This window comes from Alosa pseudoharengus, unplaced genomic scaffold (assembly GCF_046254945.1).
Source record: "Alosa pseudoharengus isolate Yale_2024_CS ecotype anadromous, Long Island Sound unplaced genomic scaffold, YU_APseudo_1.1 YU_APseudo_1.1_scf_13, whole genome shotgun sequence".
Classification (NCBI taxonomy): domain Eukaryota; kingdom Metazoa; phylum Chordata; class Actinopteri; order Clupeiformes; family Clupeidae; genus Alosa; species Alosa pseudoharengus.
The window spans coordinates 35,798,436-35,859,383 of NW_027468598.1; the positions used below are offsets into that span (position 1 = coordinate 35,798,436).

Here is a 60,948-nt window from a genome sequence, read left to right on the forward strand (position 1 = left end):
CGCCCTATTTCACCTTGATGTAGACCTACTTAAAGGGATATTCCACCATTTGGGGAACTACACTCATTTTCCACCTCCCCTTGAGTTAAACAGGTGAGTTTTACCTTTCCCCAGTTCATCGAGCTGTTCTCTGAGCCGGACAGTAACACTTTTAGCTCCAGCTCATTGAATCAGATTAGACCGTTAGGAGAGATGCTAACGGTCTAATCTGATTCAATGAGCTGGAGCTTAAAGTGCTACTGTCAGACTCAGAGAACGGCTGGCAAACCCGAGGAACTTTCTGTGTCATTGATCCAAAGGTCCAAGGTCCAAATCACGTCATGTAGGCCATGTACCGGTCGGGAACGTCGAGGGGTAAACTGAGTACAGTTGAGACATGTGTACATATGAGATGCCTTAAATATCTTGCATGCACAGCAAGCCCAAGTTGTGATTTTTGCTATGCACATGCGTATTAGTGCCCTCTTTCATCATGGAAAATTTGAAATAAACAGGTATTTCTGATCCAAAGATATCACAAAAGTTTCTTTTTTCAAAGTAAAATTTTCACTTCACCATGTACCTTCCACAACGAATAACTCATTACCCTTATGTGACTGTTAAACGTAACTGGTATCATCAAACATTATTTTGTGCTCTATAAACTGGCATATTTCATGACATTGTGTCATGTAAGGTTGTTGCAAAATCTAGAGAAATGTATTGATAGTGTTATTACTTGAACATTCCATTTGTACTGTTCGCCATATCTGTTCCTGTCACATATTTTGTTCATGATGTATTCCTTTTAACCAACGCTAATGTAAATGAAATGAAAAAATTTGCACTACACACATTTTGCAACTGCTATGTTTTTATTTATTTAATTTTGCAACAAACGGTTAGTTAACTATACATCATTAAAAATGGGTGTCTCAACTGTACCAGGTACTGTCTCAACTGTACTCAATATGTTGAAACACAGTCGACAAAAATGCATCTTATGAGCTAATGAAAAATGCATATTATGAGCTAATTGTGAAAGATAGAAACTACTTTTTTGATAATACTTGATTGATAATATTTTAGTCTACAAGCTAAGAAAATGGCATGTAGAATGTCATGGAGGAAATCACTTCTTTTCAGTATCTATTTTTTGTTTGATTTTGTGTGGGCAAAAAGTGTCTCAACTGTACTTAGTCTACCCACGTAACACATTTAACATGGTTATAAACATATGACCTTACTTACCATTTAAACTAAACTTAGCTGCCTTACATAGGCTACCTGATGTAGCTGTAGCCAAAATGTTACATTTGCACTCATGTATTTACACTTGGCATGACAATAGCAACACAATTACACATCTACCTAACAAACCAACGAAGTTCCACGTGCAGAATTTTTGCCAAAGTCATCCTTCTTAGTTTAGCCCTGAAATCACATCCAACAATGGAGTAGTATCGGTAAAGCATAGGCCTACATTTCCTGAATCCTTGGAGTCCAGAGAGTATTCCAGTTTCTGTCTTTTGTGTCTGTAATGTTCTCTGATGCCACTGGGCATAAAGAAGGTGTATAGTTTAGGTCAGGGGTGGGCAACTAATTTCCCCAAGGGGCCACATGACAAACTGGGACTGTTGAGGAGGGCCGGACCCAAAATACCGAACTTAAGTCTGAACTCAATTCTGTTAAATTCTATTCTGTTCTTATAACATTAAGTAAATCATATGGTTTTGTTAACTAGTCGTAAGAACAGATGAAAATGTGAGGGAGACAAAGGAAAAACAGCAATATTTAATCTATGTCCAGTATTTAATCCTCATTCTCGAAAATGATTTTTTGACATTGACATTTTTTTTTAGTTTTCAAAGACTGATATAAAAAAGTACTACAATATCTATATAATTAGGCTAGGTCATGAAAATGTGAAGGAGTCAGTACAACCGATAGGCCTGTGCCACCATTTCATCAACACTCAGCAATATTTCATAATTAAATCATTACCATCATTAAATTAACTCTATGCAGAATTAGACTACGAAAATGTGGAGCAGACAATAGTAGGCTGTCATTAGTTAATCAACATGCACAAAGAAAACTATTTTAAAAATGTAGGCTATGTTTTTGCTTTAACTTTATGCACATAACTGTGATTGGTCAACTCGCTCTGTGTGTTGAGCCGGCTGCTTCAAGCAACCTGTGGGTAGGCCTAGTAGCATCATAGTTCGCTAACATAAGCTTTGCAAATAAACTCAGACATATTTTGGTTACAATTACGGGGTTATCCGATTGTAAACTGTCTATCTGCCAGTAACGTTTTGAAATGAACACTTCGTATCGCCAACGAGCAGCAGTAGGAGTTCGTTCTAACAACCTTTGCGGTGGTGAGCGACGCAGACATAAGAGACACAAAACTTTGAAAGGTTTACGCCGACGTAAAGGCAACTGCATTGTGTCGACACAGAAACATAAATTCACCAGCACATCAGTGAGGGTGTTTACGTCGTATGCATCCACGAACAAATGTATGGGCGTACAAATAGCAGTCGCTTTCAAAATAAAAACAACGATATTGATTTGCATGCATTATCTCTATGCTAGGCTCTTGACTATTGTTCTTTCACGGACCTACGCGGGCCGGTCAGGGAAAGCCCACGGGCCGGATGTTGCCCATGTATGGTTTAGGTGGAAATTGTGGAAAATGTTGTGTTTTTGTTGGTTCAAAGAGCTCCAGTGACCTCTGTGTTTGTCAGAGGGCTTCACCATTATGATGAAAGCTTAGGATGTACTCTTTAAGATGATACCAAACTCAATATTGTGCAACACTGACAAGTGTCTTAACCATGGGTTCAACCAGGATATGCACCAGGTGTCTAAAATACGATTTATTTTAGAGGGTGGTTTACTTCTACTTACAGTACAGTACTTCTACTTTATACCTATACAACTAGGGATGTGTAGGTATAAAAAAAAAAAAAATAGAATTTGCTCATCCAGATGGTACCGGTACCTGGTCTGGCCCATGGACTATTTGAACTCCACTGGTGACACAGCAGAGGATTTTCTCTTTAAGAAAGATCTGAGGCAGGTGAAGAGGGAGCGCCTCTTCTCAGGTGAGCCAGACATGGAGCGTGGCTCCTCATCCAATGGGACAACACAGGCAGAGGACTCTGCACCTGGGGACACTGAACAAGAGGCAGGTTGGAAAAGGTGTCCAGTATAGATAGATAAAGTATAGATGATTACTTTGATCATACGATACAAAATACTAATTACAATATATTAAAGGGACACCAGGCAAGCCTGATGCTTTTTCTCCCCCTCGCTCAGTCTGAAGCTCTTTTCCTTTTCTTTGCGTCTTCCGTCAAGGGTTTTCGCTGCTTCATCGCCGGCTCTGCCATTATACACACGTTTGCAACAATCTCTAGCGTTTCGTTAGCCTGCCTCTGTGCTGTAAACTGATCCTGCTTCGGTCGGTGGGTAGGATACAAGTGGGATATTCTTCCTACAGGCAGTAGGGGCGGGCGAGATAGCCTTCATTCGCCCCGTAATGAGTCATTTAACCATATACCGACTTACGAAGATGATTAATTAACACGAAAACGTTGCCTGGTGTTCCTTTAATATTTTGGCCATGCGGTGCTCCCACTTGCACACAAACCTGTTTGCATTATGTACACTATCCAGCAATACTGTCACTGGTGCTGAATGCTGTGGTTCCATCTGTGTTAGCATTTTTTTGCTTGCCTGACTTGTTTCTCTGATCATTGGAAAGGCAGAGCAGTCGATCATCATTTATACAATTCTTCAACATGTGGCATATCATAAAACTATTATAGCATAATGTAAAAAGGTCAATTTTACCTTCAACGAAGACTTGATCTTCTTCATATTCGGAAGGAATTGAAAGCATCCCCTCCTTCTCTTGTCCTTCTTAGGTATAGCGACATTATCGTTTGTCACATCAGTCGTAATCTCACTGATCAAAGATCTCACAACAGTCTTCTCTACTAAGGGATCCTCTATCTCCAAGGCCCCCAGGACACTGTTCTTTGATCCATATTCACTCAGGAGGTCATTGTACATGACTTTGAACACTTTGTGAATGTTGACACCAGCAGGGCAAGTGTCAGTTTTGGAGACACCAAATGCTGCTGTGAGCTCCGAGAGCACCTTGTTGATAAGTTCTCTGCATTGATCCAGCATATCGTCAGAGAGTGAATCCTCATTTTGTAACTTTGACAGCAGACGAACCATCAGCATAGCTACAAGGCTGGAGTAGTCCGTAAAACTGTCCTGACTGTCTGCACACTTCAGATCATCCACGAGTCCAAAATCTGGTGTGTTGAAGGCAAACTCGTCATCAGGCAAACCAGACTCCTCCATCAGAGTTTCCATATCCATTAGCGAACGCGTTGTCAGGGAGAGTATATTCACAACGTCTGTGACCATCGCATCCATGGCAACCTGCAGTACCTCTGCCAGAATCTGAGACGGTGATTCCGCGGCACAGTCTTCTCCCTTTCTGGCCATGGAGAGGACACAGAGCCTGGGGCAGGACACAGAGAGGCCCCTGGACCTGACTTCCATGATGAGGGCAATTTGAAGCAAGGCAGAAACAAACCCCTCACACTTTCCTGCGCAAACATACCTACAATTTGGCTTCTTGAGTTATATTCTGGGCCTGTCTCATGGCAACAAGAGCAGAATCAGGGGCAGACTTTCCAGCAGCAACAGTTTGTCTGCCCTTCAGGAGAAGCTGGTAAACATCCTCAATCAGGTCATGATAGGACTTAATATGTCCCTGGGCAAGAGCCTTTTCTAATCTCTTCCACACTGAGGTTAGATGACCTTGAGAGTGCGGGGTGGAGCTCTCCTCACTTTCCAAGCCAAGCTTTGAAGCGATGCTGTTTAAAACCCTCACTACGGTCTCATGCGGTACACAAGCAGAACCCTTATCTTGAGGCAAATCACCCAAGTCAATGTTCACAACCACCAGTGTGTCTGCTGCCATGGGGGCTTTAGCAGAGACCTTTGTTTTGATCCCTGGACACTTCAGATAGGCTCTCCTCACTGCAGCTTGACCAGCTTCTTTGCGAGGTAACAGATAAGGAGGAAAGGGGCCTCTGTTTTTCCATCTCAACACTGTCAATCAGTGAATAAATGATGTCCTTTATCTCCTTTATCACCTTTATCTCAGAACTTTGGAGCTTGCTTGAGATTGAAAGCTCAAGCTCAAGTTGAATATAAAGAAAGACTTGGATGATAGCTTGTTTAGCTGAAGCAGAATGTATAGCTTTCCTTTGACGGCTTGACAGCTTTCTAAAGAAATGTTTGAGATTCAACTGCAAGCGACTAAACATATCACGTGTGGTAGACCAGACTTTTAAATCTTGAGTCAGATCATCACAGGATGTGGAGTTCACCAGGCATCGCACGCCATCTAGAACGGTTACGACACCGGCAGAAGCAGAATCAGAGGCAGAAGAGAAGCCTTGAGGGTTGTCTGACATCACTGGTCCAGTAAAACTTGGCGCTAATTTAAGCAGCACTTGGCTCACTTCCTTAGCCACAGTAGCTTGGAACTCATCGCTGGAGAGTTTCTCTGCCATTTCAGATTTTACAAGGCTGGACTCACCAGAATCAGACCTAACTGCTGACATGATTTCAGCCACTAAAGTATCAATTATCAGAGAGGCAGTTAGGAGAATACTCTGGACAGATGGTGTGGGAAAAGGCAGACAATTGTTTCTTGGTACATCACTGCTTTGTGCCTGCATCTCAGCAATGAGAATATCGCTGATGGCCTTTGTTGCCTGGCTACTAGGGTGTCTACTAGGGTACTAGGCTACTAGGGTACTTTGTTGCCACGGCTTCTGGGCAGGACTTGTAACCAGAGGGTTGCCAGTTCGAGCCCCGACCAGTGGGCCACGGCTGAAGTGCCCTTGAGCAAGGCACCTAACCCCTCACTGCTCCCCGAGCGCCGCCGTTGTAGCAGGCAGCTCACTGCGCCGGGATTAGTGTGTGCTTCACCTCACTGTGTGTACACTGTGTGCTGTTTGTGCTTCACTAATTCACTGATTGGGATCAAAAAAGTATATATACTATACTACTATACTATACTATCATTTGCCCCACTTTTTTTTATTTTTTTTGAAAATCAATCTGTACCTAGAATAGATTTTTTAAACTTACTAAATGAAACATACATGAGAAATTTTATGAAATTCTTTTGATATCTAAGGGGACCACCGAGCCTCTGAAGTTTCCAACTAACGACGGACATACAAATATCATTTTTTTCTTAAATAACAGCAAAAATAATAGATCTAGCCCTATAATGTCAAAAAAGTTGAATATAAATATGTACATTGTGCATCATTTGGTGCCAGCTGTGTGTCTCTATCTTTATTACTTCCTGAGATATGGCAGTTGTCATTTTTGGGGGGAAGACACAATAAAAATAGCATTTGCCAGAGATTTTCCATAATAACAGCATGAAAGTAAGCCATCAATAAAATCTTAAATTATATTCCATTAACTAACATTACCCTATTCTAGAACTACTGTATGAACACCTTACATTTCAAAGTGTAAGACAAACTGTAAACCTCCCAACAAACATATTATATGACTGAGCAAATGGGTAATCCATGAATAGATAGAACATAATTCTTAATAACTAACCACCATATGATGTTGATGTTTTAACATCAAAGAGCACACACTCTTTACATGTTTCCCTTCCTCTTACTTAGGTTTGGTGTTTTCTCTCTGTCTGCTTCCACCACCTGCAGAACATTCTGGTAATGTTCTTTGCCTCTTGCAGAGCCTATGTAGTCTGTACTGAGCTTCACATTACACATTCATGGACTCCAAGTGAATCAAGGCCTCCTTGTAGGTTGGGTGAGCAGGACAGGTTGAGATGTCAGTGGTGAGGAAAGCAGGGTCCAGCTGCAGAAGATGAAAGATATACCACAAATCAGGTCCCAGGTTTGCCAGTGTCGTCTTTTGGGTTATCTTTCCTGGAAATTTGGGTTTGCCGAAACCTGAGCCATATCTGTCATTCGGACATGTGCAGGAGGTAGATGGTTTGACAGCAAGCAAGGTAGCAAGGGATTTCTTGTGCTCGGCTGGTACCTTGCTACTGAAGAAGGCTAGTGGTACCATCTCAGCTGTGAAGTACCACTGGTGTCTCTCACAGGCCTTCATTGCACTCTTGGAGATCACTGCTGAAACATGTGAATACCGAAGCAAATTCTTGAAGAACTGCAGGTCGTTCCATGATGCGTCAACAGCCACTGAACACTGCAACCACCAAGATGAGGCCTTGATTCACTTAGAGTCCATGCATGTGGCAGAAGGTAATGTGAAACTCAGCACAGACTACATAGGCTCTGCAAGTGGAGAAGAACTACCAGAATGTTCTGCAGGTGGTATAAGCTGACAGAAAGAAAACACCAAACCTGAGAAAGAGGAAGGGAAACATGTAAAGAGTGTGTGTTCTTTGTAGCAGTTCGGGGGGTTCACTCTTTATTACGACAACCCTCTACTACGACATACCGTTATTACGACATGCCTCTATTTAGACATGCCCCTACTCCGATTTTTTTTAGTACCGCTATTCCGACATAAGGCTACCAATCCTCATTTTCAATTTATCTCTGCAGTTCCTGTATCCTATCAAATTCCAACATCCTAGATGCATGGATGAGCTTTAGTCATGTTATCTGCACCTGCAGCTACATCAACAATCCACCCGCCATCCACTAAACAATGTTTTTCCCAATAATTGATATCGGCACACATTTCAGTCAAAACCTTAGGTGATTTTGAACTGCCCATGTGAATAAATGTTACACATTATGTAAAACACAGGTAGCTCTCCACATTTTATTCTCTAAGCTCTCAGGGGAAAACGGTCGGAAACTCCATGCATCAAACAAACTCTGTGCGTGCAGGCCACCTATATTAATGAATTAATGGCCGTCAATCAATGGCCAATTGCGCAAAGACGGGCGGAATTCTTACGCTCCAGTAGCCTAAACCACTTCAGTGAACGTTCAAATAACCCCCAGAGTTCAGTGTCCATCAGGGTGTTCAAACTGGATGTGCGATATAGTTACTTATATTGCATTTTAGAGGACAATGATAAAGCCATGTGCAACGCATTTTGGCTTGCCAGCAGGTTGGATAAACTCAATTTACTACACAATAATGTAGGCTAGGCCTATATATTTTATATGTCAGGCGTGCAGTTGTTGAATTGCACATAACATGTCTGCATATTTATTTAGGCTTTCTCTCGACTTTAGGCTAGCGCATGCATTATCATGGCCCTATAATTGTGCAAAGACAGGCGGGATCCGACGCTCCTTTTACAGTAAACCACTTCACAACGAACGTTCAAATAACCCCCAGAGTTCAGTGTCCATCAGTCCCAACATTTAGAAACATAATCGTAAAGTCCAAGCATGAATTGGGTGTGTATTGATTTTGAGAGAGACTGGAAAAGGGCCGTATAGGCCTATGTCTCACAGCAACTGCGATAACCTTGTTTCTTGAAGGCTATCCTTACCTCCAAATATCCACATCTAATGAGGGTCGGCGACTATATCCAACACCCAATACTATTTGCAATACCCTCGATATACATATTGTTGGAAAGCTTAGTTTATAGCCGTTCGTGTGAGTACAATAACTTAATTTTGTAAATTTTACCAAAACGACTGGTTCCGCCTTGCAGGGTCACATTTCATTTGTTGTCTTATCTTTTTTTATTCAAAACAATTCGTAGGTATCCATACTCAAGTCTAAATACCACCAGACACAAATAATCATCACCTAGGTTAAATCCTCTCTCTCTCTCCAAAATCTCTTCCTCTGAGATGCACGCGCTATAAGCTATATCATTTAGGCTACCCAACATTTCAAATGTGACTCTCTAATCAACTTTTTTAGCTCTTAAACACGAAAAATACTGTTCAATGGAGCTGGTTTGTGTGAGGCGCACTCTTGGACTCCTTGAGACGCGACTAACCTTTCGGTTGAAGTTCTTGTGCTTAGGCTATTACAGACCCCAATCCTGTTGCCCCTGCTATTTATCAATGTAGCCTTTTATTGTTTTTTTTTTTTGCCATGAATCGTCTGAGCTGTGATGAAATCGTGTGTTGTTTAAAGTTGGGACGATTACTGTAGGCCTAGGCTATACTACCCATATTGGAATAAAAAAATAAAGGCCCACCCTAGGCCTAGCCTACTTCGCAAAAGTCCACTCCGTTGAAAAATCATGGCTACGCCACTGTTAATGACCTCGTGTCGGAATGGCAGGACGTTTCAAAAAAGGTCAAGTGTCGCTACTCCGACAATGGGAAAAAAAAATGTCGCAGTAGTGGGACGCTTGAAAATAAATGTCAATGCCGCCACTTCGACGCCAATGTCTAAGTAGCGAATGTCTCGGAATAGCAGCATGTAACCGCAGTTCGGACTTGTAACCGGAGGGTTGCTGGTTCAAACCCCGACCAGTAGGCACGGCTGAAGTGCCCTTGAGCAAGGCACCTACTGTAACCCCTCACTGCTCCCCGAGCGCCGCTGTTGTTGCAGGCAGCTCACTGCGCCGGGATTAGTGTGTGCTTCACCTCACTGTGTGTTCACTGTGTGCTGAGAGTGTTTCACTAATTCACGGATTGGGATAAATGCAGAGACCAAATTTCCCTCATGGGATCAAAAGAGTATATACTTATACTTATATTAATGTGAAAAAAAAAGGATTTTCATATAAGACCATGACTGGACTACCTTCACATCTGATATTATTAGATATTGGGACAAAGAAATGCTAAAAATTGGGGGGAAATGCAATATTTTAGAGACCAATGAAGCTAGAGATATCAGACTGGTACCAAAAGATGCGCAATAGCCACGTTTATATTCAACTTTCATTGACACTGTAGGCCATACATGGGCAACATACGGCCCGCGGGCCACATCCGGCCCGTGGGCTTTCCCTGACCGGCCCGCGTAGGTCCGTGAAAGAACAATAGTCAAGAGCCTAGCATAGAGATGCATGCAAATCAATATCGTTGTTTTTATTTTGAAAGCGACTGCTATTTGTACGCCCATACATTTGTGCGTGGATGCATACGACGTAAACACCCTCACTGATGTGCTGGTGAATTTATGTTTCTGCGTCGACACAATGCAGTTGCCTTTACGTCGGCGTAAACCTTTCAAAGTGTTGTGTCTCTTATGTCTGCGTCGCTCACCACCGCAAAGGTTGTTAGAACGAACTCCTACTGCTGCTCGTTGGCGATAGGAAGTGTTCATTTCAAAACGTTACTGGCAGATAGACAGTTTACAATCGGATAACCCCGTAATTGTAACCAAAATATGTCTGAGTTTATTTGCAAAGCTTATGTTAGCGAACTATGATGCTACTATAGGCCTACCCACAGGTTGCTTGAAGCAGCCGGCTCAACACACAGAGCGAGTTGACCAATCACAGTTATGTGCATAAAGTTAAAGCAAAAACATAGCCTACATTTTTAAAATAGTTTTCTTTGTGCATGTTGATTAACTAATGACAGCCTACTATTGTCTGCTCCACATTTTCGTAGTCTAATTCTGCATAGAGTTAATTTAATGATGGTAATGATTTAATTATGAAATTGCTGAGTGTTGATGAAATGGTGGCACAGGCCTATCGGTTGTACTGACTCCTTCACATTTTCATGACCTAGCCTAATTATATAGATATTGTAGTACTTTTTTATATCAGTCTTTGAAAACTAAAAAAAAATGTCAATGTCAAAAAATCATTTTCGAGAATTAGGATTAAATACTGGACATAGATTAGATATTGCTGTTTTTCCTTTGTCTCCCTCACATTTTCATCTGTTCTTACGACTAGTTAACAAAACCATATGATTTACTTAATGTTATAAGAACAGAAAAGAATTGAACAGAATTGAGTTCAGACTTAAGTTCGGTATTTTGGGTCCGGCCCTCCTCAACAGTCCCAGTTTGTCATGTGGCCCCTTGGGGAAATTAGTTGCCCACCCCTGCTGTAGGCCTAAATGCATTATTTTGGAAGTTATTTACGAAGAACTGATTTTTCCAGAGCGGGGATACAGGCTCTGCTAACTTTAGAGGCTTGGTGGACCCCTTAGATACTATTCAATCCAGCTAATATTCTACACATTTTCTTTTCATTAGTATTGTCACATTTTAAAATTGGGTACAAGTTGAATTTCCAAAATTGGGGCAAATGATGCACCCTACTGGCTACGGAAGTCCTCAGAGCTAAGTCTTTGCACTATCTCTCTGTGAGTCTGGCTAGCCTTTTGACTGGCAGTCTCTTTTACGACAGTCACAGCTTACTGAAGGCTTTTCTTCCATTTGAGTATGTTCAACAGAAGCATTTTTGCCAGTCAAGATTCTAATAGCCTTTTTCATAGATGCCAACAGTGACTTTGCCTTCTTGTTTCCATCAAAACATGTTTCTGCGGCACAGATAACAGCAGTCATTGCTTCTCCAGTTGTGGATGCTAAAGCTTTGTCCAGTTCTTCATTTTCCTCCACAACCGAAATGGTGCCTGTTTCACAAATGGCATGTGCATCAAGCATAGTAGTCACAATGTGAATTAACTCACGGTTGCTCGTCTCCTTGGGGGCATGCGGCATCTTGAAGGCCTTTGCAATGAAAATTGACTGAGTCAAGAACATCTCTGATGATGGCATGGTTCAAATATTTCAAGTTGGCTGCTGGGCCGACTCGATCTAATTTGTTCAGATTCTCCTGAACAGAACATTGAATTCTCTCCACGGTTATCCCATAATGAGCTTTCAGGAATCCACTGAATGGAGCAGCTCCGACAGGTGAGCAGGGCCTTCCACAGGGCTTAAATTTCACTGCGGGATTGCGGGTATTGCGCATAATTTGTTCAAGTCCCGCAACTCTAGCCATCATAATGCGAGAAATTCCCGCATACACTTTTACAGCCTGTCTGATGACGTTAATATAATCATGAAGTGGCGTGAATGCGGTGCTATTGACCGGACGGATCAACTACCGAGTTGAATTGAACATAGCCTCATGCAGACGCAGACACACACGGAGAGAGAGAGAGAGAGAACCACTTCGCGCTTACGCAAATAGGCTGTGCAACCATGGCAAACTTTTACATCTGGAAAGAGCTCCTTGGTAACTATCCTGCTAGCTCAGGTCACGTCAACACTTGTTCCCAGAAAGATTGTCTTCGACTTGTTAGTTTTTTGAACATTTATTGTATCTAATGACATAGAAAACATAATGATTTGCATCCACATATCCTTATGCACTATGCACAACTTTTATTCACTAGCGACTAGCCTAAAACCGTCAGGCTGAAGGGAGGCTAATTACTCTCACGTATTTTCTTAAAGTGACAGGCACTCAATTACACCTACTCATCACCAATGTGCACTCAATTAGACCTACACACCACATTAAAGATATGCCTAAGTGTTATAGGTTAAACGTCAAAATGAAGCATTCATATTACTAAATATGTTTAGCTACTAGTAATTACTAGTAAAATGCTATACATTAAAAAATACATTATTAACTAAATACACTCTATATGAATTTAAAAATATATGAAATAGAAACATATCACATAAGCCATCATTTTCAGTGTGTGTTTGTGTGTGTGTGGAGAGAGTCAAGCAGAATCTAGGATGTCCACTGTTGTGAATGATCCCATTACAGTATATATTACTGATGACGTCAGGGTGGTGGGGGCACCAAAATCAAACACTTTTTTAAAAAAGTATCGAAGAAGTATCGAAATCGCAATTCTTGACTCAGAATCGAACCCCCCCCCCCCCCCCCCCCCAAATTGTGTAAATCCCCCCTACATGAATAACCTAAGGGGGGTATTCCCCCCCATTTTGAAAAATGAATTTTAAGCCCTGCTTCCAGACAGAGGAAAACTTTATTACATACTGTATTGTAGTCTGTTTTATATTATGTATCATATTATTATTATATTGTAGTGCTGTCAGTTAAACGCGTTATTAACGGAGTTAACGTAAACCTATTTTAATGGCGTCAATTTTTTTATCGCGAGATTAACATTATTTTTGGTGTAACAAACTTTGTAGTTTTTTCACATGCTGTTGCAACAACTAGTAATGTTAGAACAACTACAACACCACACCGGATCTAGCTAGACCGGAAACTAAACAATATGCACTGACGAATGGAATGGAATGTTGTATGTGCTGCACGTACACGCCCCCTTTTAGGGGAAAGATGACTGATATAATGGAAATCTATGCTGCATCAAAGTGAGGAGCGAAAAGGGCTTATGGTAAACTTACTAAATCTTGACAAAATAAGGTTGGTGTAAGAGTTATCTGTGTGTTTATGGGATTAATGTGACCATGTTCCTATGCTTTGCTCTTTCCAGTTTACTAACAGGAGTGTCACAAATGTATCGATAGGCACAGTCAAACTGCCCGTGGCTGACTATAATTAAGTTCAGCAAGCTTAACTTTACATGTCATAACATCAACTAAACATAAGTCACACATTCATTCTATCACTTGTAATATGAACGTAGCCTATTTCCTACAACTAGGTGAGATAATTGGCTATGTTATACTGAAGTTCCACAGTTAGCTAGCTAGCAAGCTAACCGTTTTGCATGGAATATTATGGTAAGTGTAGCTACATGCTAAATGTGTACAATACATGGGGTATTGCAAACAAATTAGGTTGGTAATGTACATAGTTTCGACATGAGCAAGTTACATAAACATAATTCTTCATAACTGCCGTGTTAGTAAAATTATTGAATGTCCTGTGAATTTATAACTAGATGTAACGTCAACGTGTGATTACTAGCTATCTTTCCCATTGGATCAATTATATAATGTTAACATGTTTTCTGCTAAAATGGGGCGTGATGCAGATTAAATGTATCTTTTTGATGATGCGCCGTTAGTAGGCTACGTAAAGGCATGCTGCACACACTTGGTTGGGTTGTGGCTAGATGGGATACAGCTAACAACGGAAGTCACGTAACAGATAGTGAAATCTCCAGTGAAATCTCCATAGAAATAAACAGTATCAGGACAGGAAGTAACCTAACCCTAATCCTAACCCTAACCCTTAGCTGTATCCCTTCTAGACACCACCACTTGGGTTGGGTTTACGAGCCAGCCAAAGAGTAGTAGCCTAGGCTGACGCATTAAATGTGTGCCGCCAAAGATTTTATCACCGTCACTTGTTCTGTTATCAACATTCCTCTTTGGCTGCTACTATTTGCGATGCACTCTGCTTTCGACAGTCATTTACATTAGATTCCATTCTTTTCAATACAACTCCGTACACCAGCATCGCACTTTGCCGTCGTGTAAATCACGATTCAGTTATATTTGGTCGACGCTGCTCCATAAAATCCATTGTTCATCCAGTGTTTGCCTTTTAAAAACTTCGGCGTTGATGTGTGTGGCAAGTGACAGTGCACCATAGACTGTAGGCCTATAAAATGGCAATGCACTCATGTTGAAAAGTTCCTTATTTTCAACTGGACTCAAAGATAATGAATATAGTATGAATATAATATTTTCTGTCTGTTATGCCCTTTATAATGTGTGTAGGCCTACATTTTGTGCATGCACTTCTGCGGTAGCATTTATTTCATTTTATATCAGCTATATTTCTGAAGAATATATTGTGTTGCCTCAGGTCTGCTGCACATCTTTTGAAATTTGATTTGAAATAATCAAATAGACCTACGTCTTAAAGTTAAGTTAATAAAGTAACTTGCTTTGCTTTCATTTGAATCCCAATCAAGATACGCAATAATTGCTTTATTGTTAATATGGACTCCTGGAAAGTTCAGAAATGCAAAATAATAGAATTTTAATCATATGATAAAATATGTGATTAATCGTGATTAACTATAGGAATTCTGCGATTAATTGTGATCGTTTGACAACACTATTAATCGTGATTAACTATAGGAATTCTGCGATTAATCGTGATCGTTTTATAGCACTATTATATTGACATTATTGCATATAATCTTTCATAAACCTACCTCTTTGGTGACAACTCGGGTGTCTCCTGTTTGAGGGCCCATCGACACCATGAAGGCAGCCTGTCGGAGTCCTTTGGAACAGTATCCACCAGCACACCATTCCTGAGAATCCTCACATCTTCTTCATCCTCAATGTACGTCATGAATGACGACGATGATCTGTCTGATGTCTCACTGCTAGGCTGTTCAGGTTTGTCCACTGCGCCTGACGCCGGGGTACCCTCTGGGTCTTGCGTCAGCAGCATCACAACAGCTGGGATAACGACCTTGAGTGCACTCAGGGACACAACCTGTACTATACTCCTGCATACTTTGAAGAGCTTGACCCTTGTGACCTATTTTGAACAAGGACAATAAATCAATTTTTTCTGCATGACCTGTTGGCCTCTGAAACTAATTACAGTGCATGAAAATTGTGCTGGTGTGAGGGGTTGTATAACTACAAAGTTCATTCAAACTTTGTAACATAGGTCTTCTAAAGGACGTGGCTGCTATATTTTTTTCATTTTCATAATATTTGTTATATTGCATTGTAACCACTAAGATTACTCTAGCACAGTGTTTCTCAAACTTTTTCAGACCAAGGACCACTTAACCAATAAAAGAAAACTCACGGACCACCTAGCTCAAATAAAAGAGTAGACCTACTTCAACAGCATATTACACAATAGGCCTACTCAATGAACCACCTTGCTTATTGTCTTTGCACTTTGCTTATTGTGTCACATGATTCATATGATTTAAACTGGCATAGCTTACATAGGCAGTGTTGCAGAACTGTATGGATTTACATATAAGTTTGTTCAATATTGCAAACAACTCATCTACATTATATGTTATCATGTCTGCTCGCGGACCACTTGGGATAGCTTGCGGACCACCAGTGTTCCCCTGACCACACTTTGAGAAACACTGGTCTAGCAACACCCTAGCTACCGTCTTAATTACCCTAACAACAACCTAACAACCACTATCATAATGTCAACCTACAAACCACTATCATGATGTCAACCTAGCAACCAGAATAGCAACCACCATAAATAGCATAGTAACCACTATGATTACCCTAGAAACCCCCTAGCAATAATCTTAATTACCCTAGCAACCACTACTTTACTGTAAACAGCAACTGCCATAGCAACCATTATAGCAACCAGTATAGCAACCACTTTATTTAGCATAGCAACCATCATGTTTACCCTAGCAACACCTTAACAACCATATCAATCACCCTGGCAACAACCAAACAAGCACTATCATGTCAACCTAGCAACTGCCATAGCCACCAACATAATTACCCCAGCAACTTTCATACGTAGCAACCGCTTTATTTATGTTAGCAGCCATCATGTCTGCCTTAGCAACACATTTTAACTATTTACATTTTTTTTATTGCATTTTCATGCACTGGTAATTCCTTGTAATGGCATTTCTAGGTATGTAAAATTATTTGTGGTAACAAATTTGAAAAGGATGTATAGATCAGTCACTCACAGGACCAATAGTTCCTTGAGAAATAGCTATCCATTGCCTACAGAAGATGTACAATAAGCCATTTTAGTGTTTTTGCAGACGAAATCATGATAAAATACTAGTTCAGGTAAGGCCAATGTAAGAGAGATGCATACTCTTTGTCCATGTCCTTTATGTAGTCACAGACTGATAAACCCTCTGGCAGCCTCACGGCAGATATCACTGGGTGACCTTTCACCTTATCTTGCTCCGCAGAGGGTGAGGGATGTGTCAGTGGAGCTGCTATACAGAACAATACAGATTTATGTTCCAGGTTACAAATTCATTTTGATATCACAAAACATAGGCTAGGCTACATTTTGATAGCACAACACACAGGCTAGGCTACATTTTTTGTTGAAAAAGAGAATATGGGTTAAGTCTTACCGCCATCATTTGTGGCACTTTGCACCTCAGCAACTAGTCTTTCACTGGAATTCACCATTTTCTAGGTACAAATAACAAGCTTTTTATTAATGAAAGGCGCTTTATAAATAAAATGTATTGTTATTCTTAATCATATTATTATTATTATTATACAAGGATACAAGGAAGTTTATTGTCACATACATATAGTTACTGGAAGTAAGAAATGCAGTGAAATTATGCATATTTGTGCATTTATGGGGGTAAAAAGTGCAGTAGAAGAGAGGTTTAGTACATTAAGTGGCAAGGGCTGCATGAGAAAGGTGGGGGAGGATTGGGATTGGGGGGGGGGGCACCAAGGGATGGCGTTTAAGGAGGGGGACATGGCAGAGCTGAGGCGAGTACAGGGGGAACTCAAGAATAAGCTGAAAGAGGCTAAGGAGGACTACAGAAGGAAGATGGAACAGAAGCTGCAAGATAACAACATGAAGGAGGTGTAGGACTGTATGAAATCTATCACTGGCCTTAAGAAGAGCAGCAGCTCTGTGGAGGGAGACCTGGACAGGGCGAACCAGCTAAACCACTTTTACAACAGGTTCGATTGCCCATCCCCCAGCCCATTACCAGTGCAACACTCACCCCCACCATCACTGGATATTGCACCCCCTCCCCCACATGGCAACCACGAACAACGAGGTGACAACGACTTCAGTCAACAGCCATCAGACACACAGACCCCAGATGCTGCCCCCCCTTAAGGTGGTGTGCATGAGGTTTGAGATGGCATCCTCTGTAGACGTGTTGGCTCTGTAAGCAAATTGGAGGGGGTCGAAGGAGGCCGGGAGGGATGAGCAGATAATGTTTTTCACAAGCTTCTCAAAACACTTCATCACTGTAGACGTCAGGGCTACTGGGCGGTAGTCATTCAGACATGATGGACTTTTATTTTTCGGTACTGGAACAATAACAGACTGCTTGAGGCAAGTAGGAACTGTCTCTTGAGCCAATGATGTGTTAAAGATATAAGTGAACACAGGAGCTAACTGAGCAGCACAGGATTTCAAAACCCTTAATCATTATTATTACCCTCTTTAATGAATAAATAATTCTCAGCAATAACAAGTGACATGGCTAAGCTTAGAACTAGCTGCAGTTTTACTACCTCACTCCTTCGGATATGTCTGAACCTGACCACATGAAAGCATTTTCAGATTTGGCTAAATGGGCTTCCCTGTACTCAATGTGTTGTCTACTGAATGAAATAATTCTGGGAAGAACCTTGAGTAGTTTATTTCATTGTGACATCACAGTCGAGCGGTAGACCAGGCTACGTCAGAGACATCGTCAACTTTGTCCACAACAACTTCCCCATGTTCCTTTTTTTCCATTGAGCTGCTACAGGCTTTTTATTTAAAACACATATGAAATAATGTAGCATTTAAAACCTGCTTAACTGTCCGTTGGGTGTCACTGAGAAAATAAAACATCTAATACTTCAAGGAGAAATCAATGACCATATGATGACAGATATTTAGAAAAAAGTATGTAACCTACTACAAACGACCGACTTTTACTTTGACAATAAAAGGCCTCTTTTATTTTTTACTGTCCGTCTGTGTAAAAGGACTCGCTGGCGCCATCCCATCCCATATCAAATAAGACACACGCATTGCTTCTCACTGGTGGTTTGATTTATTGTAGGCCTACAACATCTGTGAGAAAATAAACGAAGAACAGAAATCACTTTTCACATTTCAGCATGAAGGCTGCTTCTGAGCCGAAAGGGTAAGATAATGTGATGATTCCTGGTGGAATGTATTGTTCTTTGCAGAATAGTTGTGTTTCGAAAACAAGGTCTGGCATATCATCATCATCATAGCATGTGTTGGTGGAAATATAGCTTGTTGTTATGATAGCTAATGTAGCCTACACAGCTAACGCTGCTGCTTAACTTGCACTACGCCGAAGTCGAATGCAACTCAAATTGGCGATAACGTTAGCGATATATGAATTTATATCCTAGAACCAGAGGTAATAAACCCGCTTTCAAGTTGGTAACTACCATAGTTGTATAGTTTGCCCGGGGAGTCGGGGTTATGCTAACGTTAGCGTTTGCGTAAAGACTAACGAAAAGTTTTGCAGACCTTAAAGTTCAAAAGTATTTGGAAAGAAATTTGGATAAATCCACAGTAACGTACTGTAACGACTACTGCACGAGCTTGTTTTGCTCATTCGCTGAACGCAACTTCAAAATATCAGCTTATCACATGGTCTTGCTTGTTGCAGAATGAAAAAGAAAGTGCCCGTTTTGCTGCGGAATTAAAAATATTTCACTGCAAAGCAGTTACTTTGATTACTGTCGCATCTTTTGACAGTCGAAATTAATGGCCCGGGACGACAACCTCTGTCATTGTAGGGACGACAACCTTTGTCATTGTATTGCCACACGCCTTTTGTATGGGTTTCACTGTTGAAGCAAACAAATGGATCTGCATGGCTCCAAAAGAGTGCGCCTGTACAGTCAACAAAGCAGAATAGGTCTCCCACCCTTCTGAAACAGATCTAGCGTCTGCTAATTGTTTATGATAGACATACGCTTTAATAAGGCTTCTTTGAATTACGTTGAAATAACGGCATGAGGTGTGTAGATTCATAAGATCCTGAAACGCATGAGTGTACATTGTGTTCTCTGCCCTTTAAACACCAATTGAAGATTTTCCTCAGCCTGGTTCACTGTCACACACACACACACACACACACTATATGGAGAGATTGAGGAAGGCTATTGCGGTATGTTTTATTACAGTTGCATAACAGCACGGCCCATTCTTTGAGGCTGCCCAGGTGAGGGAGTCTGCATTCCTGCATTCTGCCCCAGGGGAATTGTCCTCATCCCTGACTGGACACACAGACATGGAATAAAACTCCAATAGATAGGCTGCATTCTTGCCTACACAGTGCACGTATGTCTACTGTTGCCAAGAAAGTGTCAGGTCTCCCCAGCATGTGTTTGTGTGTGTGTGTGTGCTGTTGAAGGACACAGTGTTCCTGCAAACAGATCTCTGCACTCACAGGATTTCCACACGTGCCTGACCGTGTATGTGTGTACTGTCATGCTATTGAGGTACATGTCAGTGTAAGGCAGAGTAAGGGGACTGGCGAGATCTACAATCAGGTGTTCCCTACTAATTCCAGTTCCCTACTAAACTGTGTTTTTCCCACTGTGCCCCCCCTCCCCCTTCAGAGTTAATTTTGTCCTCTCCTTACTTAAAGGCACAGTGAGGATTTTTATTGTTGACAATAAAGGTTTGAACTAGGTCTACATTAGTGATGGCATTCTCAATCTTTCCCTGTATTCCTGGACATGCCATGCATATGGTGGATTTGCTGTGTATGTGCTTGTAGTCTTTATAGAGGGTCAGAAAAATGCATTAAAGAGACAATTACTACTACCGGTATTTAATTATTTTAACTTTAAATGTGTCAAATACAGTCACAACGGTCACAACTATAAGAGACATAGAGATTGTCGACTGTTTGTTATATGCTAGCAGCTAATAAAGAAGTGCAGAAATAGTCCTCGCAGTTGATACATCGTTTGTAATGTCACTTATGTTATAACACACATCACACAAGTCCCAACTGTAGCCTATATCATACCTCAAATGTATAGCTAAACATAGCTTAGTCTCTATTATCCAGTCTTTATTGGCTGTTTGGAAAATTCCAGAGCCGATATAGCCGGAGCCATGAAGAGAAAAAAAAAAGCTGGAGATTATTTGTTGCTATATGTGAAAGTCACCCTGTACCAGCGAGTCACATGGAACCCTGTACACTGTGTACATCGAATCATGTGTTGGCCATTTGCCAACTCTGGTCTGGGCAAAACACACACACACACAGGTGTGGAGCTCTGGGGCTTCTGAAACACCTCATATGGGTGTATAAAAAAGGGAGAAAGGGCTGCATCTCGGCACACTAACTTCTCGAGTGTGCTTCTCTCCCTTATTTTACTTATTACATGTTTGAATCAGCACTCTAACAAACTGTAATGCCTCTGCATTTTGCAGAAAACAGAGACCATCAGGATTGCTTGACACAGAGGAGCAATCGGACACGAAAGCCTGGGGTCCTCACGTCAGAAGTAGCGTTATTTAGGCTGTGCATGCTGCTGCCCCTGATCAGCAGACAAACACTGCAAGACTGCACATGCAGGATGAGGCTGATGGACTGCAGATAGCCCCAGCTTTGGGCTCTCTCAGGAGCACACATGTTTCTCTGAGCCGTGTCCCCACAAAGCCCCCAAAAGGATATGCACCGCTTATGTGTATGTGTTGCTCAACAGACAGGGAAGCAGTGTATGTGTTGTGTATGTGTTGTGTATGAGTTGTGTATGTGTATGAGTTGTGTATGAGTTGTGTATGTGTATGAGTTGTGTATGAGTTGTGTATGTGTTGTGTATGTGTATGTGTTGTGTATGTGTTGTGTATGAGTTGTGTATGTGTTGTGTATGTGTTGTGTATGAGTTGTGTATGTGTATGAGTTGTGTATGTGTATGAGTTGTGTATGTGTTGTGTATGTGTTGTGTATGAGTTGTGTATGAGTTGTGTATGTGTATGTGTTGTGTATGTGTTGTGTATGAGTTGTGTATGTGTATGTGTTGTGTATGTGTTGTGTATGTGTATTAAGGGTGTCACGATTTCGATTTTATTTCGAAATCGATCTAAATTACATCTCAATCTCGAACTTCGAACTTAAAAGTAGAATCGACGATGCAGCCACACCCCCAATGTCACGTCCAGCATGTATGCCAAGACGCACAAACACACATGCACGTGCTGAACTGCAGCGTCAACACTCCTCTAATTTTAGGCTGCAGCCAGTTAAAATATAGGCCTACACATCAACCTACCGAAATCAAAGCCCCTCTTGCTACTTTGAAATCACCGGTGTGGAAGTATTCGTTCATTCACGTCAATTAAAACTAACTTAGCCTACTCAACTTAGCAAGTGAAAAGATGGTCTAATTACAGTCCAAAGTTACTTTAAGGCTTAAAATGCACATTTATAAGTACACATTCCATGAACACTAACCTTGGATCTCTTCGGAGTGTGCTGAAACAATCAAATTAACATTCTGTGTTGTTTCATTTTACTATGTTCACGTCTCTGTTTTAGCCTAATGTTAGTTCTGTTTACATTACAACCTCGCGGTTGGAACGGTATCAAAGCGGTTTCAAAATAAAAGCCCCCCGAAAAAGAAAAGGAAAAGGCCAAAAAGAGTAAATAACATATAAGGAATGCATTAATAGTAATATTTTAAAAAGATCGAAAATCGAATCGAATCGTGACTTTAAAATCGAAAATTACATTGAATCGAGGATTTGGAGAATCGTGACACCCCTAATGTGTATGTGTATGTGTATGTGTATGTGTATGTGTATGTGTATGTGTTGCTCAACAGACAGAGAAGCAGTGGTTTTCTGCTCATATAGGGTTGGTCTCTGTGTTTTGTTTTGGCTAGTCTCGCAGGCAGCTGGTTTGTTGCTTCGAAGCAGGAAGAGGAAGGAGGGAGGAAGCAGCCAGAGTCCCATATATATAAAAAAACAACATTAGCATAGACTTTGTAAGAGTTCTAGAGACATTTGTCTTAACCGTTTTTTGTTGTTTTTTGCACTTGCATGTTTGTATTTAGATTTGTGTAAACAATCGGCCTTTTTATGTGCACTTTGTGGTCTGTATAAACCATATACCGTATAATGTAATTTAAAAGCATCCGTGTTTTCCCCAGCAATCTTTCAAATGTATCTAAAATCTTTGCATGGTATTACATAGTGCACTGCACTCAGCTGGTTTCAACTGGTTCAAACAACTGAGACAGCAGCCATGTATTGTTCAGTGCCTGACCCCTTTGACTGGTGTCATCCCCGTGCCAGATGAGTTGGCTGGACTCCATTAGCCTGCTTCCAGCTATTGATGCACAACATCAGGTTATTATCTATAGCTGAGAGTAATTAGGGGGTGGCTGGAATTCAGGCATCCTGACTGGAGGTCATCCTGGTGTAGCCTTGAGAGCACAATGGCCCAGAGTACTTCTGACAAGTGGCTTACTTTAAATGGCATAGTGTGCTTAAGGCTTATTGTTTTGCCTTCAGTATTGGAATGCATTTTGTTGAGGGATTTTTTTCCCCCACGTCATTGGCAAAATATACATATAATGCTGATGAGGAAATATATGTCAACACAGCAGTGGAGTGCATTGATTTGCTCAGATTAGCCTATACAGTTGGTTCCAGTAGGCTGTATTTTGCCGTATTTGTCACTGCATTTATGTGTGGCTTGGCTTGTAACATGGTTATTGTGAGGGAGCGGTAGGTGTAGGAAACTATATTGGCATTGATGATACTAGAGTCCCTTAGCCTTGCCAGCACCAGACCGCACATTGCCAAAGGTTCGTATCGGTATTCCCAGGCTAACGGCTCCTACACACAGTTGCGTTCCGTCAACACATGCCAGTGGGTGTTCCCGACGGTAGCTAGTTTAAACTGTTCAATTCCGGCACCGCTAGTCATGTATTTCGGCTAAACTCATAAACATAGGCTAGCCTACTATGTAACCAATGAGCTACAAGCAAATTTAACATTTTATTTGATCAAAAATCGTAGGCTACACACACACAAAACACCCGAGGTATAAGAGGTAGCCTATATTAACCAATGCAAACAAGTTTAACATATTGTCATAAAGTCAGTCTGCTTTATTGTCAATTTCTTCACATGCCCAGACATACAAAAAGATCGAAATTACGTTTCTCACTATCCCACGGTGAAGACAAGACATATTTTACCAATTAGGTCCACAGACAAACATAACATTCAAGTAAACAATAAAAAGTAAATAAGAAGGCACATACAATGAAGAAATAAGAGCAGCAAAATTGGGTTGATATTGTGCAATTGTGCATAGACAGTCAATATAATAGTGCAAAGTCAGGCCAATAAATGGCTGAGGTAGTTCTGTTTGACCTAAGTAAGCAAGTGGCATAATGGTGCAAGTTATGTAAGAGCAGCAGAAGTGTTGTGTTTTCAGGACAACTGGACAACAACAACAAGTTGCAAAGTGTGCAAGTGTACAAGTGGAGTAGTGCAAGGCAGCCATTGTGGGTCCAAAGTCCAGGATGTTATGTAGCTGAGGGTGGAGGGGGGAGAGGGGGGAGAGTTCAGCATCCTAACAGCCTGGTGTATGAAGCTGTTGGTGAGTCTGGTGGTGCGGGAGCGCAGGCTTCTGTACCTCTTCCCAGAGGGCAGTAGATCAAACAAATTGTGAGCGGGGTGACTTGCATCACTCACAATTGTGGTCGCCTTGCGGGTGAGGTGGGTGATGTAAATGTCCTTCAGGGAGGGGAGTGAAGCACCAATAATCCTTCCAGCTGTGTTCACTATGCGCTGCAGGGCTTTCCTGTTGTATTCAGTGCAGCTTCCGCCCCACACAGCGATACAGCTGGAGAGGATGCTCTCAATGGTGCCTTGGTAGAATGTGGTCATGATGGGTGGTGGAGCACTTGCTCGCCTGAGTTTCCGCAGAAAGTAGAGGCGGCGCTGAGCTTTCTTCGCCAATGATGCAGTGTTGGTGGTCCAGGAGAGGTCTTCACTGATGTGCACCCCCAGGAATTTGGTGCTGCTCACTCTCTCCACCACAGCACCATCGATGGTCAGTGGCAGGTGTTGGGTGTGACCTCTCCGGAAGTCAACAACAATGAAACAATGAACAATGAAATATGCAATGCCAACATAAATCTGTATTGGCTGAAGTTGTCACCAAGGTCGTGTTTTTGAGATTTGCCTCTATTTTTTACAGTCTATAACATTGGTTCCCAAAGACTGGGTCGCGACCCACAGGTGGGTCGTAGGAGATTTTATTTGGGTCGCCAGCATAGCCTAGTGACAATTTATGTTGTGTAATACCCCTAGCTTATACCTTATATAGCTTAGGAAAGCTAACAGCTTTCTATTAGGATCTAGTTTGTTAACTACCACAGTCATGAGTTGGGTCGCGATAGTCTGTCATTTTTAAAAAGTGGGTCCCCAGAAAAAAGTTTGGGAAACACTGGTCTATAAGATAGATAGATAGATACTGTAGATAGATAGATAGATAGATAGATAGATACTTTATTGATCCCCAAGGGGAAATTCAAGATATATCTCCTTTCCCTCTAATGTTCCTGTAGTATATAGTACTTATAGTATGTTACAAAATACATATTCCTACTGGTATAAGTATATAATTACTATACTTATATTAGTCATATATATATATATTATTATATTATTATACTTATATTAGTCATATAACTACTTTTGCAAAAGGCATCTCTTCATTCGAATTAATATCTCAGCCAAAGATAACTTAATTTGCAAAAACTGATATCCCAAATCTTCATGATCATTCATGTTAAATGATAGGTTATTGAAACTGTAGGACAATGCATGCATGATTTATTCTTATAGATAAAATAGATACATGTTTTTGCTAATGTCTTTGATAGGCTACTACCTATCAGGTTTATGCTAACGTCAGTTTACAAAAAATGTGCACAAAGCACATGTTATTTGACTGTAGCTTACTAACTTATAAAACCCACCAGGAACACCAGCTATGTCTGCAACTCTCCTCCACGCACTATTTCTTTGTTCACTGTCCCTGTAGGTGGGCAGAGAAGGATCATAAAGAACGGGAAAACTAGCCACAGCCACGATTAATTTTTCCTCCATTTTGCAGGACTAATCGGCGGAACAAATATTTCTAGGCTCTATCGTTCCGGCAAGACAGTAGGGGTTAAGTCATTGAGAGACCTCAGACAAAGATTGTTAAGGCGGAGCAAGATATTTCATCAGGAGCCACTTCCGGGAACCTGGATCGCACGATGGGGGGGTCAAAATCCCCCTTTATGCAGAGCAGAGGCAGCGACTGCTCCATTGAAGTCTATGGGCATAGCTCAGAATTTCACCACATATGCTAAGGTCTTGGTTCTATAGGATAGGAATGTGAATTTCGTGCACGTTTTCATGATCCTCAAACTCTTCTGAACATTTCAGGCACATTTTTAGCATTTTTGAACATTCCAGTCCGGAGAAAATCAACCTTATATCAGGTATGCGCCGGTTATTTATGCCGTTGCTGTTGGCCGGTTGCAACGTACGCTCATCAATACGTCATTGACACGCCTCTTTATGCAGACAGGATTCGATCCCCATTTCGTGCCCATAGACATGAACTACGACGAAGTATCTTGCTCCGCCTTAACAATCTTTGCCTCAGACCCATTAGACCAGCCCAGATAATGTCTAATAAGCGGAGAACCTTCACTCTCGGAACTCTTCCGGTGTGGTACTGCATCTAGGGGCGCTCGCGGGCGAGTCCAGAATGAATGGAGGTCTATGGAGCTGTACCCCTCAAAATCCACTTTTCTCGGGATATCATTTTTTTTCAAGTAATTTGAATATTGTATTGGAAAGGGGAGGCAAAGACAATACACTTGGTTGAGTATTATATTTTTTAAAGTCACTTAATTGTTCTAAAAAGCCTTTCAAACGTGTCAATGACGTCATTCCTTAGCATGATCATAGCATAGCATAGCATCAATGCTAGCATGTTATGGGCAACAACAACCCAACTTGTAAGAAAACGAAAGGACATGACTCCCGGATTATTTCACTTTTGATTGATGATCCATATCCATTTTGCGAAAAATAAAATAAAATCTGAGGGTTTCAGTTGTTAAATAGGTGAAAACAATAAATGTAGCTAGGACCCCATGTAATTTGGACTCGCCCGCGATCGCCATCTAGGTGAACTCTGGTGAACTGCAGCCAAATTCGGTTTGTATGGGATTAATAGAGAGTAGGGAGGCTCTCCGTAGACGGGCTCTGACCAAGGGGGCAGGCGAATTCCCGGAAGTAGAAGAATCGACGTAGGCTGGAGGGACCACCTCTCTGCTAACTCCCATAGAAGTACATTCATTCTATGATTTTTTTGAAATACCATAACTTCAAATAACATATATCCTGTGCCGATATTGTAGCTTCTGTGTAATCTACATAAACACTACAAAGGCAAAACAGACTCCACTACCTCGTCCGTAACGTTGGTTACCCGTAAGAAGAATGGTTAGCTTGTTCGGTTGGAGGGAAGCTAGCTTTGACGTAATCTCTCTTTCGCGCCGTAGGGAGATAACCGTATTGTTTGGATAAGAAGCTCAGTCCACCTTACTGTCTATGACGGTAACTCATAAACAAAACCTAGCATACACGACCGTATGTAAGGTAAAGCATTACACAGAGGCAACCTAATAATAATAAAAAAGTAAACCTATTTTTTTTTTTAAACGGCACTAATCATTTCAGAGGTTTTAGATGGATTGACCGTAGGTCGGAAAAGTGGAAAGAAGATTAGCTTCAAGGCTATAACTTTTTTGTTTTGTTTTAGCATGACTGTTTTTGAAGATGATCATGTGTGGTAGCTTCAACATTAACACGACTTGGTGAGGATGATATTAATAATACATACATTTTGAAGGCGAAGGAAGTGTGAGAAGAATTTCTGTGTATCTATCATATGAGTTACAAGATTCAGTTTGATGGCTAACGTCACGAAGTTAAGTGTGAGTCTGCGCAGTACTGGGGGGACCAACTGAAAAATCGTTCTATTTGACTCAGTGCCCTCCCATTGAAAACGACGGAGTCTGTTCGTCCATTTCTTTTACTGTCTATGGCTCTGACCAGCCTCAGACGAGTCCAGGAAGTGACGTCAATTCCGGAAATAAGTACATCATTTACTTTACTCTTTATGGAGAATAAAGCTGGAAAAAACGTGTTTTCTATTACAGTTCATGGAAAAAATAGTCACATTAGGTAGAAGCTTTTTATTAGTATTCGTAATTCACATTTATTTATTAAATAATCGATCGCGACTGACTGTCCACGAGATCTGCCAGTCAGCTGGAAGGAGCTCGTGATTCACACATAGGGACTCACAGCCAGCTCACGGCAGATACTGCGCGAAATTTTGGTTTATGGCTATCGTTTAGGTGTCCTTCCTATTCATTAACATGAACATGATGACTGACTAAATAAATGATGTTTAAAACCCAGTACACTACGGGTGACCCGTATTCGGGCAAATACAGTGCCCCCCACCTCCCCCCAACAACCCCCATGCATTTCTTTGCACCTTATCATGAACTACCATAGTCATGCTATATACCATTTTAAAGCTGAGAAACTCAAGAATCGATATATGTAAAGCTTTCCATGAATTAACATATATTTCGTGTGTAAAATATAAGTTTATCCCGATATATAACATATCAGAATACCCCCCTCCACCACCCCCCAAAGTTGCTGCGTTCATATTTTGTCACTTGTCTGTATGGCCGTACCAATAAGTTAGCCCAGCATGCTTGGTCTTGAAATTTTCGTAAGAATCCATAGATGTAAAATATCTACATTGTTATATTGCCAATATATTGAGTAGTTGTACACGCCAGTACAAACAAAACAGATACATACGAAAAGAAGCGAAGTAAACACTTATTTTTCGCGGAAATCCAGATATTTCGGTTTTACTTCCATTATTGTCGCTGGATTCACGGTACTCCGCGTGTTCACGAGGCTCTTCTGATTCCATCGATACCCATTACATGTCTGTAGGACCAATGAGAGTCGAGATAGATGCCATCAAAGCCAATGAGTCACGTAAGCGATGAATCTGACAACCAGTCTTTGAATGGTCATAGCGCTGCGTCTGAGTGAGCCAATGAGATGGGACCTAGATGTCCGTGTAGCCAATGAGGAGAGCTTTCTTTAGACATGTGACACATCGTCCCATTCTACTTCCCTGTCGGCTAAACTCAAGGCGCATAGCCCATGCGTAACCAGATTCCGAAGCAGTGGTTTGGAAGTTTGTTACTAAACAAGCAAGAGACATGTTTTTGAAGGTTTTTGTTCGTAAAACATGCCAAAGAGACAAAAAAAAGACGAAACATGTCGAAGAACCCGAGGACATTGAAGATCTGGAGGACATCGATGAAGGAGAAGAAAGCATTTTCTCGGAATGCGACTCCGAGGAGGAGCAGAACTTTTTAGCTGGGAAGGACCCCGATTTTGAGCTGTGAGTAGACTACTTATATCCATATACAGTTACAGATACAGCTTAGTTTGCTTTTGTAATGTTTAGTGCATAGTTTTTCATTTAGCTTTGTTTCATAGTGTGAACAGTGTGAACAGTGTTCTGGTACCTGGGGGGGAGGGGAGTTAGGTGAGAATGCAGTGTGTGTTTGTGTGTGTGTGTGTGTGTGTGTAAAAGAGAGAGCAGGGGGAGGTGTGACCTGAGTACACACATTTATATCATTTGTATAAGTTGTTGGGAAGGGTTTTCATATACTTTAGTGGGTCTGAGCCTAACTTCCATCTGTACAATTGTTTCAGTGACAGCGATGAAGACTGGGCCCCGCCAAGCAAAAAAACAAGAGCTGAGGATCCTGTGTCTGAGGAAGAGGAGCCGGTGGCCGAGACTATTTCAGTTGTTCATAACACGTTCCATTTTGTTGACCGTGGTTGCCAACACAAATACATTTCTATTGCATTGAATGTGAATCATTTGATGTTTCGTTTGCCAGGGTATTGCTATTTTTTACCTTTGTTTCATTTTATAATACAAATGTTCACTGCATTACCTTGTTTGTCCTTTTTTCATGGAAATCTCAAAGGCGTAGGAGCAAAAGTAAGAGTTTCAGGTCAGATAATGCTTCTCTGGACTCATGGCACAGCCACTGCAAAGCACTCCAGGTACAAGCAACATGACACAGAGAGTGTAACCTTTCATTTGACACCAAGATCATGGTTCTACATAAAGGGGTTCTTGTATAGGAAGCATTTTAGTTTTGGGTAACCAAAGGTCCTTTTGGAGTCTCCAAATGGACACTTAGCAAAACGCATGTGTATGCCCACACAAATATGGGTCCCACACAGTCATACATCATCCTATAAGGATCTACTTTGACATACAGATTCACAAGACCTGGTAGTGGGCCTCAGTGGTGTTTTCAAGAGAAAATAAGTGACCAAGAGGGCAGAATGTGGTCATTTCTAGAGATGTACATAACCGCCTATAAAAAAAACTATCATTCTACCCTTTGCCACTCTCTGATAGTTCATCACACAGTCAATCTATTGGTACCAAAAAATTCTACAAGGCCTTAGCTTTCCAAAGAGGTCAGGCACTTGATTGTAACTCAAAGTATGTGGCAACAGGGCCATTTTAAGTAGGCGGTGTGCAATTTCGAGGAAAAACTCAAAATAGGGGTGGAAATGTATAAGGTTTTAATAAACCATTGTAGGCATACAAGTTATCATTATATCACATCAATTAAGTGTTTTCTGTAGGCTAGGCTACTGTGTGACATGCTTTAGGCCAGTGTTTTTCAACCACTGTGCCGCGGCACACTAGTGTGCCGTGAGAGATCATCAGGTGTGCCGCAGAAAATTACCCAAATGTCACTCACTCAGGGGCGTAGATTTGCGTGGGGACCGAAGGACGTGTCCACACCAATGTCAGATTACGACTGAAATGTCCCCACCAATATTCAGGTTGAAGTGTGGGGGGGGGGGGGGGGAGCGCTCACATGCGCTCACATGCGCTACAAAGAGTTAAATACTTTCTCACTTTGCTGCGGATCATCTCGTACAGATCGTGTAATGTGCAGTAGCCTATAAGGGTAAATCGCGCTGATTTGAAGTTACCTATAATAACTACCAGTGAGCCGCAGGGGACGCTGCGCTTCAGCTTCACTTCACTACAAGGCATATGAAGTGCGTGCAAATTCATCCATTCTTCTCTGTTGAACTCCTCGAGTAGGCTACTCATCACACACGTGTCACATGAAAGAGCCTTTTCTCAGCTTTTAAACGGTGCTATAGCCACTATTTGCTGTGATAAACAGTTCGCGAGAAAAATTAACTTCAAGAGATTTAATAATTATTCTCTGTGCCCATCTCCACATCCATTCGTCTCGGTGGAATATCGTAGGCCTACACACTCTTCACGCAACACATGACAACCCATATATCAGAATAAACAGCAGACCTTACCGAACACAAAGGTGTAAAGCATTCCCGTGTATAGTTAGCTGTTCCAGAGTAATTCGGTTTTGAAATAAATTGTAGAAAAATTCAACATGGTCTTTCGGCTTTAAGCATTTCTTAAAACTGAGCTGTACTTACATCGCCTAGATATCTGTAAATAGGCCTATTAGAGAATATACAGGCAGCTTATGGTTAAGAGTTGTCAATGTAGCCTTAATGATTCTTTTCACAAAATGCTAAGCATGCATGTATTTAAGTTTCTTAAAACTGAGCTGTGCTTAAATGGGTCAATGCATGATTTCATAACAGACCAAATAGAAAATAAATGTTAAATATAGCCTACATATGTATACATATTAAAATCAGATTATGTGCTACACAGTATAGATCAAGTTGGACAGTAGCACATTTTAATCATGGGTAGTTGGACAGTAGCACATTTTAATCATTTTATATATCTATAGTGGCTGGTTTAGTGGCTTTTCCTTTTTTTTCCGGGGGAATTAGTGGGTAGTGTCCCCACCAAAGCTCAGACCAAACCTACGCCCTTGCACTCACTGGTCCAGAAAAGCAACTGTTGCATCAAAGAATTTAGAACCACATGCTATCATTGATTGTATGATTGCACTATTTGTGGTATGCAGGCATTGTACAACGGGGGCCCCATATCCAGAATTCACAGAATCCTCACATATCCAGTTCAAAACAACAATTAAATTAGATATAGTCACCTACAAATGACAGAGGGCGCTTGTTTTATTGAGCAGGTCTTGCATAGAAGCCATAATAAGGCCATCTGTGTATTATTTGAAATTTTAGGCTATGGTATGTTTATTTTTTCTTCACACAGGATGTTAGTGTGCCGTGGGACATTTTAAGTGTCAAAAGTGTGCCGTGGCACAAAAAAGGTTGAAAAACACTGCTTTAGGCTACAGCATATAAATCAACAATAGGCTATCAACACGTTTGCAGTATCACTGTTGCAGAAATCACATACAAGAAGGCATCCTCTTGATTGTTTGTACATTTTTGCACATTCCAACATAAGGAAGCAGCATGAGCAGTCGTTTTTCTGCCTTCTAACTACTTTTACGAGTCTGCAGTATCACTGAGTACAGCTGTTACAAGAGGGTCTGGCGTCCCTTTGTTATGATGCACTTCCTGCGACGCGGTCATTCGTCTCTAAATGACTTAACCCTTAGAACCCGATTGACGCAAAGTGCGTCAAAAAACACACCCTTTCTTCTATGTTAAACGTCCCACATACTCAACGCACCCAACCTGTAGCGCGACAATGTGACGTCACAGAAGCGCCATAACCATTTATACTCGCGCGTGGTGGTCGCGACACTACTTGCAATATTCTCCTGAACAGAGGTGTCGCTGTTGTGAAAAGACTAACGTTAACTACTTACACAGCAGAAGAAGCTGCAGTAAGAAACACCAGTAGCTAGCCTCTGTGATGGTACTTCAGACTTTGGTTGCTACTATTCACAACTACCATCATCATTATCATGTAGTTTCCAAGGTGTGTGCACAGGTAGATAAATAGATAGATAGATGGATATATAGATAGGTACTTTATCATCCCGAGAGAAAATTTAATAATTTAAACAGTTTAGTTAGCTGGCTAGCTAGCTAGCAGCTGGCTGAGTTTGTGTAATTTCCTGAAGTGGAAAGAGATTTTGTTCAGGCCTTAATAGATATCCTTTGTTTGAAAATAAATCGTTTCTATTCTTTCCTTAATTCCATGTGTTGCAACTCTCACTGGTAACTTTGTTAACTTATCCAGCAAACTATTAAAAATTCACGACTGTAACAAAACACTGCAACTCGCTTGCCCTCTGTTACGGTTCCCCACCGGAAAACCGCAACATAAAGTGGAGAACGACGACTGGGTTAAGGCTCAAAAGGGGTATTTATTTATGTTCCCTAAAAAGGGCAAAAAGCAGGCACGGAAACCGGCAAAAAGGCTCGAAGGCGTTGAAAAACCGGAGACGACACGGTGGTAGCAACCAGCAGAAAAAACCCAGACAATGCTCTGCAGACCAGGTCCAGAATGAGCCTTTTGAAGAGGCTGGCCAGGTGCACCGCATCCTGGCTAATTAAATCACCTGGTTAGGGAGCAGACACAGAAAATAGCAGGTAACAGCACCCCTACCACTCACAGCCAGCAGGGTGTGCCAACAAACATAACGATAAATCACCAGGAACTCCGGGGGCCGTAACACCCTCGAACTAGTCCATCTTTCTGTTTCCGCCTTGTCGCGCTCGTCTGAAAAAAAATGAGTGGTGCGCTACCGTGTGCTACACGGCCAAAACCCTGGCGCGCCAGAGAGATCTACGTCATTTTGACGTCACATTGTCGCGCTACCGGTCGGGTGCGTCAGGTATGTAGAAGCCATTACATTGCTCCGGAACTGTTCATCGCAGCGAGATAAAACCTTTATTGCGTGACAGAGCATAAGTGGGGCTTTCCAACGAGACGAAACACTTGTCTGTACGATCAAGTATGAAAATTAAAAAAAAATGAAATTAAATCAAATTGCATCATATTTATAGTCTATACTTCTCTGCGTTCACCTGCGCACCCATTACTCTCGTTTGAATTACTCGTGAACCCGTGATCGCATAGATATGGCAAGCATATCAGATGAAAGAGGAGACACAGGGCTATCCATTGGTACCATGTATATCGATCCTTATGGCTTATAAAAACAGACGAAGCGACTGCAAAATAATAACGTCATGTACACAAACCAACGCTGCACACCCATTACTCTCGTTTGAATTACTCGCGGACCCGTGATCAGATAAATATGCCACACCTGTCAGACGAAAGAGGAGACACAGAGCTATCATTTGATCCTTCTGGGTTATAAAACAGACGAAGTAACAGCAAGATAATAACTAAATATAGCTGGACTTACCCCACGTTTTTGTCTGTTTTTGTGGCAAAGCATGTTTATAATCCAACGCTATCGTGTGTTTCTCTATGACAAAGCATGTTTATAATCCGGTTTTGAGATCCTAGCAAATTCCTGCATGGCATCCAATTCAAGGCTCACATTGCATCCCAATTTGTTCAACAAAGAAATACCTTTTTTGCCTTTACTTGGTTCATGGCAATGCAGTAAAAAGTTGAGAATCATTATGAGTGCCTACACCATAAGCACACGCAGGCTAACAGGCAAACTCGGGTCAAGTCAGGTCAGATCAGTTCGTGTCACAGATATGGAGCGCAGAAAGGTCATTTTTCATCACAAATAAAAATGGCATTTATTTCCGTAAATCACACACCACATATATCTGTAAATTGCTCAGCCCCAGAGTATCCCTCCAACATGGCAATTATATTGCCAGATTCAGGACAGTCTGCCCTACACACACATGAAATTCACGTAGAGCTACGAGCTTGCTGTGGTGAGATACATGACAAAATATAAGAATTTTTATAATACGCTTTTTATATTTTAATTCTTTAAAAATCTAAATAAAATCAATGCTAGTGCTAATACATGAAATGATGGCAGATCTGGATAGCCTAGACTCTGCTGAAAAAAACAATATATAATATGTATGTGTGGCACTTACAATAACCAGAATAAATCCTTATGAATAAAGGTAGTGAAAATGCCCTAAAAACAGATTAGGGTTCTAAGGGTTAACTCCCTCTCCCGCAAGAGACAAACTTCACTGGCTTTCACTGGCTATTTCATTTCATTGGCTAACCGCCTCGCGTTAGCCGCTCTCATTTGCATAAAGTTCAGCCGATCCAGAGATGCTCTGGCCGAGCCCAACTTCTTGACGCGCCGCTGTCACTCCCTGATGTGAGTCGCTACCCGATGTGAGTCACGCATGCTCAGATTGATAGGTTTTACGGCATAACGCCAAGGGATCCGACTGAAATCCATAAAATAATTAACTTTTCTGTTTCAAAAACGTTTTAGCTATCTAAGATTGTTTGATTGCTAACGTTAGCAAACGCCATTCAAGTGACAGCCTTGTGCTTGATTGCTTACTTACTTGCCAGCAGTGAACAAACTTCGTTATAGGTCAATTTTTATTGATATTACAGAAGTCTCTCGATAGCAGGCTACTTCAGCCTCTAATCTAGAACTGACATTAGAGATCATGCCGTGAAAATGTGATGCCTTACGCTAAATAATACATTACTGCTGTGTAGGCTAATGTCATTATTCTGTGGCTAACAGCAGCACTGGTAGTGCAAAGTAGCAAAGTGACGCATGCGCGACTCACATCCGGTAGCGACTCACATCGGGGAGTGACCATAGACAGTAAAAGAAATGGACGAACAGACTCCGTCGTTTTCAATGGGAGGGTACTGAGTCAAATAGAAAGATTTTTCAGTTGGTCCCCCCAGTACTGCGCAGACTCACACTTAACTTTGTGACGTTGCCATCGAACTGAATCTTGTAACTCATATGATAGATACACAGAAATTCTTCTCACACTTCCTTCGCCTTTAAAGTCATCAAAGTTAAACATTTATTTATGTATTATTATTATCCTCCTCACCAAGTCGTTTTAATGTTGAAGCTACCATACATGATCATCTTCAAAAACAGTCATGCTAAAACAAAACAAAATGTATAGCTTCTAGCCTTGAAGCTAATCTTCTTTCCACTTTTCCGACCTACGGTCAATCCATCGAAAACCTCTGAAATGATTAGTGCCGTTTTTTTTAAAATTAGGTTTACTTTTTTTTATTATTATTAGGTTGCCTCTGTGTAATGCTTTACCTTAACATACGGTCGTGTATGCTAGGTTTTGCTTATGAGTTACCGTCAGACAGTAAGGTGGACTGGGCTTCTTATCCAAACAATACGTTATCTCCCTATGGCGCGAAAGAGAGATTACGTCAAAGCTAGTTTCCCTCTAACCGAACAAGCTAACCATTCTTCTTACGGGTAACCAACGTTAGAGGTAATGGAGTCTGTTTTGCCTTTGTAGTGTTTATGTAGATTACACAGAAGCTACAATATCGGCACAGGATATATGTTATATGAAGTTATGGTATTTCAAAAAAATCCTAGAATGAATGGACTTCTATGGGAGTTAGCAGAGAGGTGGTCCCTCCAGCCTACGTCGATTCTTCTACTTCCGGAATTCGCCTGCCCCCTTGGGAGTGACACCGCTTCTGTTCGAATGGCCGCGCCGCCTTCCCAAGGTGCATTGCGGAAGCGTAAACCCCGCCTTGCCGCTCTCCATAGAGCATCACAGTCCCGCCCCTCCTCCGAGAGAGCTTAGTTTCCGGAAGTAAATTTCCCATTCATTTCTCCCATTGACGTTTTGGAAAAATCCGTATCTAAAGAGTTTTAGAGCATAGGCTAATCAGCTACGGCGTAACTCATAAGCATACAACATATCATTTCGAGTGAAAAAACGAATAGAAAGTCCAAAAAAAGTCAAAGGTACAAGACTGTACATATTTTCATTTCCGAGCGAAGGAACTACTCATCCCATAAACCACCGGGCCTCACTGAAAATATATAAGCAGCACGAACCAGCACGAAATCATTCATTTCCAACCAGCGACAGCAGTGAACCCTCTCCTCCAAACAATGATTTTTATATAGTTAATAGCAGTTATTTCAGGAGTAATCGTGTAAATAATAGTGTTTTGGTATTGAATGTTATATTTACCATCGTGTATTTTATATCGTGTGTGTGAAAGCGGTTAACGTTAACGTTAGCAACATTGTGCAGTGCTTCGTATCTGACTGCCATCCTGATGCTTGGACCGGTGCATGGTCTGCTCTTGGACCACCATATTCAGTTTATTAACTTGAATTATTACACAAAATGTTCATTAAATGTACGAAGAAGTATTTCTAGGTTGATGATTGATATAGCTTGTACAGTATGAAGGCTACAGTAGCCTAGCTAATGTTAACTAGCATTACCAACCTCCCTGCAAAACTCACCACACAACTTCGTAGGTTTGATAGGTCTTGTTCCTCATGCTGGCCCATACAAAACCCACAAGCTGACCCTCGACACACAACAGTCAATAATGTGACCCGATTTAAAGTGGTTTTCACCCCTGTGGACACTCTTGATTTCGTCCTTGAAACTGAAATATTCACGGGCCGGGGACATGGACGGTTTGCTAACCATTTTACCGGTGGTAGCATCCAGCTTTGCTATCAGCTAGCTAGTTCAAAGGTTTAAGTTCTTAATGGGGATATACAGGGCTTTTTATGCCTCGTCTAAGTTGATGTTTCATATAAACAACAATTCATGTTCATAGAAACAACAAGGTCACTAAAACATAATATATTTCATACCTGTGTTGCAGCATGTAGGCTAATGTTAGCAGCATTATAATGACATTCTAATGTCTGAAAGGCTAATGATTAGCTAGCCTATCGGCTACCTGAAAAGTTAAGTGTTCAAACTAGCATTTACAGTGTTCTATTTGATGGTGTATTGGCCCTGACTAAGTTCGTGTGATATATAAACCACAATCATTGTTGATACAAGTACCAATGTTCGTCTAGAAAGTGTTTATTCACATTAAGATTTTCGCCATAGGCAGTAAAAGACTCCGCCATCTTCGCTGATTCAAGTTTCAAACTATGACTGAACGGCCTTTCCACCAATCAGAGGCATCACTGTGGGATTGTGGGATTGTTCAGGATTGTGGGTAATGAAGTACTTATCCAAGACATCGCGAATAAAAGACATTTATCTCAAAACGAGGTTAGTGCCCCGTGAACTTTTGGCGTCTATATGAGCATACACAATCGCTTAGTACAGCCGTAGCTGGTTTTGAGTCTACCATGTGCAGTTAAGTTTTTATGGCTTATACCCGAATTGTCAATGGAAAAATTGCATTGAATTCTTACTTCCGGAAACTCCTGTGGGCGGGACTGTGATGCTCTATAGGAAATGAATGGGCTATGTGCGGCGCAGTGGGCTTTGCCGCGATAATGGACACGAGCCGTAAGAGACTCTAGAAATAAGGTCCGGCTAATACAGGTGCGAAATCCTTTTTTTATTGGCATGCTTTGTCACACATGTACATGATATGATAATTGACCAACCTTAACAGTTGTGTGTCTTTTAGGCCCACTATATAACGTAAATGACAGGCCTTGACTTGAATCAATATCCATGAGTAGGCTAGAACAGTGTCTCTCAAAGTGTGGTCGGGCGAGGACCACTGGTGGTCCAAGCTATCCCAAGTGGTTCGCGTGCAGACGTGATAAAAATATAACAGATGAGTTGTTTACAATATAGTATGTAAATCCAAACAGTTATGCAACACTGCCTATGTAAGCTATGCAAGGTGCAAAGACAGCACGTTAAGTGGTTCATTGAGTAGGCCTATTGTGTAATATGGTCAACTCTTTTTTTTTTTTTTTAGCTAGGTGGTCCGTGAGTTTTTTTTTTTTATTGGTTTATTTGGTTAAGTGGTCCTTGGTCTGAAAAAATGAGAAACACTGGGCGAGAAGGCCTTGCTTTTCAATCACATGTAGCCATGGTGTTGTGTCGACTTTTCACGTCTCTGTAGGTTAATTATCTTCGACCTTAGCTGAACCCATATCTCCATGAAGGAACATTTGGGAGACGTCAACCCAGGGTTTTGTTACCAACTATTGTTTACATTCACGAGCGGCGGATAGCAAGCAACGAACTCCCTCACGTAGCCTGCTGCTTAACTCGTTTTGAAGGCCGATCGGGCGCTCACTTCGAGGTGCAGAACCAGACGCACCCCGCTGTCTCATGTCTCAGCGTGCCTCGTGCATTCCTGTAGGTCCAAAACACCATCCATCCGTCCATCCCCCCACGCTCACGTAGGCCCCTACACAAAAACACATACCGTGCACACATCCCCCAATGGTCATGTAGGCCCCTACACAAAAACACATAGCTTGCACACATCCCCCCATGGTCCCAGCGAAGAGCTGTCAGTCACAGCTAATCAAATTGCAAAACAATAGAAGACGTTGATGCAGTGAGTTTAGTATGCAAGAGATTGAGTGTTTTATTTAGTTCCGAAACCGTTTTTCTCTTAAGATGCTCCAGGTGTTTGTGATGTGATGTGTGTGAGAGTAGGCAAGCAACTGTTCATGTTTTGTTGTCGAATGATTCACATGGCTTTGTTTTGCGAACGTAGGACTACTTGAATGCATAAAACACAAATAATTTACTACTCCTACCTACCTTTACTACTACTATTTTTTTTTTAAATCAACACTCAGCGTGAAATAGCACAAATCTGTGACGTCTTCACGCGGGACCAGAGATTTAAATAGTCAACAATATAAAGTCGTTACACCCCCAATTATCACTTTTGTTCAGAAATTCTAAAACAACGATGTTTTTTAACACTTGAAAATAACATTTGCTAAATTAACCTTACATTTTTTCAGTAGCCATAGGTGTGTATATTTGAACAAAATCTGGTTTGGTTCTTAACGGGAGCATTACTGCCTGAAATATCCGATTTTGTTTACCACACCCGGAGTTGTATTGCTGGCCTGATGGGTCGCCTATTTACGCCGTTTCAACGGCACATGAATGGTTAGACCGAGAATTCTCATCATGAAATTAAAATTCCACTGGAGCTCCAAGCGGTTGTGTATACGCAGCCTTACAACACTGTTTACAGCTCTTCGAGTCACGGTAAAATGTCATTTTTGGTACATAGCTAATTTAGATACACCTATTGTGTGGGTGGTTGCGTTTCTTTAGGAGTCCGCCGTCTTGGTTTGTATAGAAAGGTATATTAAGTGACACATACACGCAAGACGGCGGAAATACGGGACAGACGCTAATACTAGGGGGAGTAGTAGGTGGCTGATTAAAGTCAGACATTTCCACAAATGTAGGCCTACTGTAGGCTACATGGGAGAACTCTGTTTTAACTGACCTGTGAATGGGCTGCATAATGACCAACACTATTGTGTTTAGATGCAGACAACCAACTTCAGACAACATTGTGATCTTGAGTGACTGTTGAAAAGCTAATAATCCACACCTCCAGAGGGGCCGGCTCCAACCCACAGCAGCATGCCTGAATGCTATTGTAGAGACCCTTAGCCCCAGGGGTTAAATCTGCTCCAGGAGATGTAGCTATCTCTATATGCCAGTGGTTCTCAAACTGGGGGTCGGGAGCCCAAGGGGGGTCGCCAAACATATCGGAGTGGTCGCAAAATGATTTGCAGTCTGAATTAACAACAAGGTTTTTAGAGTTTTTTTAAAAACTGTGATATTCAGTAGCCGTAGATGTAGGCTTCCAATTCACAGTGTTTCCATAATGTTCCTCAGAAAGTGGATATTCTGTTAACGCTAACTCAAATATCTACTTGCGCCCCTTGCAATGCCCATCTCGCAACATTTCAAAACTAAATTTTGCCGGTTGGAGAGAAGGGGGTCGCGAGACTTGACCCATGTTTTTTTGGGGGTCGCCATACAAAAAGTTTAAGAACCACTGCTATATGCTCAGGCCACTCTGTGAGCCCAGCTATGGGCTGATTGTTTGCTTGGATAAGGTTAGATATGAGCTGATGTGTTTCCTCTGGTTTAAAGGAGTTGGTTTTGTGTTGAATTTGTCTACAATCTTTGTGGAAAAACTCCATAGGAACTATGCAAAAAAACTTGCAGATCAAGACTTCAGGGTGTGCATGGGGGTGTAGTATGTTAGGTGAACGCGGGGGTGGGGGAGGGTATATGGGAAAGCACAGTGGGAGATTTTTGTTTCAGAAAGAGGCCTGGACCATCGGGGTCTTGATGTCGTAAACAGCCCAACAGCTCTGCTGTGTCCTTTGAAGGAAGAGCCAGCAGCTGGAGGGCGAGAGGAGCAGGGTCTCCTCAGTGTGGTGTGCTGTTTGGTGAAAAAGAGCTCTCTAGCTGCAGGAGCAGGGTCTCCTCAGTGTGGTGTGCTGTTTGGTGGAAAAGAGCTCTCTAGCTGCAGGAGTTTTGTGCATGCAAAAGGATTTAGGTCAAATGCTACCCTGTTGTCTGATAAAGTGGATGTAAAATGTAAGTATAAAATGTAATGAAATCAACACAGCCTTTTGGAGTTGGTCTTTGCAGCTTTGTTTAGTGTGAATGTTTTTTTTTTTTATGTTTTGGGACTATTTGTGCTCCCGGCATGTCGACAGATTGACTAAACTTGAGTTCTGTGGACAAGGCTGTGTTTACGGTCTGTGGCGGTTGTTTGTAGACTGGGATTGGTTCGTGTCCACTACAACATGGAAGTGTGTCAGATTCCTTACGCAACCCTCTCGCTTACTCTTCTGCTCACATTTTTTTCTCATCATTTAGTGTCGGTCTCTTCCACTCTGAATTTTTCTTATATCTTATATCTTTTTTTTTTTTTTCTCATGCAAGCCTTTCTTCCTCCCATTACTTCCTCACTCTAGTGCTATTGCTCTGTCCTCTCTTGCCCTCTGTGAATTCCTCTGCAGTCCGACTTTATCTTTCAACTCCCATGCCTTTTTATACACCAAGTTTAGCAACACATTTTTACTGTGTATAAGAGCAGTCATTCTTGGCAGTTGGACGTTGTTTTTGAGGGGATTAGTATTGATGGTTATTATTATTATTATTATTATTATTATTGGTAGCAGTAGTAGTAGTACACTATAAGTATAATAATAATAATAATAATAATAATAATAATAATAACTAGTAATAATAAAAATAGCTACAACTTTTATTATTATTATTATTATTATTTTTATTATTATTATTAAAAATGGCTGGCAGTCATTGTTTGTGGTTTATAAATGAAATATAATAGATGTAAAATACATGTAAAATGAAGTGAGCAAAAGTGTAAAATGTATATCAGTTAAATCCATACAGTCTATGGTTAAACCCGGTCTTTTTGCTGCAATTTACTATACGTACATTACAGTGTATTGTTGTATTCCATAGAACATGTGTTCTTTAGTCTGGATGCCATTTCAATCATGTCTGTTGTGCTGTACTCTGTGTCTGCGCAGGATGAGCTCAGAGCTGCGGAAGGTGCGCTCGCGCGACGCGGCGCGCTGTCGGCGTAGCCAGGAGACGGAGGTGTTCTACGAGCTGGCCCACAGCCTGCCCCTGCCGCGGCGCATCGCCTCCCACCTGGACAAGGCTGCCATCATGCGCGTGGTGCTCAGCTACCTGCGCATGCAACGCATTCTGGCCACAGGTGGGCGCTCTTGCGCAACACAAACGGGTGTGCCGCATACCTCTGGACACACTTAGCTCAGAGAGAGTATCTTTATTGCTCTGTGCCTTTGTGTTTGTGTGTGTGTGTGTAAATGTATCAAATGTCTGATATATTCATTGCTATCTAGTGTCCACTGCATTTGATTATCAATATGGCGCTAACAAACATGTTTAAACTTTTCACATTTCCAATAAATGCGACATTTTGTGTGTGTGTGTGTGTGTTTCCTTGGTCCTGCAGACGAGGCCAGAGCAGCGGAGCAAAAGGAGAGTGAAGAGGAGGAGGCCCCTGATGAGCTGTACCAGCATGCCATCGACGGCTTCATCATGGTGATGACTGAGGACGGCGACATGGTCTTCCTGTCCGACAGCGTCAACAAGCACCTCGGGATCACCCAGGTGTGTGTCCATTGGACGATCAGAACCTCACCTGTTAGGTCCTAGAACTGCGTGTAGTAGACACCTGTTGTAGAACTGCATTTAGTCGACACCTGTCGTAGAACAGCATGTGGTTTTTGTTTTCAGGAGCGTCAGGTGTGCCCCCGGTGGGCTACAGGTGGGCTACACCGGGAGCACAACAGAAATGCTCCGTTCGTGGAACACTGATTTAGATTGTTGTTCGAATGGGCACAGTGCTCTCACGTTTGGCGTAGCCATTTCCATTCTGTTGGATCCTAGTGGAAGCTCACTGCTGCAGCAGGCCCTCTGCGGACAGAATGCTTCATATGAGGGCCTGGGCTTGCCCCACTGCTACCCAGCAGGAGAACGCTAACAGAATGCTTCATATGAGGGCCCCACTGCTACCCAGCAGGAGAACGCTAACAGAATGCTTCATATGAGGGCCTGGGGTTGCCCCACTGCTACCCAGCAGGAAAACGCTAACAGAATGCTTCATATGAGGGCCTGGGGTTGCCCCACTGCTACCCAGCAGGAGAACGCTAACAGAATGCTTCATATGAGGGCCTGGGCTTGCCCCACTGCTACCCAGCAGGAGAACGCTAACAGAATGCTTCATATGAGGGCCTGGGGTTGCCCCACTGCTACCCAGCAGGAGAGCGCTAATAGACTTTACTCCTCCTCCTCCTCCGCCTCCAGAATTCCGTCTCCTTCCACACAGGTTCACCTCTAACGCGCCTCACTTGTTGATAAACCCCTGGGGGGAAAGTAGGGACTTTGGCCAAATAACTTGCCAAACAGACTCCATTATTTATTTTTTGTACATGTGAACTATAAGCATGGGTACAGTAAGTTATACAGTCGTTTATAATCTAGACAGCTAAGTATCTTTAAAGCAACACTAAAGAACTTTTCCTCTGTCGCACGCACTATTTGTTTATCCAGCACCAGCTTTGCAAATAACAATGTCCACAGACAAGGTAGAATATGTTGCATGATTTTATGATTTTATGAATATGTTGCATGATGCAAGTCAAATTTGTAGTTTCTCATGTCTCATTCCATAGAACTACAGATCCGCTACCCGATCCGGCAAACTTACATAGTGCGGTTATAGCCGATAGAGGGCCGCGAAGCGAATGCAGAAAGTGCCGCTCAACCTGTTACGAGTTGATGAACCACTGAAACGATTTTGGAAACATTATTTTAAGGTACAAAAAACTCTTTGGTGTTGCTTTAAAGAGAAACTACTGTATGCCGTTTTGGCAATTTCTTCGCTGTTTTCTCGTTTTTTGCTCGCAGGTTTCTCTGCAGAGCCCCCCCTACAGCTTCAGAGTGTATGATTTACGACACTCCTCAATCAGTCTGCCGTTTTTCTCTTTCCCTGTTCCTCCGACAACAGTTCACTCGCTTTCTTTCTTCTTTTCGCTGGCTCTGCCATGACGAATGTCTGAGAAACTCCATTGCTGCCTTGTTCTAGCCGGTGCCTGGCATGTATGTGTGTAGTGTAGTAAAGCAATTTGTTACATCGCGAAGCCGGCCCAAAGTTGCAAGGGTGTTTTTTCCACTCACAGGCACTAGAGGGAAGCACCATTCAACCCGTCATATAACCATTCCAATGACTTCTAAGCTGTTCAGTTAAGGCAAACTAAGCTAAAAAACCTTGCATAGTTCCCCTTTAAAAGCCTCGTGGCACATTGGTGGACACGATATAGATCAAGTATCCTGATTCCTGAGATCTCACTGGCTCGTTTACTTTTGACCTTAGGAGCACATTTTACAGTGTCATATAATAACTGTATTGCATAAAAGTGCAGGTTGAAATGTAACAGGCCCCCCCTGCCGCAGTCTGATCCTGATGTCAGGGTTAAGTTATGGAGAGTGGCGAGTGGAGGGAAGTGACCTAGTTATTTGCACTGCTGCTAAAAATAGACGGAGGGTTGCCTTAGTCACCAGTGCACATCATGCACATACTGTTTGTATGGGACCAGACAAAACACTCTCCATTCACAACCATGGACAGAACATACATGCTCACATGGTCTCAGGTCACATGGTCTCAGGTCACATGGTGGTAGGGATGATTTTGGTTTCTTAAGCAGAGAAGAGTAGATATATTGTTTCTGTAATGTGTTTAAGCAAATTTTAAGGGTCAATCACACGTTACTGTTAGGATGCATGTCATTTCTAAGTATTTGCGTAGTCAGTACTCTGTGCATGCGTTGACTGTGCCAGTGCCCTTCCTGTGTTGTACGGTACGGTGTGCTATGTTTCAGCTGCACAGGCTCGGCCTTGTGTACGACCTCTCCATTGACCTCAGTGTTGTCCTGTCTCTTTCCTTTTTTCTTTCGCTGTTTTGTTTTCACTCATTTCATTCATGCACAAAAATATGGCCATTTTGGTATGGATGGCAACAATGCAGCAAACAAAATATGTGTTCCCTTAGAATCAGCACGATCTTTCTTATTTCAGTGGATAGTATCATTTGTGTGTCCAAGTTCTAGAGTGTTCTAGACCTTTTTGGCAAGTTGTGGCTGTTTTGACGAGACTATTTAAATCTCTCTTGCTGCACAGCTGGAGCTGCTGGGCCAGAGCGCTTACGACTTTGTCCACCCCTGTGACCAAGAGGAGCTACGGGACCTACTGTCCCTCAGACCAGGTACGCATCTGGCAACCCCACCACCACCACCATTGCCTTTGGTAAAGCTGTGCTCATCCCTCTTAGTTTAACTGCAGTCGTTCAGATTCACATTTGGCAACCTTCCAGGACAAGACATCTCCAGAGATCTCCAGTGGTTTTGTTGAAGCTTTGATTAGACACAATAATACAATAATAAATACATAGGCAAACCCTCTCTGGTCAAACTGTGGCCACCTATATACACCCTTTATCCCCCCGGTCACCTATATACACCCTTTATCCCCCCGGTCACCTAAATACACCCTTTATCCCCCCGGTCACCTATATACACCCTTTATCCCCCTGGTCACCTGTATACCAGTGCAAATGAGGTCACCTGTATACCAGTGTAAATGAGGTCACCTGTATACCAGTGCAAATGAGGTCACCTGTATACCAGTGCAAATGAGGTCACCTGTATACCAGTGCAAATGAGGTCACCTGTATACCAGTGCAAATGAGGTCACCTGTATACCAGTGCAAATGAGGTCACCTGTATACCAGTGCAAATGAGGTCACCTGTATACCAGTGCAAATGAGGTCACCTGTATACCAGTGCAAATGAGGTCACCTGTATACCAGTGCAAATGAGGTCACCTGTATACCAGTGCAAATGAGGTCACCTGTTTGCATTGTCTCTGCCCCCTGCCCCGTCTGTCCTTCCGGAAGCCTCTCTGAAGAAGAGCCGGAGTGAGAGGCTGACGGAGCGCAGCTTCTTCCTGAGGATGAAGAGCACGCTGACCAGCCGAGGAAGAACGGTCAACATCAAGTCTGCCTCTTGGAAGGTAGATACACACACAGGCATACACACACACACACACAGAGTAAATTTGGGATGTGGGCCAAGTTACTCAGTCTGCCCCTAACCTGTAAATATGCCCCCTGAGACGCAGCGAGACTAAATATGCCCCCTGAGACGCTGAGCGAGACGCAGACACACAGTTTCACACACACACACACACACACACACACACACACACACACACACATTCAGACACTTCCACACATCACAAAAGCAAGTGCTACATTTACCACATAGAGCCTGACCCATGTCAGAGTCACATGTTTTGCACAGTAAATGAGTCCCTCTTCAGTAAAACTGTACGTCCATTAACTCATGTTGTTGTGGCTTCATTTGTTGCCTTGCTTCCCCTGTGTAAGGTCCTCCACTGCACGGGGCACCTGCAGCCCTTCAGGGCCCAGGGCGCCACAGCGCCCCCTGTGGGCGGCTACCTGACACTGCTGTGTGAGCCCATTCCTCACCCGTCCAGCGTGGAGTTCCCTCTGGACTGCAGCACCTTCCTCACGCGCCACAACATGGACCTCGGCTTCACCCAGTGCGACGGCAGGTAGGGGCACGGACTGGACACACACTCACAAACACACCCAGGAAAACACACACACAAACAACAACAACAACAACAACATTTGCTGATGGGAAGAAGACCGGATGATGAGGATGAGGATGATGAGAATGGGAGATTGAGGGTTGAGCCTGGTTGAATTTACTGTGACACACTCTGACGAATGTCAATTAACTTAGATATTTGCACATCTATGAAGTACCGTAGTTCCAGTTTACTAGATATCTGCACATCTATGAAGTAGTTCCAGTTTACTAGAAATCTGATGTGTGATGTGGCTACTTTCAAATGAGCGTGCTAGCATTGCAGAAGTAGCCTGATTAGGAGGTGGTGATGCGGCTACTTTCAGATGAGTGTTGCAGCAGTAGCATGATTAGGAGGTAGTGATGTGGCTACTTCTGTCTGAGTTTGCAGCACTCACACGTGTCTTGTGAAACACTTCCTCTGACTGCAGGGTCACAGAGCTCGTGGGCTACGAACCGGAGGACCTGATTGGCCGATCAGCGTTTGAGTACTATCATGCTTTGGACTTCGATCATGTGACCAAGAGCCTTCACATATGTGAGTTCCCTTTTCTCACCCATATGTTAATTAAGTCTTCATTAGGAAGTGTTGATGACCGCCACAGGACATGCTGTACATTACGAGAGTGAGTGTGTGTGTGTGTGTCTGTGTGTGCGTGTTACGTCTCTTTGTGTAGAAACACATGTAGGGCAGTTTATGTCAACCATTTCAACAGCAGCCACACATTTCACACGTTGCACCACACTTTTCACCCTCCCTAACCAACATTGCTAAACGAAGACCCACCCTGGGACAGCAACTTAAAGCTGAACAGAAAAAAAAAAAGAAAAAAAAATTCACACACCAGCAGCTCTGAGCTTTGAAGTGTGTGTGTGTCCTATCTATTGACGTGGTTGAAGATGTGTCGGTCAAGAGTACATGTTATGTACCCTAATAGAGGAGCCCTCTGTTTGTTAGAGGTGTATTTTGGGGCCTTCATTCAGACAAGACTTCATTCAGACAGGACAGTGGGTGTAATATTTAAAGGAACACACTTTATTCACTGTCCAATTCTGAACAGTGGGGTTACCCTCGTTCAGACAGGACAGTGGGGTGAAAGAGATGGGGTGGGATGGGGTCCCCATGGACACCTGGACCCCAATATGGGTCAGATGCTGCAGCCTCCTGTGCCCCCACACTCACCTTACGGTTCACCATAGTTTACCACTTACTCCAACATGGCCCTGCTCCCCAAGAGGCTGCTCCAATGCCACTACTAAAATGCTAGTGCTAAATGCTGTCCCATAATCCTTTGTCCACAGTGCTGTCCAAGGGCCAGGTGTCCACCAGACACTATCGCTTCCTGGCCAAGAACGGGGGCTTTGTGTGGGCCGAGACCAAAGCCACGGTCATCTACAACAGCAAGACTTCTCAGCCGGAGGCCGTGGTCTGCCTCAACTTTATCCTCAGGTTCGGCGCTTTGCACATGTAGAAATGTCTCTATCAATAATGAGAATTAGGATCTTAAAATATACAGTATACATATTCTGACTTGTATACATTTAGATCGATAGATAGATTCAAGATTCAAGAAATCTATTTGTCACTTGCATATGTGATACGAGTGGTTTCAGTTCTGATGGACCTCTAACATCTTCCAGAGGGGAGAAGCTGGGACAAGTGGTGGTTTGGATGACAGGGATCTTTGATCATTTCAGAAACGTGGTTTAAGGTCCGCTCAAACACCGTATTGATACAGTTACGTGCCAAAATTATACATTACTGTTTCATTTGGCTGATGCTTTTATTCAAAGCAACATATTATGTCAATCACAAGAGCAAAGCAACTTGAGGTTAAGTGCCTTACACAAGTGCCAGTCAGGAAATGGACTCTCAACTTTACTGGGTATTGCATGCTAGCCCAGCTCAAAATCCATAGTGGCGCTTAGTGTTGACCAGATGTCTAAATCGGCACGAAGTTGTTAGGGTATTGCTCATAGCTGGCGATTCTTACTTCTCGTTTTTGCACTTAATGTGATCGAGCATTCTGCTGATCTAACCACCAGTCCCTTCCTCTTCCCCTCTCTCTCTCCTTCTCTTTCTGTGTCTCTTCCTCTCTCTCTCTTTCTGCCTTTCTTCCCCTCTCTTTCTTTCTGTCTCTTCCTCTCTCTTGCTCTCTCTTCCTCTCTCTCTCTCTCTTTCTGTCTCTTCCTCTCTCTTGCTCTCTCTGTCTTTCTGCCTTTCTTCCCCTCTCTCTCTTGCTCTCTCTCTTTTAGTGGGGTGGAGCAGGCAGAGGTGGTGTTCTCGGCGGAGCAGACTCGCTCCACGGTGTGCTCTGCTCTGCCGGCGGGTTTGAAGGTGGAGGTGGCGGAGATGGAAAAGGAGTCGCTCAGTGATGGCAAAGCCTCCTCTTCCTCCTCCTCCTCCTCCTTTTCCTCTTCCTCCTCCTCCTCCTCTTCATCCTCCTCCTCCTCCTCTTCCTCCTCCTCTTCCTCCTCCTCAGGAGAGCTGTTCCTCCAGCTGAAGGAGAACCCTAAGGAGCTGCTGCAGCTGGCCCCAGCACCCGGGGACACCATCGTCCCCCTCACAGGTGCCTAGACACAACACACACACGCATGCACGCACGCACACACACACACCACATACACACACACACACACACACACACACACACACACACACCCGGGGACACCATCGTCCCCCTCACAGGTGCCTGGACACAACACACACACAACACACACGCACACACACACACACCACATACACACACTCTCACACCTGGGGACACCATCGTCCCCCTCACAGGTGCCTGGACACAACACACACACACACACACCCGGGGACACCGTCGTCCCCCTCACAGGTGCCTGGACACAACACACACACAACACACACGCACACACACACACACACACACACACACCCGGGGACACCATCGTCCCCCTCACAGGTGCCTGGACACAACACACACGCACGCGCACACACACCACATACACACACACACACCCGGGGACACCATCGTCCCCCTCACAGGTGCCTGGACACAACACACACACAATACACACACGCATGCACGCACATACACACACACACACACACACACTCTCACACCCGGGGACACCATCGTCCCCCTCACAGGTGCCTGGACACAACACACACACAACACACACGCATGCACGCACACACCCCACATACACACACACGCACGCACACACACACACACAATCACACCTGCACACACACTTTGGCCAGTTTGCTTGACTCAGCTCTGAATGGGAAAGGGCACACACGCATGCATTCACACGGACACACACAGACACAGACACACACTTACACACACACACACACACACACACACACACACACACACACACACACACACACACACAGCCTGCTAAGGCGCTGTTCACACTGGCTGACAGTGTTTTTGAACGCAACCTCAAAAGTCGCACTATTTTTTAACTTTGAGCGTCTGCCGTCTTTTTGAGCTTGGTTTGTCTGTCTGCTTGCTTCTCGCTCATTTAAATGCAAGGCACGTTCTAGCGGTCAGTTGAATCGTTCCATGGGTAAACAAAATCATTTCAAGCGCCTGATGGTGAAAAAATGGCATCAGTGCGATCATCCTCTTAGTCCTTGTCCTCACCGATTGCTGGGTACCTCATGTCCTTATACACTGCACGGCCCTCTACGTCATCATACCCACATACACACTCACTCGCACATCATACCCACACACACTCACTCAGGGGTCGGTGCTGCCCCGTACATCATACCCACCCACCCACACACACACTAAAGGCTGGGTACAGCCCTGTACATCATACCCACACACACACTCAGGGCTCGATACAGCCCTGTACATCATACCCACACACACACACTCAGGGCTCGATACAGCCCTGTACATCATACCCACACACACACACTAAAGGCTCGATACAGCCCTGTACATCATACCCACACACACACTCAGGGCTCGATACAGCCCTGTACATCATACCCACACACACACTCAGGGCTGGGTGCAGCTATGTCCTTATACACAGCACAGCCCTCTACATCTTTATTTTCACTGAGAGTTGGGTAGGAGCATGTCCTAATGTACAACACAGCCTTCTGAGTCATTATATTCACTGATAGTTTTGGTACAGATACATTCCCATTCACAGCACAGCCTACTAAGTCACTTAGTCATTCCCATACACAGCACAGCCTACTAAGTCACTTAGTCAGTCCCATACACAGCACAACCTACTATGTCACTAAGTCATTCCCATACACAACACAGCCTAGCCTGTAGTCAAGACACATCCTTACATACTGTAGGCCAGTCTAATGAGTCCATTTATTGTCCCTTTTCTACTCCTATGTGCTGTTTTGAGATGAGCTGGCCTCTGCTCTTGTGCAGTTTTGAGATGAGCTGGCCAATATGTTGGGGCAGCCGTGGCCTACTGGTTAGCGCTTCGGACATGTAACCGGAGGGTTGCCGGTTCGAACCCCGACCAGTAGGAAGCGGCTGAAGTGCCCTTGAGCAAGGCACCTAACCCCTCACTGCTCCCCAAGCACCGCTGTTGTAGCAGGCAGCTCTCTGCGTCGGGATTAGTGTGTGCTTCACCTCACTGTGTGTTCACTGCAGTGTTTCCCACAGTATTGAATTCCATTTGTGGGGGTTGGTTTGTAGAATTAACTTGAATACAACAGTTTTAACAAATTAGCACAGCGTGGTTATGATGCTAACCAGATTTAAGCACAATTTAGTACAACCTGGAAAATCATTGTGTGGTGGTCAATATTGATATTGTGTGGTGGTCAATATTGATATTGTGTGGTGGTCAATATTGATATTGTGGTGGTGGTCAGTGTTGATATTGTGTGGTGGTCAATATTGATATTGTGGTGAGCCGCCACAAATAAGTCAATGTATAGGAAACACTGCACTGTGTGCTGAGTGTGTTTCACTAATTCACAGATTGGGATAAATGCAGAGAAATTTCCCTCACGGGATCAAAAAAGTATATACTTATATGGCAATTCCACGGAAAATTGACTTTTTGTCACATCCATAACGCCAGTAGCAAATGCAAATTTCATGTAATCATTCACATCATACCATACCATCACATTTTATTGGTGTTACGGATGTGACAAAAAGTCAATTTTCCGTGGAATTGCCCTATACTTACTTACTGCCTCTGCTCCTGTGCTGTTTGGTGGGTCTAGTGGTAGCCATTGAGCTCATGCCTGTGTGTTGTTGTGCTGTGTGTTGCTACTGCAGACTCTGCTGACCTGTCTTTTCACCACTCGGAGGTGCCGGACTCCCTCCCCGACTTCCCCAAAGAGCTCTGCAGCCCTGAGCTCCGCCAGCTCCTCTCCCCCATCTTCGACCAGCCCATGTCTCCAGCGTCGACTCTTGTAAGGGCATCTCATCTAGCTCCTCTATCTTTCTCTCTCTCTCTCTCTCTCTCTTTCTCTAGCACTGGCACTTGTAAGGGCATGTAGCTCAGCTCTCTCTCTCTCATATCTCGCTCTTTTTCTCAGAGGAGAGAGGAGAAACCTGATTTGTCTCACAGTGATCAAAGACTCGCACATCTGATTGTGTATGATGTTAATGTCTGAGTAATCTATGACTCACATAATCTTCCTGATCATCTACCTGATCATCTACCTCTCAACCCTTCTCAATCCCTCTCTCTCTCTCAATCCCTCTCCCTCCCTCTATCCCCTATCCCTCTCCTTCTTCAATCTCTCTCTCTCCCTCTCTCAATCCCTTCCATTTTCCTCTCCCCTGTCTCCCTCCCTTTTTTTCTCTCCCTCTCTCGCCCCTTGGTTACCTCCCGTAGAGTCCGGTTAGTGAAGGGCCCATGGACACTGGCAAGGTGGAGCGGTTCTTCGCCATCAAACCGGACAGTGAATGTGGAGAGAAGAACACAGAGGTACTCATAGTCATGAGCAGGATAGGAATTTCACAGCGGCCACGACGGCCATGGCCGTCGTAGCCCCTTGCGTTGGCCATGACGTCCCTTTGAAAATCAGAGGTTTACAGGCCACGGTGGCCTTGGTGCCCCCTTCTTTCAATATTCTGCTTTGCGTCCTACTAATAGCGATATATATTTAGCCTATGGCCTGTCAAAACAATCTTAGCATTCACAGCGCAAATTACGCAGTGGAGAAAGTTATTCAAGAAAGAAAGTGCGTCCAAATTCACCCATTCTTCTCAGTTGAACTACTCGCGAAGTAGCCTACTCATCACACAGACATCACAAGTATCACACGAAAGAGCTTTTTCTCAGCTTTTAAACGATGTCAGCCGCTAATTGCTGTGGTGAACGGTTCGCGAGAAAAGTAAATAATATCATTTTTTTTGTGTCCATCTCCCTACCCATTCATCTCGGCGGAATACTTCACGAACCCCTCGTTTAACACATGACAAACCACATATCAGAATAAGCAGCAGACCTTACCGAACACAAAGGTGTAAAGCAGTCCCCTGTACAGTTCCAGAGTAATCCCGTTTTGAATTTGCAGTACATTTCAACATACATGGATGTCTCCAAATTTGGGCTTTAAGTTTTACACTGTGTTTAAATTGTTCCACATTATTTCATAACGGGCCAAATACAAAATAAATATTACAAATGTCGCCTAGATATCGGTAAATCAGAGGACAGCTGACAGCTGAGTTTGTGAAAGTAGCCTTAATGTATCACAAAATGCTAAGCATGCATCTAGGCTATTTGACTTTCTTAAAGCTGAGCTGTGCTTAAACTGTTCAATACATGATTTCATAACAGGCCAAATATCAAATAAATGTTAAATATAGCCTAGATATCTGTAAATATTAGATGATCAGATGATTACAGATGATTACAGTTATATGTAATGTGTCATGTTTCATGTTTTTGTAATGTTTCATACAGTGATGCAGGTCTACTGCAGTGAATAGGCTAAATACAACTTTGATCATTTTTATAGCCTACTACTGTATAGTTAACGTTGGCCTTAGTAAGACATGTGGCCTTTGTGCCCTCCACCAAATATGCCCAACTGAAGGCCAAGTGGCCTTGCCCCCAGAATGTTGAAATTCCAAGCCTGGTCATGAGCACCCACAGATCTACACACCAGTCACTCGGCATCAGTCAGTCTGCTGAGCACTCTCTTATCTGGGCCCTCTTGTTAAGTTATCTGCTGAGAACTCTTATCTGGATCCTCTTGATAATTAATCTGCCGAGAACTCTTATCTGGATCCTCTTGAGAAGTTATCTGCTGACATTCACAAATGTTCCAGGCAAATATGTTTTTGTGTAAACATTCTAAATTGTTCAATTTCAATGGTAATCCTATGTCCAGCGTCAATATGTGTTTGTGGAAAACAAACAAACAAACAAACTCAAATGTTCAAATTTGATTGCACCTCTCTCTCTCTCTCTCTCACACACACACACACACACACACACACACTTAGAGGACCCGAATTTAATAAGTCACTCAATGAGCAAGTGTGTCAGGCATGAACTAAAACATCATGTGTGTCATGTGAGAACGCTAAACTGGCCTATTTCAGACTTGCATTTTGCGTGTCATTTAGATTAGGGCCCAGACATTTTGTGTAATTTAAATTAGGGAATTGAAAAAATATTTCAATATTTAAATTAGGCCCCAGGCATTCTTTGTGGTAGCATGCTAGCACGCCACTGTCCACAGTACTGTTGTTGGTGTCTGCAAGGACATTGCGTGCCTTTGCATGCCGTGTTTTTCTTTCTGTGCATAACCACAGATGGCTGTGTTTTCCACCACGTCAGTGTGCACATTGACTAAAGCAGAGACTAAACCAAACCAATGCGTTCATGAATATAAAAGGTGTTATAATTATCAGCATAATTAAATGAGATGTTTGGAGAATATATTAAGCTACATGCATACAATGAATTAATAAATATAATCTATTATATTTCTATTCTATTATATATAATTATAAATATAATCAATTATAAATCTATTAAAATAATATAATATACATTGTATGGGGAACAACGTTTTAAATGACCATTCCTTTTATGCGGTTCAGATTATGGACGAGATGGATCTGGACATGCTGGCCCCATACATCTCCATGGACGATGACTTCCAGCTCATGGCTCTGACCCACTTCACCGAGGCAGACCATCTCACCCTGGCCCCCCCAGACCTCGGCTCCATCCCCCCAGCACCATCCAGGAAGAGGTTAGCCACAGAGCTGTAATGGAAGAAGATGTTTACACTGAGGGGCCAGCCCAGCATGCTGGCACCAGCAATTCTTCTTGTGGTGTTTGAATAACCTAGTTTGTTAGTCTGCTGTCGGGCTGTGCTGAAACAGTCTGCAGAGCCAGATATAGCCAGGTGGGCTGATATGGTGTTTAGCGTGTTTAAGTTTGTATTTGCTTTAATAATTTATTTATTGTATTAAGCATACAACAGTTATATCAAACTGCACCTACCACTCATGCATGCCTCCATTCTCTCTTCCATTAAACATAACCATGGCCCCCAGAGCTGTAGCATATTTCCCAGAATGCCATTGAACGGTTATGATCGGAAACATACAGACTGAGATAATTTCGAGCACTCTTTCATATTTGCGGTGGTGGTTGCCTAGTGACAGTTTCAGGAAGTGGACCGCTGTTTTGTTCATGTGTGTCGCATTACCAAAGACCTTTCAGTACGGTTTATAATGTGTGGGTGGCTTTACCAAAGATCTTTCAGTACGGTTTATAATTTGTGGGTGGCTTTACCAAAGATCTTACAGCACCGTTGATTAGGTCTGTGCAATTAATTGATAAATTGTGATTATGACTTTCAACAATTATGAAAATAATATAATCAAAATATAAATATTATTTTGCTACATTCAGTTTTATAACAATGCTCTCCTTTTGTCTTGAGTTGTCATGTGCATTATCTTTTTACATGTTGGATTATATTTAAAATTCAATTTAAAAATGTAAAAAATGTAAGTTTTGAAAATGGATGATAGTTCCAAAATCTCTGAGTAATCCTGTTTAATAATCGTTATCTCAATATTGAACAAAATAACCGTGATAACGATTTTTACCATAATCGAGCATTGGATAATGTGTGTGGCTTTACCCAAGCTGTGGCTTCGGTCTGCTTGTTCAGGGCCTATGAGGTGGACGAGGACATGCCCTTGCTGGAGCACAAGTGGGAGAAGCGGCAGAGAAACAGCCCCATAGAGGAAGAGCTGCTGCTGACCCACAACATGCTGGTGAGGCGCTCAGCCGCCATCTTAGCATTCTGCACACTACTTACAGTCACACTGCAACATGCTGAAGAGGTGGTCAGCCGCCATCTTAGCATTCTGCACACTACTGATAGTCAAAGGGCAAGTCTCTGTGTTTATAGATATATTAGGTTGTTTTTACCCATATATCTTGTAGAGCGGGGAAGAAAACAACAAGTCTGTCACTGTTTCTGCAGAATTATTTAATCGACTCTTGAGTTCAGTGTGACACTGTTTCTGCAGAATTATTTGATCGACTCTGAGGGTCCCGATGACTTGGAGCTAATGCCGGGGCAGCAAAGTAAGCTGTTAACTGACCGAGACCCCATCCTGGGAGCCACGCCTGGACTATGTGACTCCATGGGTGTGTATTACATTATAGTTTTGATTCAACTGTGTGTTTGATTGTGTGCTTTGCTTGTGTTAGTCTTTTTGACTGTAAGAGTTTTAGGTACATTTTTGAGTCTGAGTGTTTACGTGTGTGTGTGTGTGTGTGTGTGTGTGTGTGTGTGTGTGTGTGTGTGTGTGGGGTACAGTGTTTCCCACAGAATTGAATTATATTTGTGGTGGTAGGTTTGCAGAATTAAGTCGAATGCAACAGTTTTTAACAAATGAATGCAGCGCGGTTATGATTCTAACCAGATTTAAGCACAATTTAGTACAACCTGGAAAATCATTGTGTGGTGGTCAATGTTGCTGTTTAGGTGGGCCGCCACAAATAAGTCAATGTATGTGAAACATTGAAGTGCATATATTGCATGTTAAATGTAATGTACTCATCTTCTCTCGCAGCCCTGATGAAAGACCCCTTCCTCCTCCGTCCCCCTGACCCAGCGGGACGAGACCTTGGCCCCATCTCCCCCCTCTCCTGAAGAGGGGTGTGTGTGTGTGTGTGTGTGTGTGTGTGTGTGTGTGTGTGTGTGTTTGCCCTGTATGCTTCAGCGGGACGAGACCTTGGCCCCATCTCCCCCCTCTCCTGAAGCAGTGTGTGTGTGTGTGTGTGTGTGTTTTCCCTGTAAGCTTCAGTGCGACGAGACCTTGGCCCCATCTCCCCCCTCTCCTGAAGCAGTGTGTGTGTGTGTTTGCCCTGTATGCTTCAGCGGGACGAGACTTTGGCCCCATCTCCCCCCTCTCCTGAAGCAGTGTGTGTGTGTGTTTGTGTGTGTGTGTGTGTGTGTTTGCCCTGTATGCTTCAGCGGGACGAGACCTTGGCCCCATCTCCCCCCTCTCCTGAAGAAGTGTGTGTGTGTGTTTGTGTGTTTGCCCTGTAAGCTTCAGTGGGACGAGACCTTGGCCCCATCTCCCCCCTCTCCTGAAGAAGTGTGTGTGTGTGTGTGTGTGTGTGTGTGTGTGTGTGTGTGTGTGTGTGTGTGTGTGTGTGTGTGTGTGTGTGTGTGTGTGTGTGTGTGTGTGTGTGTGTTTGCCCTGTATGCTTCAGTGGGACGAGACCTTCATCTCCCCCCTCTCCTGAAGCAGAGTCCAGCCCCTCCCCCTGTCCTGCCAACCAATGACCGACAGCTGAAGGATTGGTGGGAGATCGGGTGTTCGCTACCATGATGGATTTTATAACCATGATACAGTATACATTTTCACAGATTGTCCTGCATCTTTATCAAGTTATATTGCACAAACAAGCTACTGTACTTAATCGCTACATCCTTTATATGTTTATACACAAATACATTATATCCTATATCCTTTCATCTCTAAAAGGGTTATTGTTTTTATTAATAACAAGATGCATTACCCATGCAACTCGTGTAGCTCAGCTCTTCAATACAACATTTTCAGTATTTTTTATGTTTTAAAAACACATAAATGCTACTGTTGTTCATGTTCATGAAATACTTTTAAGTTCACTTTTTCCCCTCCGCAGTTGAGCATGTATTGAAACATTGAGGTGACAGGCATCTAAACTTTTTAAATATAATTCTGTGACCATAAAAGTTTTTAGGCCATAAATGATCAGCCTCAGACCTGGAAATAGAAAAGGCCATTGCAAAAGCAAGTTAACTATCTTCAGTGTGCTCGGATAGAGTCCTACTGTCAATATCTCTTAACATGCAGCTGTGAGAAGTGTGTGCTCTTAATCTAGTGTCTGACTGAGACCCCTTTAAAAACGTTTGGACCCTGCCGTCCATTTTGTGGCCAGTGATATGCAGTCTGTGCTGTTGTCACTTGTGTTTGTTTTTTTGTTTGTTCGTTTGTTTGTTTGTGTGTGTGTGTTTGTTTGTTTGTTTGTTTGTTTGTTTGTTTGTTTGTTTGTACCCACATTCTCATGGAGATTTAAGCCATTCCGCACACTTATGGCATTTGTCCCAGTGTAGACGAAAGTCAAACTGAAGTCAGCTGTCCTGTTTTTAGAATATCGCAACTCTGACCTCAGCTTCAACTCACAACCTCTGTCTCCATGAGGAACCGTACACAGTAAAAAAAAAACGCACAAACCCACTCTCAGCGGTGCTCTCTTAGAACGGGTGTTCTCTTAGAACCAGTGCCTTGCGGCATTGCTCCTGCAACAAACATATGCACAACTTCTATAAACTACGTACAGCTTCACTCCAAAAACACAAAGCAAACGCACAATTTCTGTATCACACATACTTCCAAGGGCTTTCAACCAGGAAGGGCAGTCGGCTCAGGACAGAAGTAGACTGTAGTTGACCATTATTGCTCTCAGATGCATTGAGCTTCTGGATGCTGATGTAAGTGAGGAAGTGGAGTTTTTAGGTTTCATTTTAAAAAGTTGAAAATAGATAACTGATAATAGATACATTTGCACCCAAGATGAAGTGGAATCCACTACATTACCTCGGTCTAGCAGTGGCATAAATAAACCATGTGAGGTAGTAGGGGAGGAAAGCAAGAAAAGAGTTCTATTGATGCATCATTTTCCGTCCTTTTTCTACCGTTCAATTTTTTAAAGGACACTTTACTTAGTCTGTCACACCGTGAGCATTTGTGCACCAACCTGTCATCTGGAACTGTTTAGTAGGATCCATAAGATAGACACCAAATCAGTGGCATGTTTTGTAATGTTAAATAGATTTCTATTTTCTCTGCAGTAATGGTATGTGAAGCCATTACTAAAACATTTAGACTTTTTTTGTAGGATTGTTATAACATTGCTGTTGTATTTTTGACTTGTATTAACATTTATAAACTTTTTAAAATGTCTTCAGAGCCTCTAATGTCAGTCATAAAAGCTTTTTCGTGTCTATCCTCCCTCTACATTTTCCCATGTATTGGATATCAGTGGCATGTGAATAGAACATCATTTCCCCTCTCTTTCTTTGTAGTATAGAATTATCACTCAAACCCCATTTGACTGATTCGTTTAGTAAAAGTAGTTTGTATTTTGTCATTGTGAAACTGAAAAGTCTCTATGTGCCTTTTGTTGAAATGAAGCACACAAGATTAATTTGAAAGCTCCTCTGTCTCTCTTGGCCTCTCCCTCAGGCAGAGCTGTGGCAATCATGTTGTATTAATCATGTATCTTAGTCACTGTCTTAGCTCAAATAAACATATTTTAGAGTTTACAGTGTGAAAGTATTTCTTTTACCGCCTGAAATGAACAGTGCAGTATGCATGAAAAAAACATGTGCAGTTCCTGAGTTGTCCTCCTATCATATAAGGTCACAACAAAACCATATGAGAAGTCTAAGGAAGAGCCCCTGGGTTTGAAGTGTCACACTGGCAAAAGGTTTTAATGAGAGGTACATGTGGTGCCCTTCAAACCCATGCTTCAACGATACTTTTAAATCAGCACCCATCTTTGTAAGTGCACATGTTGCACCGTTTGGGTCAACTTGACCTGGGATATTATTTTGGTATTTAAAATATCCATATATAAAAGTTGTTCATCCTAGGCTTCTTATCAATTATTATTCCGCTGACCACTTTTTCTCTGCGCAATTGAAGCTTGAACCGCAACGTATGTGACCAAATTGCGCAATCGACTGGACATTTCAAACACTGAGGGTGTCACTGTCTTCCATCACCCCCAGATGGAACCTTCTTGTTGCAGAGAAACAAGCACAGGTCTCCCACTGATTATATTCATAATGCACGTTTAGTTCCCATGTTTTTGTAACAAGGTGGACCTTAAATGTGTTGCAGGTGACCCAAATAAATGGATAGGAACAGAGAGCTTTGGTCAATAATTGTTGCTTTTTTATTTCTCTTTCACTGCTCCAGGAGGGGGAAAGGAGACTTGGTCAGGGGGAATGTCAGAACAGAAACAAACAATAATAACTCAATAAACTTGGGGATAACACAAAGACAAGGACACAGGGAAAATACCTGGGTACAGCTGTGACTGTCTTTTAAGCACTAGTTAGCAAAATACCATACACAGTCGCTCGACTAGAAGGGAACAAAACTGTGCTCACACGCACCCACAAGTGCCACTACACTGCAATCATCAGGAGTGAGTAATCAATCACACTAAAGAACACTCATGAAATGGTTTGAAACCCACACTGGCCACTAGGGCAAGAAGGAGCCTACTGCTATACAGGCATTGGCTATCTAGCAGAATTTTACAATAGGTCACAGCTAGGAGGGGCAAAGAGGAAACAAATAAAAATAATAAAACTCAAACCAGTAAAAGGAAGAAAAATCAGGAGGGGAACATTAACTGAGGCAGCCCTCGAGCGGGTGGTTAAGAGGGCTGCTCAAAAACACTGGCCGACTAGGCCAGTGCCGACAGGGTAGGAGAGGGGAAAAGCAGAAAACAAACAAACTGGGGATGAACAACCAACTAACTCACCCTGACCATAAACCAACCTAGCGCCGCTACTTGGCATTGGAAGGCACAATAATGGGCTAAGGACAGAGCAGGTCACCACTAGGGGCATACAAACAAAACAAAAAAACAAACTAAATTTAATCAGGGGAAAACAGTGGTCAGGCTGTCACGCTGACAGCCAGCTGTGATCTATAGCAAACA

General features: G+C 42.6%; 1 protein-coding gene and 1 long non-coding RNA gene across 2 annotated transcripts; both read left to right on the plus strand.

Annotated features, from left to right (window-relative positions):
• Positions 1-18,605: 18,605 nt before the first annotated feature.
• On the plus strand, positions 18,606-59,534 carry hif1al (hypoxia inducible factor 1 subunit alpha, like). Its single transcript, XM_076282950.1, has 15 exons — positions 18,606-18,731; positions 42,070-42,260; positions 42,522-42,679; positions 45,251-45,335; positions 46,026-46,141; positions 46,518-46,705; positions 47,175-47,281; positions 48,046-48,193; positions 49,000-49,313; positions 51,999-52,135; positions 52,564-52,656; positions 54,789-54,943; positions 55,877-55,982; positions 56,241-56,361; positions 56,790-59,534. Exons 1-15 carry the CDS (start codon positions 18,706-18,708, stop codon positions 56,867-56,869), a joined length of 2,025 nt encoding a protein of 674 aa, XP_076139065.1. The 5' UTR covers positions 18,606-18,705; the 3' UTR covers positions 56,870-59,534.
• On the plus strand, positions 28,098-29,675 carry LOC143121276 (uncharacterized). The gene is made up of 2 exons (XR_012986464.1): positions 28,098-29,114; positions 29,432-29,675. It is a non-coding gene; the product is annotated as an uncharacterized LOC143121276 (long non-coding RNA).
• Positions 59,535-60,948: the final 1,414 nt, after the last annotated feature.

Coding starts and splice junctions, on each gene's coding strand:
- hif1al (XM_076282950.1), top strand. CDS start 18,706: ATGAAGGCTGCTTCTGAGCCGAAAGG. Junction 42,680..45,250: donor AGCACCTCGGGATCACCCAG/GTGTGTGTCCAT, acceptor CTTGCTGCACAG/CTGGAGCTGCTGGGCCAGAG. Junction 47,282..48,045: donor GACCAAGAGCCTTCACATAT/GTGAGTTCCCTT, acceptor CTTTGTCCACAG/TGCTGTCCAAGGGCCAGGTG.